Here is a 72,089-nt window from a genome sequence, read left to right as displayed (position 1 = left end):
ATAGTTCTTATCCTATCTCCTAGCTCCTCTTCAACTCCACTAGAGAAGAAAATATTAGTCTTGTGACCATTAACTCGATGCCCCGAAAAACCATAAAAACTATCTAGAATTTCCATAAGAATCCGAGCTTGCTACAAATCCGCTTTAGAAAAAATAACCAGATCATCAGTGAAAAAAATGTGGGATAATTCCGACCTCAATTGAGATAATCGGATAGGACACCATCTTCCACTGGAGATAGCCAACTGAATACCATGTCCCAACCATTCCATACATAGCACAAAAAGATATGAGGATAGAAGACACCCCTGACAAATCCCTTTAGCAGGCTCGAACCTTTGTGTCGGAACCCCATTCCACAAGATCTGCATAGTGGAGTTAGAGATAGTTGACAAGATTACCTTTCATAGGTACTCCAATATACTAGCCACTTGAAGTGAAACATCAATGAAACCCTATCAAACCCTGTCATATGATTTTTTCAAATCAATTTTGACAGTCATCCACAGTTTCTTATTATGTTTCCCTCTTATTGAATGAATAACATCTTATGCAATAATGATGTTATTTGAAATGATCCTTCCCGGAATAAAACCAGCTTGCTTTTGCATTATGATTTTAGGGTAACTCATCTTAAAATGGTTAACTATGGTTTTCCTAATCAACTTCTATAAAACTGAACAAAGGCTTATGAGTTGAAATTGAGGAATACTCCCAAGATTAAAGACCTTAGGTATGAGGAAAATAAGAGTATTGTTTAGACCCGGATCAATAGTTCCACCACAAAACACTATCCTGACACATTCACAAATACTGTTTCTAAAGACCCCCACTGGTTTTGAAAAAAGAGAGCGTGAAACCCATCACCCCTAGATCTTTCAGAGGAGTCATATCAAAAAGAGCATTATTGATTTCCTCATTCGAAATTATTTTACCCAAGAAATCTCAGTCACTCTGATGAAGCTGAGGGAACAAGCTAGGTGATAGGCCTCTCATCTGTGTAAGAACTTCCCTATACAATTTCTGAAAATAACTAACCACTTCAGCTTGAATATCCTCTGGGTCATAAATCCACTCCCTATCTTGATTTAGCAGAGCATTAATACAATTAGGATTTTCCTTTTTAGTGTGCGACTATGAAAAAATCTTGTATTTTGGTTGCCCAAACTAAGCCAATCGCATCGAGCTTTTTTTCCACAATAACTCTTCATAATGTAAAATTGATTTCAGCTCATTCCTTACCTGCTGCTCTTTTTGAATCAAAGGGTTTGGTCCCAACTATTCCATCGCCCTTTGGGTTTCAAATAAATTAGAATCCAATTTTCTTTTAAAAGCACCAGTATAACCGTAAACAAACTCATTCCAATATTTGATCTTTAGAGGTGGAAAGAAAGAGAGAAACTCAAACATACTCCTATTGAATTTTAAATTTTCTTTGAAAAAATCAGAAAAAGCTTGGATGCTCGGTCCACCCAACAAGGAAACAGAAAGGTTGGCACTTAGGCAAGTTAAGCTCCGACCTTAAGGAAAGGCATAGAGGCCTATTGTAATACCCCGAAAATTACTACAGTAAGAAACTAGGTATCTCTAATATAGTAAAATAAGGAAATAAAGTAGCAAAAAGGGAAATTTTGAGTTATGTCAACATTGGGAAGTATATTATGACATATTAATTCAAGAAAGGATTATATCGCAAAAGTGAGAAAAGTTTTATTGCTCAAGAGTAAATACATAAAATTTGAGGGGTTAAAGTCTAAATATGAAAAGTTAAAGGACCAATAGTGAAAATATTTTAAGGGTGGAATAATCTAGAAACTAAGGAAAATGGATGAATTAGGACCAAATTGAATAGGTGAAGAATTATGAGGGACTAAATCGTAATTTTACCAAATTAAGTGATGATTCAAGGATGAAATTTTAAAAGATCATAAAAGGAAAAATGGTCAATTAGAAAGAGAGAGAACTCTAAAAGGTAATGATGATGTTGGTGATATTTTTGATTAATTAATTAGATAAATGTTATTTAATTAATATTTATTAAGATTTTTAGTATTATTTTATTATTAAATGATTAATATAAAAGGGAGGAAAGATGAAGAGAGTTTATCATCTATCATGCCTCTAACGTGAGAAGAAAAAGAAAGAAAGAAAGAAAATTTCTTTTCTTTACAATTTGGTCATTTCACCAAAAATCCACCATTTTCACTTAGAAATCAAAAAAATTTCCATAGCCAACAATAGAGAAAATTGATAAGGAGACTATGGGGAGCTAGAATATCAAGTTAGATTCAAGAAATATAAGCTGAATGAGAGAGAAAATCAAGTTAAAGATTGAAATCAATAGGACAAGGTAAGAACATCAAGATTTCAATATATTTTTGAGTTTGATATTATTGAAAAAGTATGAAATTGATGTTAATGTAGAGTTTTATTATATAAGGTTCTATGTTCTTGATATGTTAGTGAATGGAAATAAGAGGAAGTGATGAGAAATATTATAGAGAAAGGAAAGGAGGGTGTTATAAATTTAGTTATCAACATTTTACACTAAAACAGTTTTGAGACAGCAGCAGTAGTTTGACTTTGAAAAATCACCAAAAATAGTAAAAATTGAATTAGAGTTTAATTGAAGTATTAAATTAAATATTATTGAGTCTAGTTTTACATAGATGTGACGGTGTAAGCAAAAGAATTTCATATTATGAGATATATGAATTTTTATGAGACAGGGTCAGATTGGTTTCGGGTTCCCTTATTCTGAATTTGGAAAATCATTAAAAATTGTAAAAAAATATTGAGGGGCTTAAATTTATATGTTTAAACTTGATGAGTATATTTTCAATAGAAACAAACAAAAACATTATCCAGATCTCGTACTAAGAGATAATTAATTTTTAGTAAGCAAAGGGCAAAGCTGCCAAACAGCAGAACAAGGATAAATTTGAAGAATTTACTGTACTTATTGGCTAAACTATAAATTCTAAAAATTTTATGGTAGAAATATATTGAACTATAGTTTTAAAAACATCAACTGGTTCTTAATTTAAAATTCTGTAGCTCAAGATATAAATAATTTAGTGACTATGACTCAAGTGGATAACTTGGAATGAACATATAAATAAATAATGGAATTATAGATAATGTTACATATAAGCATGTTATATAAATTAAGGATGTGGAATGGAGAGAAGGAGGAGAAGGAAAATATATGAATATTCAACTAACATGAGTTTTCATTAAAAATGGCTAATTTGCATGTTTTGAGTTAAGAGACTATATGTGTCATATTAGGCAGCACGTGTGTCATTTCAGGCACTTTATGTGTCGTATACTGCTTTTGATATATTGATCAGGTACTGAGTACCGTTTTAGGCACAATGTGCCGTACTGGTGTGTTTGGTTGAAATCCGTGTATCTGCCAAAGTCCGAGTCTATTAATAGGGGTAATTAATTGAAAAAAATTAAATCGAACGAAATGAATCAGTTGAGCCATTGAAAGGAAACGTGATTGTGGAATATAATTTGAAAATGTGAATTGAATATGGAAATGCGAATAGAAAACATGAACTAAATGTTCATGAGATAAATAATGGCTCAATGTGATAGTATATGCTATTAACTAATGAAAGCCAAATGGTATTGTAGATATTGAGAAATGAAAATTAAATATGAATTAGTTTGGTAAATGATGGATATTATATATATGTTCTATTGTTGAAATTGAATTATTATTGGAAATATATTATCTAATTTAATACTCAGTCTGGATTGAACGTGGGATTGAGTACAATCGTTCTATGGCAAAGGATGAATTGACAGACAAGACCATGGTTGGACCATGGCAGTGTTTATATGTAAGACTATAGTTGGACTATGGCACAAAAAGAACGATGTGCTCATATCCGTAAGCTGTTCTTCGATTCAGTAAGAAATGGGAAGAGACTTATGTGATTGAAATGAAAGATTTATGGATAAATATTGATATTGATTTAAAGGAGTGTGTTTATTGATTATATTGAATTTGAAAAGGTAATTATATATGTTGAGACAAGTAATAAACTTAAGTGTGATATGTTGATAAAATAAGTTTATCAAACTTGAATTTATATGTAATATGTGCAAGTACGCTAACCAGTGTTGTTGCTTGATGCTTAGGCAAGTGCCAAGCTATTGGTTTCAAATATGAATGCTAGATGAAATGAAATGTCTGATAATTAATTTGTAAACTCCGGTAATGCTCCTTAACCGTGTTTTGGTGACAGATTAGGGTTACAGGGTATTACACCTATGATCTAATTTTAGCCTCGGAAGATAAGTAATCAAACAATTCAGAAACATCCTCACCTAAGCGTCATTACCAAGCGTTCTATCAAGCCTCTCAAAGGTCTTTCCTTTGTGCCAAGTAAATGATGGCCCCCTAAACCCCAAATCTTACAAATCAACTGACTCAACAAAATCCCCATAAGAGGGATACCTCCTTCCACAGACACTCCCTCCTTGTTTTTTGCTAGATGAAAGTATTGTATTAAAGTCCCCAATTGCCATCCAAAGAATTGACTTAGAGGGTATAGAAGACTTCAAATCTTTCCAATGTATCTTCCTTTTTGTCTTATTCGAACCTACATAAACAAAAACTATGTAGATAATTTTAGGATAAACACTACTGCAAACCCAGATCAAAATAAACTGCAAATGAATACGAACAACCTCTACCCTTATCGAATCTTTCCAACCCACCCATATGCCATCAAAAAAGCCAACTAGTTCTACTTGGTGAGAGTGTTGGAAACCCATCTTAGAAATAATAACGTCAGCTTTAAAGCCATTAACCCTTAGCTCTAATAAGCTAACAATATCAGGTCTATACCCAGAATTATATTCTTGAAAAATACGAGGAAATTTTTCTCTTGCACATCCCTGATAGTTCAACGAGAAGACAAACAAATTTAATTATATATAGCATAAAAGGATAAGAAAAATTGACCTTTAATGACAGATAATATTTTTGGCTTCTAGTTACTTTTCAACCACCTTCAGTCCAACTACATCGGCCTCCTATCCAAGCTGAGAAGAGATAAGGCCCACCATGTTATTGATAGACTATGAAATAGGGATCCAATAATTGTTTGACATTTTGAAACGGGTCCCTCGATTTTGGATTGTCCTACTAAGTTTGGTACCATTTCTTCCAACTTCGAGTTTTCCTCCAGCAGTCTATCCTTTAGCAGTCGACTCACTACTGCCCAACACCTCCACTCAGTCAACATTTGCTGCTTAGACCTGATTTAGGGGAACATTTTCCTTAAAAACAACTATTGTGTGCTTTGATGGGTCAAACACACACTCTCTCAATGATACTGCAAGCTTCTTAGGACCCTCAATGATCGGATTAAGATGAGTAGATATATTCGAGCTAATACTTGCAAATGATTGAACGCCAGGAGCACCGCTAGGCTCTCCTATACCTTTTCCAGAAATGATAGAAGTTGAAGCTTCTTGGTTAACCCTTAACTGGGCCATTCCAGATTTGACCGATGCACCCTAGCGCTCCTTAGCATCAACGAGCCTAGAAGCCTTCGAAAGCCCGACAAAATTAACCATGTTTGAAAACCCCCACTCATTCCTCCGAGCTAGCTTTTTACCTTAGGCCTTCGAGTTGCTTCCAGACTCACCCATAAAAAGGCTTCCCCGCTTATCTTGTGATCCATCTTTGGAGCTTACTCCCCCATTTCTACTCCATTGAACCCCTATAACGACTTGCCCAGATTTCCTTCGACCTAGGCTAGAAACCTGATCACCACCACCAACCCTGGCCCCATTCATAACCCTTATTCCTTTATTATTAACCTCCGTTAATTCCTCACTTACCGCTTCCTTTCCATCCTCATTTCTATTGACAACATCCAACACATTAAATCAAGAATCACCAATCAAAACCCTCAAATTTGTATTAACATATCTTGGAGAATCCCTAGAATTACGTATTATCTTTCTCTCAACTAGCATCTATGGTCCATAAATGCCTACTTCCTCTGTCCTATCATTTTCCACCATTACCAGTTTAGCTGCCATAGAATCTCTACCGTCCAAAGTCACTCTTTCACTTGTCCTTAAACACGACACCATTTTAGGAAAAAATTCCTTTACATGATCGTACTGACTACACAAGAAACAAATTGTTGGCAGATATTCATATTCAACTTGTTGAAGTACTCCATTGATCCAAACCTGGGAAACCAATGATTTATCCATATTAACATGGATCACCATACACATAAACTAGCTCATGCTCCGTTGGTAGTATTAAAATCCAGTTTTGCTACCTTCCCCACCATTACTCCAATCTCTCATAAAATCTTCCGATTATACATGTGCCCTAGAAGCCTAGGAAGGCGGATCCATGACATTACAACATTTGAAATGGATGTGCAGGATTAAAATTGACGGGCGACTGTAACCCCTCAAACCAGACCTAGATGCTACGACCCAATCTAAGTAATTATATGGGCCATGAAGATGGCCAAAACATTTTTATAAGAAAAACTCACTTGTCTTGAAAATATGTCATTTCTAAAACATCATGTTCCTTTCAATAAAAAATTATTTGTTCCCTTTTAATTCAAAATATTCGTATTATAACTTAGTCTTTAAATCACAAATTTGCCGTGGCTAATAATCACTAAAACTTTTATTGATTGTTTAAAAATCATATAAAAGTAATTCATGCAATATTATCCCAATATATCAAAATAGTAATCCCATGCCACAGTTCATAATTTAAAAATAAAGTCCAAAAAAATTATTAAGACAAACTCAAATTAAAGTCTATAATAAAAATCCAAAATGAACTCATATAGTTCGTAAAAGTCCCACATTATTTAAAAGAAAATCCATGAACAAAAGATCGTTAACCCGAGAGCCCCTCCGAAGATCCGAATCTGAGCCTCAATTACAAGGATTACCTGAGACACACACATAACATGGGTGAGCTTTAAAAGGCTCAGTGTGAGATCGTAACAAACATATATTTCAACACGTAGCATAACACATCCAAATCATCATAAATATAACTTTCACAGAATTCACATAGCATCAGATTTAATGAACATAACAATTTATGCTTATGTAATAATGCACATTTCCGAGGATTTCCTACCCATCTTCGCTACACACCAATATCGAGTTCCCTAAAACTTGTCCATTCGATAACACACCATTTGTGGACAAGCCACCACATAGATGTCGATAAATGGTCACATAAGATATCGTGGAAGAGCCACCACATAATTGTCGATAATGGCCACATAGCACATCGTGGACAAGCCACCACATAATTGCTGATAACGGCCACATAATCACAGTTAAACTGCTACATAGCTTCCTCCTTTATCAATCATACCCCATGCATATGATGTGGCCATTTTAACACATATGTTTCACTTTTCACATTTTTTATATATTCATGCTCATAACTCATATTTCTCGGTTTTTACACATATGCATGTATCATGCTCACACTTTTACATATCACATAGTTTTCACTTTAGCATGCTTTAATATACATATTTATATTAAAACATGGATCTTAACATACACATGCATGTATCACATGTTTAGATCATCACATATTAATCTATCCATAAATCACATAACATAGAGTTGAGATCAGCATTACATACATCACTTATCACAAATCATGGATTTTCACAACACCTAATAGTTTAGGACACTTACTTGGATTCCTCTTTGATTGAGTTTTTTAACTCCACTCGAGTACTTAATATGCTTACAAATTAATTAATTAAATAACATTTATTTAAAGTGAATAACATTATATTTCACTTAAAATAAGAGTTAAATCCCACACTTTAAACCATAGATCCGATTGCCACAATCCTAATAAAGGAGATTTCACTTGGATCTAAGCCAGTAGATGAATCTATCGCATCAAACATGTATTTTAGTTAGATCTATCAAATTTGATTTTTAATACTTAAATTTTTAATCATTTGAAATAGTTCTCACCAGCACTTACCCTTAAATCGAAACTTGGATTTGTTGTCTTTGTTATCACACTAAGGGTCTCTTTGATTGGCGTTGTTTGGTCCTTCAAGTTGATATGAAATCACATTAGTACTTATGATAAACAATTAATAAAATAACTTGATGACATTATCACTCTATACCATTCGGTCAAACCATGGTATTTCTAAAATGAAGAATTTACGGATCGAACAACCTTACTTACACTTGATTTAATACGAGATGATTGAAGGATCAAGAATAGAATGAGATTGATGTTTGAGTGATCTAAAGTAATCGAATAAGTGAAAGAAAAATATGAGTTGTAGTCACTAAGAAATTGACAAAAGAAAGAGAAATCAAAAAGGAAAATTTTGGTCACTGGCGATGATGACGACGGTGGTCCGACGGTGGCGGCAGTTCATGGCGGTAGTCACGACAACTCACGGTGATGCACGACGGTAGAAGGAAGGAGGAGTGGAAATGGGCGGCGTCTACGGTGGTTAGGAGGTCTTTAATGGTGGTGGAGGGCTCAGTTGTAGTGGTTGGAGAACAAAAGTTAAAAGGAGGTGGTTGTGGTTCTATTTTGATTTGAGAGAAAAAGAAGATGAAGGAATTGAAAAAAAATAGAGATGAGGGTGCAAATGAGGGTGGTGGACAGTATAACGGGTGTGTAGCTTGGTCAACGAATGAAAAGGGGGATGTTGATGGACGGCAAAGCTTGGATGCACATGCCAATTGTGCGCAAAAACTAAATTAAAAAAACAAGAACATGGGGATTTGAACTAAAGGCTTCTATGATAGTTAATGAACTTATTGCCACTAAGCCACAACACTTCATTATGTTTATTTTTGCGCAATTAATTTAATACATAGGAGATGGCAGTTTCACTATTTTACAATTAATAGAAAAATGGAAAAATGAGATGTGATAGGCCACGATTGCACTGTCAAGTATTGACCATAATGACCCAAGGGCCCTGAGAGAGCACCTTTTCAAAATCATCACCATTCTAAAACTTGACCAAGAAATACCCATTCTCAATGTCCATAAGTTGGAATGGCATCAATGGTCTCCAAAGAATTGAGACTCTATTATGTAGTGTTGCAAAACCAATATTACGGCCTAAGAGTTTGATCACTATTGTATTAGCCATATCTTTACCCAAAAAATGTTGAACCCTCTCCGAGAAAATAATCGAAGGAATACCATTTATTATTGATCTCGTGATGTCTCCTTCGATGAAATCAAAGTCATCCTCCACTTCCACCCCTGTTGCTATGATCCCCCTCCTTGAGCTAACAAGATCTTTCCCCACTAACCTCTCGTTCCAGGATAAAGGAGGACCAAGGGTCAAACCAACAACCATCACAACGTTAGCACCAACGCTTTGTTCCTGAAGACATACTTTCTTAGTAGACCGATCCTCATTCAAATGAATCTCATCCTCGTAACCCTCTAGAGAGAAATTGTTTCCACCATAAATTTTGTTAATAAAAAGAATTCAATTTTGATTTTAGATCCGGATAAAATTCAATGCCTACAGTTTATAAATAATATTTAAAAGGGAAGAATAAAAAAATCGATTTTAAATAAAAATGTTTAATGACGAAAAATTAATCAATAACGAAGCATTAACGACAAAAAGCTATAAGCGTTAATGATGAAGAAACTATGTTAAGTCATTATATTTCTACAGTAAATTTTTCAATGGTTTTGCTCTTTTTCAATATTGAGAATGTACCAAACATATTCTCTAGTTTTGTAATGACCCGGTTTTCTAGTGTTGTCAAAACTTATGATTTCGAAATGTTATTTTTGTAAATTGTGTTTGTAAATATTAATATTTAATATTTACGAGGCTAGTATAGAAATATATTAAAGTTTGGTTTAGTAATTTTGTTTAATTGATAGTTAATTAAGATACAAGTGCAATGATGCTAAAGTCAGTAGTTTTAGAAACTGAGATATCAAGAACTCGTTTTCGTAAATCGAGCTCATAAATATTTAAATATTTATGGAGTTATTGTATAAGTGAATTAGATTTTGGATTAGTAATTTTATCAATTTAGTGATTAATTAAGATATAAGGATTAAATCGTAGAAGTTGATTTCTACTGATTTTATTTGATAATGGAGTTAAATAATATTTAACCAAGGCCTAAAATGGAAAATTACCATTTCTTTATGTTAGTTTATGGTAGAAACATGAAATTAGGTGGAAATAAAGTTAAAATTTTAGATAATTATAATAAAGAAATGAATAAAACATAAAAAAAAGTCCCATCTTCCACTTCCTTTATTTTGTCTCCACTGTATGGAAAGAAAGGGAGAATGGAGTTTTAGTTTTCTTCCTTATTTGTTCTGCTGGAAAACTGATTGGAAGAAGGCTTAGTGTCGCATGCATGGTGGAAAAACTATGATTTTAGCTAGTTAGGTAGCTGAAATTTCAAGTAACTTGGTAACCCACTTAAGCTTTTCCTTGATCATAACTCTTCTTTGTTTTGTTTTTTTAGAAAGAAAAAAAAATGGGAGGAGAGTAGAATCAATTATTAAGATGATAAAATCGAGAGCTTGAAGAGGGAAGAAAATCATCTTCTTATTGTGCAATTGCATGGAATGTTAATGCATGACTATTTTAAATGTTGTGTTGTGAATTTGTTGTAAGTATTGTTATAATTAAAAGAAGGTTGATTTTGCTAGTCGAAGAAGAAAAAGAGGGTTGCAACAAAAAGAAAAATGAAGACAATAGAAGCTAGGAGCAGCGGGAAAATCTTGGTAATCTTGTTGGTTCTGTAAATTTCACTTTACGATATTAACCGTGAAAATTTTTTGGTTTGATTTGTTTTGGTTTTATTTAAGACTACTATTTTCCAAATTAGGACACTTGATATTGATCGAATTGATGAGGATTAACCCCGTTCTTTGATGTCTAAATGTTAAATAATGCATGTTGTCCAAATTGAAATTATGGTTTCATTCGGTTGCTGAAAGGTTGAACATTTGTTGTTGTTCAAATGGAATTTAAGGTTTTCCTTTATGTTATCCGAATATTGTGTATTAATGCTATCCATTTCAAAGTATCTTATTGCTCTCCATATTGAGATCTTAGTCCAATATGACCATGTGAACTTCTAATATCGTCTCAAATTACGAAATGTTCCTTGCATCGACCACATTGCTTCCAAATTATTTGCTGCAAATTGCCGATTGAATTGTTCCCAAAATAGTTGCTACCCACTACTTATACCAGCTGTCATTTGATCCAATTTCAATCACCAATTAGCCTCCAAACAACTGATTAAACAACCTTCAATGTGTTTTAAATAAGCTGCTTCATTGACCTACTTGATTGCTTTCCAATTCACTGTTGATCGAACAAGTATTTGTTGCCCACTGCACTGACCATTGCTTTAAAAAGGCTGTTGGATAGCAAAATATCCTCCATCGACCAGCCTTGATATAGTGGCTACTATTACCATTCCTTCCTAATTGATTTCTTAATTATTTGTTGCTATTATCTACTTCAAATTGATGTCGTAATTTCATCGAATTTGTTGCCACAAATGCTTGAACTTGTTGTTGGATATTAATTTTACTGGGAATAGATGAAGAATTTTTGTAGATTAAAACGTATTAATTGTCATGAAAATAATAACTTAAATCTAATTTTAATAAATTCATTTTTTTTCTTTATATTGAAGTGAAGGTGTCTAACAAATAGTCGAAACTGAAATTCATTGTGAATTGATGGGTTTTAAGCAATGAATGTTTAGAATTATGGTTTATGATCGCTAATTTCTTATTTATCTTATACTTTTGCTATATCACTTGCTTAGGTGATTGAAATACGTGGTTGATTGTTGATTTATGTTATACCGATTATTAATGATTTGCTATGTATGAAATATTTATTGATTTGTTTGAAATATGTTAAATGAATATTTATTATTTAAAAGATTTGTTTGTATTTTTAAATAAACAAATGAATTGTTTGCGGGGTTTGGTAGGCTAATTCGTGCTTTACACGCATCAGAGTGTCATTAAATGTTCTATCGCATCAACGTGCTTTGCATAGTGATGGGCTTCGAATAGGTATCCGTATAGTCGACGTGATTTTCCGTATAAGGTTACTTGGGCTCAATTGCTTAAAAGTTTGAGAGACTAATGGATTGAAGAATAATAGTCTAAAAGTTCAGAATAATTACTGAATGAAATGTTGATTCTTGTGATGAAAGACTCAATTGTATAAAATGGAAAATAGTGTATTTTGATGCAAGTTTGAAATTGACTTTGTATTAGATTGAAAAATGTTATGTTATGAGATGACTTGTTGAACTGAGTTATGAATTTTGGTTGTTGGAATATAATTGAAATTCTATGGAAATTTTGTTACTTAGTAAATGTGCAAGTAATGCTTCGATTTACCCGATGAGGCACTAGGTACCAAATAAATTGACAAGCGCTGAGCGCAATTGGATTACTTCGGCTTATCTGATGAGGCACTGGTCCCCAAACGTATCGATGAGTGTCAGGTGCAAATTATTCACTTCAAAAGACTAGTATGAAATTTGGAGTATGGTATGCTATTACGGTATAAATGATAAACTTGGTATAATGTTATGTTTTAATAAAACCTTGAAAGACTAGTATGAAATTTGGAGTATGGTATGCGATTTACACGATGAGGCACTGGGTGCCAATTAAATCTTCTCATATTGATATTGCTTATAGTGATGTCTTTGTATGGATTACTCAACATTTAGTTGTTTTTGTGCACAGGTTAGATTAAGTATGTGGCCCTATATATCGATTTTAGCATCCAATGAAGATCCCAGACTCAATAATGACGGTGAACTTCCTTTTTAGTTAATTGACATATACCTAGGGGTGTCAGTTTTTATATTGTATATGTTTTATTTTGGTTGATCACAAGTTGAACTTATATGGTGTTTGACTTTGAATGTCTATAAAGCGTGTATATAAGTGTGAATGATGACATTATGATAATCTATGATTGAAGCATTTGGATGGCCAATTTTGAATGTGGATAATGGAATTAAGGTGATTGAGAATGGCATGGATGTTTTGATATGAAAATGTGATGTTAATACATGTTATAATGTATGCTTGAATGACTTATAATGGTATATGTTACTTTGTTGTGTATTGGTGCGAATGAGACATATTTGTTAGATGTTTAAGATGATGAATTATAATATGTTTGGCATGGTTTGAGAATGCTTGGAATAGGCTTAAAGACGGTTAAATGCATATGTATGATCTAATTGTAAAGTTGAATTGAAAACTTGTACAAAAAGGCACATTTAGGATTCACATGGGCACAGTGAGGTACGCGGCCTGAACACATGGTCGTGTGACCCCTGTTTGCAAAATTTTTTTACTTTTTGAAAAATTTCCAGTTTGATCCTTATTTGTTCTCGAGTCGTCTTAAGAGCTTTCATAAGCTCATTTGAGACTCGGTTTAGTTTATAAATCATATTTTGCATGGTCTATGAAGTATTTTATTATTTAATCAGAATTTTGAGCCTAACTTGAATGTGATCTATTTCGGTAATTGTAGTAACATTCCATAGCTCAGGTTCAGCGACCTGATCGGGAAAGGGTTTTACAAGTTTAATAGTATATTGAGGATGTATCAAACATATTTATGTTCACCATTTTAATAGTATAAAACTAAATAGTGCTTGTACATCAATAAAATTATATTTTTTATTTGGATTTTAAAATAATGATTTTAGGTGCATTGGCTTGAGTAATGTATTTGTCGAAAATATTAACTGCAAAATGATGCCTGGTTTAGAATGAAAGAGGAATTTTATGGCGGTGAACCAAAGGTAAAAATCATAGGTAAGTCGTCCATAAACAAAAATGTAGATGAAAAAAATTGTAATTATTTTTTAATTAAGTTTAAATTTATTTACGATATTCATTTATAAGGACATGATATTTTCTCATTAACGAAGTGGCATATTGGATAATGGTAAGAAAGAAAATGTTCCAACGAATATTCCTGCGGTTGATTCTGGTTCTAGATATGCTGTTGGGGATGCTATTGTTGAAGATGATGACACTGCAAATCTTACTAGTAGCCAGCGAGGTAATTTTTTCTTGTTTGTATATTTTTATGAATGCCTTATTTTGGAATTGCCAAAGGGCAGGAAGCCCTAAAATCAATTGAGTTTTAAAAATGTTTGTTTCTAAGCATAAGTCGTCTGTCGTTGCACTACTAGAGATTTGAGTGCATGGAGTTAAAGTTGATGGCGTTATGCATAGGATTGGGTATGAGTCTTCGTTTCGAGTTGAGATGCATGGCTTTTTTGGTGGGATCTGGTTGTTGTGGAGGCCAAGTATGCAACTTAAGGTTTTGCCTATGTCAAATCAATATGTTCATGAGAAGTGTGTTGACGTTGGCACGTGATCCTTTTTTTTAAAATAGTGGTTTATGGTAGCCTTAAGCCTATGAGAAGGAATGGCCTTTAGAGTCAATTGGCCTTGCTTGCCCTATTAATCAATGTTTCATTAATTTCTTATTCAATCTGGACTTGCATGATTTCAGGTTCTCTAGTCCTGCTTTCATGTGATCTCGAGGGAATTTGCAACAAAGATTAAATAGATGTATTGGCAATGAGTAATGGGTGCTGGAATTTTCGAACTCTTATGTACAAAACTTGGAACATGTTAGGTCTGATCATGGGCCGATTTTATCATCAATTCGATAGGATCTAAGATCACATGGTCAACGACCTTTTTTGGTTTATAGCTGCATGGCAACAGTGGTTTGTCTTGATTTGATATGTCAAATTAGACTCTCTTGAGTATGTAATGAACTTGTTTTCACATAGTTTATCGATTATTAGCTTTTAGTGTTAATGATAACTTTTCTTATATTTTACCTCTTTTGAGACCAAAATTGGAAAAAAACTATGTCATTAAGGAGTCTAATGATTGATCTAAGCTTGTGTAGGGAGATGATTGAGGCCAAACATCAAGGAGGACCTTAACTGTTGTGGGGGTTGCGACACCGGTGCATGTGTGTCACGACACTAACCCTTCATCATTTCAAGGAAGTGAACTTCAACGAAAACTCAACTTTAAAAAACTTGTCGTTTAAGTCGCGGCATTAAGCATGTGGTTTCGCAACATCGAGCCTCAAAGTTACAACTACAAACCTTCGAGGTCGCAACTCCAAGCAAATTGTTGATGTGAAGAAACGCAGTGGCCACTATCGTTGAGGTTGCGATAGCATGAAGTCTACGTTGTGACACCAAGTTCCCCCAAGTCAAGCTCGTTCCTATTTCCACGGAAGTCATGGCATCGAAACCTAGGTGTCGTGACACTGAAGCTTGACAGGTGAAAAACTACAGGGGCAATTTTGTGTCCAAACAAGCTTAAGACACTTTTCATTTAAATGGCATAATTGTCAATGTTAAGTTAAATATTTTTTTCCTATAAATATCATCTTATATAAACTATTTGGGTGACAAGGCTAGTGTAGAAAATTAGATTAGAAATTACATAAGTTTTACTCTTCTTTTCTTAGTTTAGGTTTTCATTTTGCTTCTCTTTTTTTTTCTTTTCTTCTTGTTGTAGTATTTTTGTTTCTTCATTTTTGCTAGAAACTTTTGAATGGAGATGGATTAAACTCCCGCGCTTCATCAGATTTTTATATATTAATGTGCATTTTCTAAACCCTTAACTTTTATATTTTATGTCTACCATATGTTTGTTAAAATGCTTTTGTGGATTTTAAGTTTAATTATGTGCTAAATCATTTTATTGGTTGATTGATGAGTGAGTTACTTAACTAAGTTAATCTATTCCTTGATTAGTTGTTTGTTCAAGTATATTAAATTGCATATTACAATAGAATTGACGCCTCTAGTAGAAGATTTAGATAGACAAGACCGAGAGGAGACTTTATCGTGTAGGACTTTGATACGTTTGTGTCGAACAGTAAGGCTGTGAGGAGATCTATATGCCTAACTGAGACTAAGAGCAGAGCTTAGGTGGTATCTTTTAGTTTAGGATGAGAACAATAGGAGATTCCTAGCTAAGAGTGGAAAACAATATAATCATCATATGTTTATGAGCTTAGTTTGTAATCCATGAATCATTTGACCATCATTTCAATCTATTTGCATTGTTTCTAATAAAAAGGAAGAAAGTTAGTTTAGTATTTTTATTTGTTAATTTAGATATAGATTAAATCTTATTTTATTTGGTTGCACAAATAATTTTTGACTCAACTAGATTAGTAATTGCTTAACTCATAATTAATTTAATCAACACATTTACCAATTTGACAATCTCTTGAGTTCAATCTTTGAAATACTCTAAAGTGTTCTATTGTAACACTATAAATATTACAATTGACCTGTCACACTTGCAATTAAACTGCCTTAATTCTTGATATTTTGTGTTAATTCTTTGCTTGATGTTGACACCATTTTTTTGATGAAAATGGGAATGGGAGTCGCCACCAATCCTTTTTGATGAGGTGTGATCGGGTCACCTCGAAAAGTGGTTGTTTTTAATAAACCATTTAATTTTTATTAAAACAACGATTTTGGTCTACGAAATTCAGAAAAATGGGTTCGGGAGTCGGTTACGCACGAGGAAGGATTAGCACCCTCGATACGCCCAAAATTGGTACCTAGTTGATTAATTAGTGTCTTATTGTCGAAGATTGAAAACTCGAAAAGAATTTAAAAATACGATCCCTCTTTATATTGTGTTATTTTAAAAATGACTCGAATAAATCAAAATAAAGAATGTCTTCTTATCTCGAATTAACAAGATGTCACATCCAGTAAGTTAGGACATGACACCTCGTATTTTTGAGAGTAAGCTTGCCTTTTATTTTGTATTTAAACCGCATGCATTTTAATTTTTTAAAAAAGGATATTCAGTTATTTAGAATCGACGCGAGAAAAATCGAAGCTCAGTGAGTTAGGGCACGATTTTCTCGAATTTTCTAAATATTGAATATTGCCATTATTATTGAAAGTTTAAAAGGGTATTTGGCCATTTGGTCGAACGAGAAATCGAAACCCAGCACGTTAGGGCACGTTTTCTCGAATTTTCCAAACGCGAAATATTGCCTTAATTTAAAACCTTCCCTTTTTGAATAATTGCGAGTACAATACTCGAACGAGATGCATTTGTTTTATTTAGGGCAAAATACAATGATTTATTATTGGAGTGTACAAAATTGAGCGTAACTTCGAAGTGATGAAATGAAATTGAATGATAACGGAACATGGCATAACAATTTACGAATAAAATGGTACATCCATGCATGACAAATATACAAGGATACGAATAAGCAAATTATAGTACGCACAACGGCAATGAACACACAACATATCTAATACAAATATCAATGACCTAAACGAACAAAACAAAACAATATATAAACTAATTTAAGAAAATAACGGCTCAAAATGAATGATTTGTGAAGGCATTTCAAAACAAATAATAACGTTCCAAATAAATAGAATATATATAAAAATTAGACAATAAATAAATAATAAAAGAAACAATTGAAAATAAATAGTATATTTAAAATAGAACCAATAAAATAGTTTGGAAAATATACATATATGCGTACATAAAAAAAACTTGAAAGATGTTCATACATAAGTTATAAGAAATGATATATATATATAAGAAAATAAATTTAATGTAAAACAACTTCAAATAAATAATGAATGTAAAAACTTAAAAATAAGTAACGATAAAGAACATTTTCTACAAATAAATAAATTAAATAAACCGAGGATGAGGTTGGAATGAAATTAAAATTCGAGGCTTTAATTGCAAATAAATCAAGAAGGTCACAAGGGACCAAAATAGGATGCGCTTAAAGAACGAGGGACTGATTGGGAAATATCCCCATTCCTTAAGCGCGCCGTTTTGCGCAGGACTAAACTGAGACAAGTGCAAAGAATATGGGGTCAAATTAAAAATGCTAAAAAGGGTAAAAGGACTGCATTGAAGACAGACAATAAAACTGAAGGATCCGCAGCGCAAATAACCCATTCGGCCTTGAGGACGCGCGGATCCTCTGCTTAATCGGGTCGGGTCTTTGGGTCAAACGCGAAACGACGTCGTTTTGGCTATCGTCACCTAAGCCCAAAACGACGCCGTATAAATACCCATATAAATAGCCTAATTAAAACAAAAAAATAGAACATCAGCCCAGTTATTAAAAAAAAACTTTGAGGGTTTCTCAAATCCTCTCAAACTCCCCTTCTCCGGTCCAAGGGTTCCGGCCAAAGGCCACCGTAGCGCCGCCGTGACTCCGCCGTCATCGGTGATCGGAGCAACGCAAAAGTCCGGTTTTTAACCCGATTTAAAGGCCATTTGAAGGCCGAAGCCTCTGGGCTCGAAGGCCGAAAGAAAAGAAACCCCCACGGCCTCCCTTCGGTCCCGATTTCACCGACCAAGGCGGTTCCGGTGACGGACCTTGCATGCGGCCCTAGGTAAGTTTCTTCTCTTCCCTTTTATTTTTTATTTTCGTAAATAAAAACGGAAAAATAATATAAAAAAAATTAGATCTAAAATGCACACAAAAAAACGAAATAATCACCTTCTTTGATTCAAGATCTATATTTTATTGCTATCTTCCTTTTCTTTTTTTTTTCTTACAAGAAATTGCTTGTGGCTTTTATAGATTACAAACTCTTCATATCTGTTTTATTTTCTTTTCCTATTCGGCCTTTTTCTGTTGCGTGTGCTTCGTTTTGCAGGTGTCCGTGGCCGACAGTGGTGGCAGAAACGCGTGAGTGGAGGCATGGGCCGGAGGCGTGGCAGACGAGAAGGTGGGGCGGCACACACGCGGCGCTTGGAGGCTAGGGTTTCCTCTGATCTGAAATTTTTGTTTAAGTTTGGTGGGTTAGGGTTTTCCTAATTTTGGGCCTGGGTATTTTATTTATTTTGTTTTATTTTTGGCACTAGGCCCGGCAAATTTGGGCTTCTACAGTTGCCCCTCTTTGCTCGTTTTCGTGTAACGAGAACAGAGCAAAGACTGAGAAAGACCAAATTTGCCTAGTCCCACCTAGTCTTGACTTCTTTGGGTCATTTTCTTCAAATAGCTTCATTATATTCTGCTGTGTCTTGTTGCTGCAATCCACTTCACTGCGCCCCAGAGAAACATGACTTCAATCCATTCTGCTACAACTCCATGGGGATGAAATTTTTGTTTCTTTCGTCTGCTCCACTATTGCTTAGGGAGATAAGACTGGATGTGATCTATTCCGCTACTGCTTAGGGGAATAAGATCTGTAATCTTCACTCTATTCCACTGTTGAATGCAAGGAGATAGAGTTATCGGCTTCAATGTACTCCACTGTAGTCAGGGAGGTAAAATCTGCCATTTTCGATCCTCAATCTATTCCACTGCCAAATACAGGGAGATAGAGTCTGTTTCTCAATCCACTTCCTACCAATATAGGAAGGCAGGATCTGCTATCTTCGATCTACTTCGCCACCAGTATGGGAAGACAAGATCTACTATCTTTGATCTACTTCATGCCAATACATGAAGACAAGATCTGCTTTCTTCAATCTATTCCACTGCCAAATACAGGGAGATAGAGTTATCGGCTTCAATGTACTCCACTGTGGTCAGGGAGGTAAAATCTGCCATCTTTGATCTGCTTCGCTGCCAAATACAGGAAGGCAAGATCTGCAATCTTCAATCTACTTCACGCCAATACATGAAGATAAGATCTGCTTTCTGCGATCTACTTCGCCACCAATATGGGAAGACAAGATCTGCATCTTCGATCTACTTCCTACCAATATAGGAAGATAGGATCTGCTACCTTCGATCTACTTCACGCCAATACATGAAGACAAGATCTGCTTTCTGCTATCTACTTCGCCACCAATATGGGAAGACAAGATCTGCATCGTCGATCTACTTCCTACCAATATAGGAAGATAGGATCTATTTTCGCCTAGTGTTTAGGATGACATGATCAGAGTGGATCAAATGCTCCTAACTAGATGTGTATGAATGATATTTGTAGGATGTCATGAGAATGGTCCATTTTTAATGCTTAGGTCATCATTCCTCATTGTTCATCAAGGTTCCATCACTGATGCCTTCGTGTTCAGCCAGTCCCTTTGACAGAAAACCTAAAGAAATAGACGCTATTTAGACTATCATTTCTCAAATGTTTCCAACCCTTAGGTTTGGTTAGTTCTAAACAATAGTCCTGTTTCAGGTCCTCGTATTATTTAGAAACTTTCAGAGTAATATGCAGAACTCCTTCTGCATGTGTATTGTCAGTCCATTAATCGTTATTTCAATGAAAAATGCTTGAAAAAGATTATCAAAATGGACAAAATAAAATTTTGCTGAGAGCAAAGCTCGAAATGAATAAATCAATCAAGATAGCAAATTTTGCTGAGATACGAGACGGATAAAAAGATTATCACAATGAATAAGATGGAACTTTATTGAGAGCAGAGCTCTAAATGAACAGATAGTAAATTTTGCTAAGATGTAAATAAGATAAAAAAAACAGGTGCCCCAGATATCGCAGCGTGAGCTTCTCCGCACAAACTCTGTGTTTAGAAATCCTAAAAGACTTTGTTGATGCCCCAAGATGTAGCATCTCTCCTTCTTGTTAATTCGGAGAAGACAAAACTACTCTATGCCTCAACTTTGATCGAAAATTCGAATTGCCCATTCCTGGGTTTTCAATTCAAAGCCCCTTTGGTCTCAAGGTGCCCTTTGCGGGTTTTCGCCTTGGCCTCTCCCCTTTTTTTTTTTTTTTTTTAGGCAAAGTACCTCTTCACTGAATCTGAATTCACAGGATTGGGCAAGCTTTTGCCATCCATCCCAGTTAAAATTAATGCCCCTCCTGAAAAGGCCTTTTTTACTACATAAGGTCCCTCCCAGTTTGGCATCCACTTTCCTCTGAAGTCCTTTTGTATGGGAAGGATCTTCTTCAGTACCAAGTCCCCTTCATGGAAGTTTCTAGGACGAACTTTCTTATTGTAAGCTCGCATCATTCGTTTCTGGTACATTTGCCCATGACGGATAGCTCTTAACCTCCTTTCTTCAATCAAGTTCAGCTGATCATATCGGGCTTGGACCCATTCTGCTTCGTCTAACTTTAGTTCTGAAAAAACTCGGAGAGAGGGAATTTCAACCTTAATTGGTAGCACTGCCTCCATTCCATAAACCAAAGAGAATGGTGTTGCCCCGGTAGAAGTCCTGACGGACGTTCGATAAGCATAGAGGGCGAATGGCAACTTCTCGTGCCAATCTCTATAGGTCTCAGTCATTTTCCCCACAATCCTTTTGATATTTTTATTGGCTGCCTCCACCGCACCATTCATCTTCGGACGATATGGCGATGAGTTGTGGTGCTTGATCTTGAATTGATTACAAACCTCTGCTATCGTGCTATTATTCAAATTTAATGCGTTGTCTGATATGATCCTTTCAGGCATTCCATACCGACATATGATTTCCTTCTTTAAAAACTTGCTGACAGCTGTCTTTGTGACGTTGGCGTAAGAAGTAGCCTCTACCCACTTAGTAAAGTAGTCAATCACTACAAAAATGAAACGATGTCCGTTTGAAGCCTTTGGCGATATCGGCCCAATGACGTCCATGCCCCACATGGAGAAAGGCCATGGGGAAGTCATGACGTGAAGAGGTGATGGAGGCACATGAATTTTGTCTCCGTAAATCTGGCATTTATGGCACTTCTTAGCATACTTGATGCAGTCTCCTTCCATGGTAGACCAATAATATCCAAATCTCATGATCTGTCTGGCCATTGTGAAACCGTTAGCGTGTGTTCCACAAATACCATCATGGACTTCTTCCAAGATCTGCTTGGCCTCCACAGCGTCTACACATCTTAACAGCACCTGATCTTTTCCTCTTTTGTACAGGATTTCCCCATCTAAGACGTAACCACTGGCCAGCCTCCTCAACATTCTCTTGTCATTCTCAGTTGCTTGGTTCGAGTATTCACAATTTTTCACGTATCGCAATATGTCCTGATACCAAGGGTTGTCGTCCTTTTCTTCTTCCTCGTCAATATTACAACAGTGGGCTGGAGCATCATAAATGCTCATTTGGATAGGCTTCACATCCTCTGGTCTATTTACTTTGATCATGGAAGCCAATGTAGCTAAAGCGTCGGCCATCTGATTCTCGTCTCGTGAGAGATAACAAAAAGTGATGTCGTCAAACTCCTCAATCAATTCTAGGACTATCCTTCGGTAACTAATCAACTTAGGGTCTCTTGTTTCCCATTCGCCTTTGAGCTGATAAATTACCAATGCCGAATCCCCATATACCTCAAGTACCTTGATTTTGCGTTCCATAGCCGCTCGGATTCCCATGATACATGCTTCATATTCCGCCATGTTATTTGTGCAATCAAAATCTAGTTTACAGGTGAAAGGATAATGATCACCGTTTGGAGATACCAAGACTGCCCCAATCCCGTTGCCCATGGCATTTGAGGCTCCGTCAAAATTTAATTTCCAAGTATTGCCTTCTTGTGTGCTCGCTTCAGTAGTTGCCACATACATCAGATCCTCATTTGGGAAGTCAAAGTTCAAAGGCTCATAATCGTCCAGGGCTCTACTTGCTAGAAAATCTGCTATCGCGCTCCCTTTGACAGCCTTTTGATTCACATAGGTTATGTCAAATTCAGATAGTAGAATTTGCCATCGGGCCATCCTTCCGTTTAGAGCAGTTGACTCCATCATGTATTTCAGAGGGTCTAACTTTGAGATTAACCAAGTCGTATGGTACAACATGTATTGTCTCAATCTCCGAGTAGTCCAAACCAATGCGCAACATAATTTTTCAATTGGCGAATATCTCGTTTCGCATTCAGTGAACTTCTTACTGAGATAATAGATCGCTCTTTCTTTTCGTCCTGACTCATCATGTTGGCCGAGCACGCACCCCATGGAATTCTCAAATACTGCCAAGTATAGTATCAGTGGTTTGTCAGGGCAAGGTGGCATCAGTACTGGGGCGTTGGACAAGTAATGTTTAACTCTTTCGAAAGTTTCCTGGCACTTCTCATCCCATACACCTGGATTGTGTTTCCTAAGAAGACGGAATATGGGGTCACATTTCTCAGTTAATTGTGAAATGAATCGAGCGATGTAATTTAGTCTTCCTAGGAAACCCCGAACTTCTTTTTGAGTACTTCGCGGAGGTAATTCTTGTATGGCCTTAACTTTGTCTGGGTCAATTTCAATTCCCTTTTCGCTGACTAAGAATCCTAGCAGTTTTCCTGATCTAGCCCCGAAAGTACACTTGGCTGGGTTAAGTTTTAGCTGGAACTTCCTTAACCTCAGAAACAGTTTTCTCAGAACTTGCACGTGTTCCCTTTCTGTTCTGGATTTTGCGATCATGTCATCAACATAAACTTCTATCTCTTTATGCATCATATCATGGAATAATGCTACCATGGCTCTCTGATACGTTGCTCCCGCATTTTTCAATCCAAAAGGCATCACTTTATAACAAAACGTCCCCCACATCGTTATGAATGTGGTCTTTTCCTTGTCTTCAGAAAGCATCTTAATTTGGTTGTACCCGGAGACACCATCCATGAAGGAGAACAGTGAGTATCCGGCCGTGTTGTCTACCAAGGTATCGATATGAGGCAGTGGGAAATTATCTTTTGGGCTGGCTTTGTTCAAGTCTCTGTAGTCCACACACATTCGCACCTTCCCATCTTTCTTAGGAACAGGGACTATATTGGCTACCCATTCTGAGTACTTGACCACCTGTAAAAAACCAGCATCGAATTTCTTCTTGACTTCTTCCTTTATTTTTAGCAAGACATCAGGCCTCATCCTTCGAAGCTTTTGTTGGACTGGTTTGCATTCTTCCTTTATAGGCAATCGGTGCACCACGATATCAGTACTTAAACCTGGCATATCTTGGTAGGACCATGCGAAGACATCTTTAAACTCTTGAAGCAACTCAACAAGGTCTCGCCTTGTTTCCTTGGCAATGCAAGCGCCAACTTTTACCTCTCTGCCCTCTTCTAAGATCACGACTTCTACTGATTCCTTATAGGGTAGAATTTGCTTTTCTTCTTCTTCCATCATCCTTAACAAATCCGGAGATAAAACGCTGTCTTGGTCACCTTCAAAATCTTGAGGATTATCTATACTCATGTCTTGCTCAAATAGAGACTCTGAATTAGTAACAGAGTCGCTCATCTCGTTGATATCTGAAGACCTGTTATTGGAACAAATGGAGGCCCAAATAAAAGAATCTAAGAATACTTGTATGCATACTATGATTATAAAGGGAATGAAAAGAATAAAAGAATATTTGCTCAAGATGAAACTGAATGATAAGTTTTCACTGAAATTAGATTTTGGACATGTGCCTTTTACAAAAGATTTTATCACCCCCAGGCTTAGGGCAACAAGTGTTCTGAATATTACTCTGAATTAGTTCTAAATGTTACAGGGATCTCTTCTGCAGTCCAGTTATTCAAAACACTTCCAGGTTCGTAAGGACGAATGCCCGATAAATTCCTTTCCACCCTTTCTTCCGCGGATATGGCATTGATGTCCAACCTCTCAATCCTTCCTTCTGTAACCTCCTCCTTCTCTTCAGGGTGGACAATTCCCCTTGAAACAAAAGTCTTAGATATATGGGGAAAGGTTATCGGCCCCCACTTGACTTCTATCCCGCCAAATGTGCTCTTCTCTTTTCTTGCTTTTTCTCCATCTCTTTCCTCCTTTCCCTCGCATTAGGCTTATATCCCAAACCATAACGGTCCTGTTTGTTAACTAGGATCGGTACTCCGACCCTTCCCTAGAGGTATTTTCCCAATCCTCTTCCAGGCAATGCTCCCTTTCCCATCGTTAGCTGTAAGCTCATTGACGTAGCTTTGGATATCTTAGGCTCTGGGATTTTGCTCATCTCGATGACAAATGTGGCATTTACGAATTCCAATGATTTGAATGAACATTCTATCGCTTCACTATCGGCCTCTATGTATGGCATATCATCGGTGACTGATGCAATGATGTCTTCTTCTGCATCTATAGTCACCAATCGACCCTCCATCACCAATTTTAACTTTTGGTGAAGTGACGATGGTACAGCTCCTGCAGAATGGATCCAAGGCCTCCCCAATAGGCAATTGTAAGATGGTTTAATATCCATTACCAAAAAGTCCACCTCGTATGTATTTGGACCAATCAATAGAGGTATCTCGATTCTCCCCATCACTTTTCTCTCAGTGCCATCAAATGCTCTCACTATATTTTGGCATGATTTCATGTGAGAACTATCCACAGGTAGCCTGTTTAATGTGGACAGGGGTAAAACATTCAGGGCCGATCCATTGTCCACGAGTACCGCCGGTAATATACACCCCTTGCAACGGGCAGTGATGTGCAAGGCCTTGGTAGATCCCATACCACCTGGCGGGATCTCATCATCGTTGAAGAAGATGAAGTTATCGGCATTTATATTGTTAACCAGGCGATCCAATTTGTTCACTGAGATATCTTTAGCGACATAAGTCTCATTTAGCACTTTTATCAATGCATTACGATGTATCTCTGAACTTAGAAGTAACTCGAGCACTGAGATGCGAGCCGGTTGCTTATGCAGTTGTTCTACCACGCTATACTCGCTATGCTTCAAGAATTTTAGGAATTCTTTAGCCTCATTTTTAGTCACCGGTGTGTTAATATGCGGTTCAATTCCGATCGTCTTCGTTTTATCTTGTTCAACCGCCAAGGCTTTTCCTTTTATAGGCTCCCTTTTTGTATTTCCCGGGTCGTAACGTTTTCCACTACGCGTATAGAAGCCTGCGTCATTACCCTCTTCTGAAGCATTTATCGGGTTCTCCTCTCCCGTGATCATCACATTGCAGTCATAATTCCAAGGAACCTTTTTGCTATCATTGTAAGGAAAGGCTACAGGTTTTTGGATTATGACCCTTGGCGCTAGTTGTATTCCAGATCCTGTGCTTGTTGGCCTTGAAATAATCACCACTGGGTGATTTGGGGCCTTTCCCGTAGGCCCCTCCTCCGAGGCATAAACTTCTCCATTTTCAAGTCCTTTGATCTCTTCATAAAATTCTAGCTCTTTGTTGTTCATCAGATTTTGCACCATGGCCTTGAATTCAGTGCAGTTTTGAATGTCATGGTCTTCTTCAGCATGAAACTCGCAGTACGTCTTCGTTCCTTCGGGCCTTTCTTTTGAATCTTGTTTGATGAGACCTTCTTCTATCATTTGTCTCCAGACCCAACTCAATGGGGTTTTTATCTCTGCAATGTCGGCTTTGATTCTCTTTTCCTCACCTTTGATTATTGCGTTTACCCCTTTATCAGCATGGTTGGGTAACGGGTTCGCTGCTACGTTGGGTCCTAATGGGTTGTCAAACTTCACAATCCCCATCTTAATGAACCTTTCCACCACCTTTTTAAACCCCGTGCAGTTCTCGATTGAGTGTCCTGGTATCCCTGCATGGTATTCACATTGGGCATTCGTGTCATACCATTTGGGATATGGAGGTTGCATGGGCTCGAGATAAAATGGAGATACTATGTGTGCATCGAATAACTTCTGATACAGTTCCCCGTATGTTATTGGAATGGGCGTGAATTGAAGTCTCTCTGTGTTAGTCCTTGTGTTGGGCCTTGTGTTGGGTTCCTGCCTCGAGGGGGCTTGGTGACTAGTGGTTATCATTTTTGGAGGGCCAACAGTAATCGGTTTTGAAAGGCTCTTGCTATATGTGCTTACGTTGTTTACTTCGCCCTCTTTCTTCCTTGGGGCTGGTCTTTTGAAGTTTTCCCCCGTGTCAATTTTACCGCTCCTTACCGCGTTCTCAATCATTTCACCGGACATTACCATATCCGAGAAGCTCTTGGTAGCACTCCCCAACATGTGGTTGATGAACGGGGCTTTCAAAGTGTTGATAAACAACATGGTAACCTCTTTTTCCAAAAGGGGTGGCTGGACTTGTGTTGCCACTTCTCTCCATCGTTGGGCGTACTGCCTGAAATTCTCGCTAGGCTTTTTCTCCATGTTTTGTAACGTAATTCGATCGGGTGTTATATCCGTTACATGACTGTATTGCCTCATAAAAGCTTGCGCCAAGTCTCTCCATGAACTAACTTTAGCACGACTCAGTTGGTTGTACCATTTGGCTGCAGATCCGATCAAACTGTCCTGGAAGCAGTGGATTAACAGCTGATCGTTGTTGACGTATCCTGTCATTCTTCGACAGAACATAGTTATATGAGCTTCAGGACAACTAGTCCCATTATATTTTTTGAATTCCGGCATTTTGAACTTAGGTGGGAGTACTAAATCAGGGACTAAACTCAGATCCTTGGCGTCAACCCCGCGATGATAGTCGATGTTCTCCATGACTCTAAATTTTTCCTCTAACCATCTACATCGGTCCTCCAGCTGTTTTGGCAGGTTCATTCTTGTTTTTTCTGTTTCTACCACGTCATCGAGGTCCGGGACCACAGGATTAGTGGGATTATCCCCGGGATTAGAACCCGAGCCCATTTGAAAATGCACTGGTACCGAGGCACTAGCCAGATATTGAGGTCTAATGGTAACCGGTACCCTCTGTGGGTACACCTCTGGTTGTGCTTGGATGTTAGTTGGGGTGAAACCTGGAGGATAAACAGGGTCATCGTGATCCTCCCCAGCATCAACTACGTGATCCTCCCCAGCATCAACTACGGGGTCTTTTCCTTTGTTATTCCCTCCAGCCAATAACTGCTTTAATTGGTTCATCACAGTGTTCTGGGATTCTAACATGTCCTGCTGGATTTTTTCCAGTCGTTCATGCATCTGATCTTGCATCTCTCGTTGCAACTGTTCCAATCTTTCCAACCTTTGATCCATTACTTTTGTTTGGCGACGAGTACCGTAGTGATATTTGATTAGATTTTTGTTGGTTTCCAGGGTAACTGTCATAATTTAATTTTATTAGGGTCATTTTATGAAACTTACTGCATATGATGTAATGCAAATGTATGAGATGAATGCAAAAAGAGGCATTGATTCGAATTCAATTTCATTAGAAAACTCAACTAGAAAGCAAATTTCTTTACATAAAATAAATTACATATACGACTTCGCCTTTATACCCAAGGCCTTAACCTTCCTAAGAAGCCAAGCTAAATCTCGACCTCGGCTTGATTCTGACTCATATTTTAAACTCAATACATCGGCCTGAACTGCTAATGTTTGCAGATGATCAGCCACTTCCCGCACCTGAGTCACAGCTTCGCCCATAGCGTAATCTCTATCTCTAATCTGCCTTTGAGAATGATGGAATTGCTCTTGCCATTGATCATTACTCCTCTCAAGAAGCTCCATTCGTAGCTCAGAATTGTGTAATGCGTCCTCAAGCTCCTCTACCTTTTCTTTCAGTTCTTCGATCTTATTTAAGCTTGCTCTTAATTCGATCATGGAATTGCGACTACGGTACGAGTGAAGTGACTTTTCTAGCTCTGCCACCTTGGCCTTTAATCCTGCCTTCTCATTTCGGTACTCTAACAAACCCCTTTCCAAAGTGTTTTCTCGAGCTCGAGCATCTTGAAATTTCTTTTCCCACTGATCGGCCCTATTCTTTTCCTCATTGATCTCTTGTCGCCACTGCTCTGACGTTTTGCCCAGACCGACAGTTCTCATCGACAATCGCAGCTTCTTGTAATCTGTTTTTAGACTATCCAAATCCTCTTCAGCTTTGTTCTTTCCCTTCCTTAATTTCTCGGCTTCTAGCTTGTGGATATCGATGTCTAATCCCAAATGCACTCTTTCTTCTTCTAACTGTTCTATCCTCTTTCCCAACTCAGAATTTCTTTTCTCAAAGTCTCGTTTGATGATCTCTAATTCTGACGGAACTACTTGTAGATGCTCTTCTATAGACTGAACGCAATCTTCCCTCGGCTTAGGGATGTTGTCATTGACTCTTTTACTCCACCACCCATAATATTTTGAAGTTGCCATCGCTCCTATGGTAAATCTTTTCATTCGGTGAACCTGTTTCCAAGCGTTAGATATTTCTCGAGTTTTTCTCTTGTAGTTTTCATCCTTATAAGAAAACTCACATTGAGCCAGCCCTTGTGTTGCTGGTATGAACTGTCTCGATCTATATTGTCTGAATACAAGTAAAGGGGCATAACCGACAGCTCCCCAAATTCCGAGTAGAGGGACCCAGTCGAAATCCCCACATCGATACAGGATCTCGTCGGGTACCATCCAAGGAGCCTTCCATTCAACGTCATCCTCCTGAAGATTTTGGAGAATCGTCATCCACTTCTCTTCCGTGATGTCGTCTCGTCTTGGTGTAGCAACTTGTTCCTTCAACGGGGAATAGTCTTCTGAGAAGACTCGATAGGAGACATTTTCCACCTTCCAAAAGTGACTATGGAACCACACCAATAGTAGCTGTGCGCATCCGATGAACCTTCCCTCCCCTGCTCTTCGACATGCGCTTAGAGATCTGAAGGTTTCTGCTAAGATTGCCGGGATGGGCGTGACTCCCTTACTAATCCGATCGAACAAATCAGAGACGGCCTCATCTACGTACCCTAAAGCTCTAGGGAAAATTACCAAACCATAGATACCTAGAGCGAAGACATCCACTCTTTTCTTCACATCAGGGTGTGCTAATACTAAATCTCGCAAGCTTTTCCAAGGAACGCATTTACTGTTTCCTTTCTGTTGGATTCGGGCAGCGACCCACTGTTCGCTCATCCCCGTAATACTCATCAATTTTTTTAATAATGTTGGGACACTAGCAGCTCTGGAGTAGGCCTTGTCAATTTGAATCTTTGGACACCGAAGCAAGGTCGTATATTCTTCCACGGTGGGCACCAAGTCCACTTTTCCAAAGGTGAAACAACTGTAAGCAGGATTCCAAAACTGGGCTAGGGCTCGGAATAAATGCTTGTCCACTTTGACACCAAGTAGGTGAGGCAAGTCCCCGTAATCACAGTAAAACATCTGCTTGGTCCCGTCGTCCCATTGATCCCATATTTCCTTCATTTCTTGCAGATCATTTTGGACTACGCTGATACGGGTGAAGTCCCATAACTCTGATACGTACCCTTCTGCAAGACTATCGCCTTTCTCTCTCCACATCGTCTCAGCCCATAATCGTACAGCTGCATTGTCTTCTACTTTATCAAGAAACCTCTTTTCCATGATAAGCTTTCTATCTATACTGAACGTGAATCGACACCTCTTTTGAAATGAAAATGCCATGCAATCACAAACAAAGCAAATTAGATCTAGGATTTAAAATAAACAATAATAAATAAAGCATCTATTCGGTAAGCACTGGGGTCTGGAATAGCTCTATCTCGGTGGGTTCTTATGGTTCGCTATGTGTGGTTTGGTTCTAAAGTAAGGGTACCTGAACCAGCAGATTCCTCGATCCTCACCCATTATAGGCTCATATGGACCGAGTTCAGTTCAGGGGAATACATTTCCCTATGGCCATGCGGAGATGAAAATCTCACGAAGACATAGGTACGGATGTATCCCGGAAGCGATTCACTATCCCATGCGGAGGTGAAAACCTCACGAAGGCGTAGTTTCTCACTCCCACTTAAAAGGGTATGACCAGCGGTCATGCAATGCAATGTGCGGAGGTATAAAATAAAATACAGAACACGATAAAAAATGTAACTCAAAACAAAAGAGATGCAATGAGAGGATCGTAAATTTAAATCGAATTTTCAACTTTCGACCAAAAGACAAGAAATAATCAACACGTGGCTTGACTCTCTTATTTTCCCCAGCGGAGTCGCCAAGCTGTTGTCACCATTTTTTTGATGAAAATGGGAATGGGAGTCGCCACCAATCCTTTTTGATGAGGTGTGATCGGGTCACCTCGAAAAGTGGTTGTTTTTAATAAACCATTTAATTTTTATTAAAACAACGATTTTGGTCTACGAAATTCAGAAAAATGGGTTCGGGAGTCGGTTACGCACGAGGAAGGATTAGCACCCTCGATACGCCCAAAATTGGTACCTAGTTGATTAATTAGTGTCTTATTGTCGAAGATTGAAAACTCGAAAAGAATTTAAAAATACGATCCCTCTTTATATTGTGTTATTTTAAAAATGACTCGAATAAATCAAAATAAAGAATGTCTTCTTATCTCGAATTAACAAGATGTCACATCCAGTAAGTTAGGACATGACACCTCGTATTTTTGAGAGTAAGCTTGCCTTTTATTTTGTATTTAAACCGCATGCATTTTAATTTTTTAAAAAGGATATTCAGTTATTTAGAATCGACGCGAGAAAAATCGAAGCTCAGTGAGTTAGGGCACGATTTTCTCGAATTTTCTAAATATTGAATATTGCCATTATTATTGAAAGTTTAAAAGGGTATTTGGCCATTTGGTCGAACGAGAAATCGAAACCCAGCACGTTAGGGCACGTTTTCTCGAATTTTCCAAACGCGAAATATTGCCTTAATTTAAAACCTTCCCTTTTTGAATAATTGCGAGTACAATACTCGAACGAGATGCATTTGTTTTATTTAGGGCAAAATACAATGATTTATTATTGGAGTGTACAAAATTGAGCGTAACTTCGAAGTGATGAAATGAAATTGAATGATAACGGAACATGGCATAACAATTTACGAATAAAATGGTACATCCATGCATGACAAATATACAAGGATACGAATAAGCAAATTATAGTACGCACAACGGCAATGAACACACAACATATCTAATACAAATATCAATGACCTAAACGAACAAAACAAAACAATATATAAACTAATTTAAGAAAATAACGGCTCAAAATGAATGATTTGTGAAGGCATTTCAAAACAAATAATAACGTTCCAAATAAATAGAATATATATAAAAATTAGACAATAAATAAATAATAAAAGAAACAATTGAAAATAAATAGTATATTTAAAATAGAACCAATAAAATAGTTTGGAAAATATACATATATGCGTACATAAAAAAAACTTGAAAGATGTTCATACATAAGTTATAAGAAATGATATATATATATAAGAAAATAAATTTAATGTAAAACAACTTCAAATAAATAATGAATGTAAAAACTTAAAAATAAGTAACGATAAAGAACATTTTCTACAAATAAATAAATTAAATAAACCGAGGATGAGGTTGGAATGAAATTAAAATTCGAGGCTTTAATTGCAAATAAATCAAGAAGGTCACAAGGGACCAAAATAGGATGCGCTTAAAGAACGAGGGACTGATTGGGAAATATCCCCATTCCTTAAGCGCGCCGTTTTGCGCAGGACTAAACTGAGACAAGTGCAAAGAATATGGGGTCAAATTAAAAATGCTAAAAAGGGTAAAAGGACTGCATTGAAGACAGACAATAAAACTGAAGGATCCGCAGCGCAAATAACCCATTCGGCCTTGAGGACGCGCGGATCCTCTGCTTAATCGGGTCGGGTCTTTGGGTCAAACGCGAAACGACGTCGTTTTGGCTATCGTCACCTAAGCCCAAAACGACGCCGTATAAATACCCATATAAATAGCCTAATTAAAACAAAAAAACAGAACATCAGCCCAGTTATTAAAAAAAAACTTTGAGGGTTTCTCAAATCCACTCAAACTCCCCTTCTCCGGTCCAAGGGTTCCGGCCGAAGGCCACCGTAGCGCCGCCGTGACTCCACCGTCATCGGTGATCGGAGCAACGCAAAAGTCCGGTTTTTAACCCGATTTAAAGGCCATTTGAAGGCCGAAGCCTCTGGGCTCGAAGGCCGAAAGAAAAGAAACCCCCACGGCCTCCCTTCGGTCCCGATTTCACCGACCAAGGCGGTTCCGGCGACGGACCTTGCATGCGGCCCTAGGTAAGTTTCTTCTCTTCCCTTTTATTTTTTATTTTCGTAAATAAAAACGGAAAAATAATATAAAAAAAATTAGATCTAAAACGCACACAAAAAAACGAAATAATCACCTTCTTTGATTCAAGATCTATATTTTATTGCTATCTTCCTTTTCCTTTTTTTTCTTACAAGAAATTGCTTGTGGCTTTTATAGATTACAAACTCTTCATATCTGTTTTATTTTCTTTTCCTATTCGGCCTTTTTCTGTTGCGTGTGCTTCGTTTTGCAGGTGTCCGTGGCCGACAGTGGTGGCAGAAACGCGTGAGTGGAGGCATGGGCCGGAGGCGTGGCAGACGAGAAGGTGGGGCGGCACACACGCGGCGCTTGGAGGCTAGGGTTTCCTCTGATCTGAAATTTTTGTTTAAGTTTGGGGGGTTAGGGTTTTCCTAATTTTGGGCCTGGGTATTTTATTTATTTTGTTTTATTTTTGGCACTAGGCCCGGCAAATTTGGGCTTCTACACTTGACATTCGTATGTTTTGGTGCGGTCAAACAACACTTGGAGTTTGGGGATTTTCTCAAACAAACTTGGAGTACTTCTAAGGACGTCGTGCGGAATGTCAAAGTTTTCACCCAAAAGGTTCGAAAATAGACCCATGATGTTTTTGGGCATACTAGAACAAAGAAAAGGAAGTTGATGGCAAGGATTCGTGGTATTGAAAGTAAGTTGGATCATTCTCCATCTAGCTTCCTTTTAGGTTTAGAGCATCAATTGAAGATGGAGTTAGATTATGTGCTTGCCTGAAAAAAGAGCCTCTGGTTCCAAAAGGCCCGCCATAAATGGATAATTAATGGTGACAGGAATACTTTTTTTTTTCCATATTAGCACTGCTAATCGTTGAGGGACTCTTACATTAAGTTGTTGAACCTTGCTGATGGATCATGGTGTGGGGATCAGGAGATTTTATAGTAGGAAGCTACTCTATTTTATTCTAATTTGTTTACGAGGGATCAGTGCATCGTGAGCAATTACCAAGTGCGAAATACGTTTTGTCGGTTAGAACAATATGAGATGGATAATTTGCACGCCATGGTATCCGATGAGGAAGTAAAAAATGTTGTGTTTGAAATGGAACCATTAAAGGCTACTGGAATTGATGGTTTGCATGCTTTTTTGTCAACAGAATTGGAACATGGTTGGGGAAATTGCTTGTGAGTTTGTTAGGTGTATTATGGAGGGAGGGCAACTGAACGACTAGGTTAACAAGACCCTTCTAATGCTTATTTCAAAGAAGATTCTTGAAACAATTCAATAGTTTCGTTCGATATGCTTGTGTATTGTGTTGTATAAAATTGTATCAAAAGTAATTGTCAATAGGCTGAAACCATTTATGCTCAATTGGGTGCTCTCGAACCTGTTGACTTTTGTCTCTGGGTGGTGCATAACAGATAATATCATTATTGCTCAAGAAATTATACATTCCATGCGTAAAAAGGCTGGTAAAGTTGGATGGGTGGCCGTCAAAATTGATTTGGAGAAGACCTATGACAGATTAGATTGAGATTTCATCAATGATACTTTGGTAGAGGTTACGATCCAACATCAACTTTGGAATGTAATTATGCAATGTATTTGGTCCACATAAATGCAAATTGTCTGAGATGGTGTGCTGTGGAATAAGTTTAAGCCTTAACAGGGAATCCATCAAGAGGATCCCCTTTCACCATATTTGTTTATACTTTGCATTAGAGGTTGGCCCAAGTTATCTCTAATGAGGTGAGCCGGTGACGATGGAAGCTGTTTAAACTTTTGAGGGATGGTCCAAACATCTCCCATCTTTTCTTTGCTAATGACCTTATTTTGTTTACTGAGGCATCAATGGATCAAATGAGAGTAATTCGATCGGTAGTTGAGGAATTTTGCATGCATTCTGGTCATAATGTCAATTTGCAAAAAACACAGGTTTATTTTTCGAAGAATGTTTCATTACAATTGAGGGGGGTCATCTCTATAGGGTTAGGTTTTTCTTCTATTGAGGACTTTCTGCATCGTAGGGTTACAAAATCTACTTTTGATTACAATATTGCCATCATTCGACAAAAGCTTTTTGGCTGAAAGGCTAAGATCCTCTCTTTAGCAGGACGGATTACTCTTGCGAACGCAGTTCGGGCAACTATCGTGGTGTATTCTATGCAATCGACTATTGTCCTAAAAAGAGTGTGCCCTGAAATGGAGAAGTTTACTCGCAACTTTTTTTATGGGGGGGGGACACTGAGAACAAACTAGGTTTGTTTCTTGTAAGCTGGAAGGATATATGCAAGCCAATGCGAGCAAGGGGTCTTGGGTTCAAGGATCTAGGGAAACAGGATGAAGCTTTCTTAATGAAGTTGGGATTCAATCTAATTCTTTGACCTGATCAGCTTTAGGTTCAAGTTTTTCTGGCCAAGTATAAATTAGATGGTGTTATCCCAACTTCCTTTCATGCTACAAATTGTTCTTGGCTATGGAAGGATGTTAGTAACATTTGGGATGAGGTACGGAACGAGATTGTCCGGAATGTTGGTAATGGATTAATGGTGGATTTTTGAAGGGATTGTTGGATTATGCTTTTTCAATTTTTCTCCCTTTCGAATCTTATTCCATTGTCACTAGTTCCTATTGCCACATTGACTAATAGTAGTGGGGATTGGGATTGTTTTCGGTCTCTTCTATCAAAAGTTGTTCATCGTATAACTACTAAGAAGCATTTCCGTGGATGGGATGTTAATGATTTTCCTAGGTGGAGTTGGGATCAACAAATTTAGTACGAAATCGGCTTACAAGCATTTTCTAATGACTAGGTCCCCAAGAAAAGATGACAGCGGAGTGGCAGCTGCTGTGCCCTCAACGAATTAAGGTATTTCTTTGGCTACCTTTCCAGAATAAATTGTTAGCGAATAGGATTCGGGTTCACAGACATATTGCAATAGATGCTCGGTTTGTTGCATGTGGGGATCCAATTGACTCTATTGATCATATTCTGTGTTTTTTGCTACCCGGCTATGTCAAATTGGATGTTTCTTATACGTCTTGATGAGGTTCATGAATTTCTAAACTCGCCATTTGCTGAGTGGTTGGATGTGAACATTACTGATCCCTCTCGGTTCCCTTTTGCCTCGAATAATTGGGACTGCTTTTTTGCTGCACTTTGCTGGTGCATTTGGAAGCAACAAAATAGAGGTATTTTCGATGTTGATTCTGTTGTGGGGGGCTGTCCCATACACCAAACGCGCCGACTTTGGGCTAATAGCAGGTATGCACAACTTGAGCAGTCACCTACGATTGGACGGGCTGCACGAGGGCTCTTACAATTGTTCATTGGATTAAGCTGAATATCAGCTGGTTGAAAGTGAATACGGAAGGGGCTAGGAATGAGCAGTTTGAATGTGCGGTTGTTGAGAGTGTTGTGCAGAATCATGATGGTGTTTGGATAGCTGGTTGTGCTCGTAATATTGATGCATGCTCAGTTCTTGAGATATCAAAGGACCAAATTTTGACGAATTAAAATAAAAAGATTAATTTTCACAAAGAACAGAGATGGAATGCAAAATTAGACAGAAAAAATTGCCTACTTTGAAAATCTACCATGGTTAAAAAATTACCTCTTTCAAAAAGGTATAATGTGAGTGAAAGAAAAAATAATATAAAAATATATTTATAAAAAGTATTCTTTCATTTAACCACAATTACTACCCTTAAAAAATTTTAAAAGGGGTTTTTAATTTTTTTTTAATTAACACTTGGTTAACTAATAACATCAACTTAATAATGATTTTATAATAGTATAGATATATTGATATTAAATTTTTTTTGTTAAATTATTTTAGATATGCTTATATTGTAGGGATTGTATTAAATTAGTCAAATTATTATTAAATAGATCAATTTTTCTTGTCAATTACAGTTTAATTTTAAACAAAAGATTTTATTTTACAGAATCATAAAATTTTTTAAAATATTAATTTTATTAAAAGGTAAATTATATTTTTTAAACAGAAAATATTAAATCTATTTTAATTTGGCATTATTTAATTCTTTTATAGAGATTAATTTTGTCCAATAACTAATTTAATAAAAAATTAAAGTTGTTTTTCACAAAATGAGTGCCATAAAAATTAATTCTTATTTAAATCCACAATTAATAGCCCAAAAGGAGCACAAAAGGCACAATTCAGAGGCTCAAAAATTTCAACTTAATCCACGAAGAGTTGGGCTTTTTCTTAAACACTGAACTAGTCCCGGGTCGGGTTATACAAGATCCACAATACAGTGGAGTTTCTAAGAATTGAAAATTTTCGGTTAAATTCTGCTATTAGCCTCTGTACTTCAAAGTTATGGACTAAGTCTTTATACTTTAATTTGATTAATTTTAGTCTCTTTACTTTTAAATTTTGAAATTTTAATCTTTTCCCAAACAATAACCGGTAAACCTACTTGTTTAAATTCAATTTCTAGTCTTTTATCATATGTACAATTGTAGATTCAATCCATATTTTTTTAATTGGACCATTATAATTTGTGAATTTTGAAAATTTAGTCTTACACAAATGATAATAATTAATCCATTAACTGAACTTTAATAAGTAACATGTGAAAATAATAAGCCGACATGACATTACACATATGATAATATATTTGGCGTGTCATTTTAGAACTAACAAAACTTAACTTACAATTTAACAATTATAATTTGGTGATGATTGAATTTTTAAAATTAAAAAACTACAAGGTCTAAAAATGATCAAATTATAGTACATGGACTGCAGGATTTAACAATTTTTTTAATGATAAATGGCATAATGTAAACTTTAGCCCTTAATGTTTATACTTTTCATTAATTTGGCCCTAAATATTTTAAAAAGACTAAAATATGACCATCAATCTTTAAAAAAGAGTAGAATTATTATTTTCTTAATAGAAATAGTAACTAAAACATTAAATTTTTAAACATAATAACCTGCATAGCAATCCACATATACTTCATGCTTTTAAAAAAAAAATTATAGGTTTTTTTTTAAATTTTGAATTTTTTTATAAATTTTAATTTATTTATTGATGTGACATAATAAGACAAATAATGCAATATCGGCATCAAGTACATGTGAACACATCACGCGAGTTGTCCCACCAACATTATTAAAAAAAATTATGATTTAGTCAATATTTTCATTAAAAAAGAAGCAATTTGATTCATTTTGAAAGGTTAATCATCAAATTTAGCTAAAAAAAGAATAATGGTCAAATGAAAAGAAAGATGTAAATGTTGTTATCATTACGACTAAACAAACATAATAATAAATTAGTTCTTAAAGTTTATTTTTTTGTCACTTTGGTATAGATTTTTATTTATTTATTTTGGCACTCAACATTCAAATTTAATTAAATCACTTATAATTTTTTAAATAAAAAAGTTTACTGAATCATTAAAATTTAATGAGATAGTCAACAAGTACTTCATCACAAATAAAAAGAATTTAACAAAATAAAAAATTATTTTAAAAAATATTTGCATCAATAATAAACTACACTTAAATTACCCTTCCATATCAATACTGTTAAAGTTTTAGTAGTTTAGTCAGCATTTCTAATTAAAAAAAATTGTAATTTTTTATTAAAATTTTAAAGTTGGAGTTCAAAGGATAAACCGAAATTAGGACAAAAATGATAAAATGAATAAATATCAGGTACTAAATTTACCATTATACCTAAAAAACCGAAATAGGAAATGTCAAGAGTACCAGAAATCGGATTGGGACATCAAACAACCGGCAGCAACGAATGACTGTTTGTCTTGTTTCCTGTATTCTAGACTCTGATTTTCCGAAGAAAAGCAGAGCAAAGAAAAAGGAAAAAGAAAATAAAAGAGAGCCGCCTCAAAGATCTTGAATTCTTCAAAGAGAAAGCAAAAAAAGAAAAATTGTCACAGATTCAAAGAGAGAAAAAAGAAAACCCAAAAAAGAATTAAAAGCCTTTCAAGCTTCAACTTTTTACTACAACAACAACAAAAAAGATGGGATTTTTCAATTACGGCGTTGCCGGCGTTGGTTTCATCTTGATCGGGTTCTGGGAATTCATCAACTCCTTAAACCCAACCCTAAACCCGAATCCAACTCCATCTTCTTCTTCACTTTCAACCCAGATCAAATCTGCCTCTATTTCTAAAACTAAAGAGGACCCTTTTTCTTCTTCACCATCTTTCATCTTTGTATCAATCTTTTCCCTTTCGATTTTCTTGAATTCTGTGGTTTCAATCTTTGATGCTTTCAGTTCAAAAGATCGGGTGGGGACGGTGCTCCAGTTACAAGTGCTCTCACTTGCTCTGCTCTTCTTGCTTTACTCTGCTTTGGGTCTTTTAAATAATAAGAAAGGTTCATACTTTTGGCCTGATCCTGTTCTTGAATTAGTTCTGCTTTTAGCTTTTGTTGAAGAATTTTTGTTGTATTACTTGCAAAGAAAGGATACAAGTGGGATTGAGAATAGATATTTTGATCTTTTATGTGTTCCCATAGCAATTTGTGTGGTTTCAACAATGTTAGAATTGAGATCTAACAGGTCCATTTACTCGAAATCGGTACGAGGTATTGGGTTGATTTTACACGGAACATGGTTTGTGCAAATGGGATTTTCATTTTACACTAATTTGATGGTTCATGGATGTAGCTTACATGAAAAAAGTAGAGGGAATTATACTATTAAATGCAGAAGTCACCCTGATTATCATAGAGCAAGGTCTATTGCCACATTGCAATTCAATTGCCATCTTGCTTTGCTTGTGGTTCTGGTTGTTGGGATGTTATTGCTTATTGGCAAAAGAAATGGTGTTGCTGTTGGTGCTTCAGGGGATGGTTTGCGGTATAAGCCATTAGGGGCTGAAATACAGCTAATGGATAGTAATGGGGGGAATTTCACTTTGGATTCCGATGACGATCTCGACAGTGGGATTAAAGAAGAAGATGATTTGGTGAAAGAGAAGTCGGCTGTTGTGGAATTGGGTGGTAATGGCCATGCTTCACATGTCTGAGGTAAACATTTAGTGGTTTCTTTCGGATAGCTGGGTGAAAAGCATTGTAATTTTATTCTTTTGTAATGATATTAGTGAATAAGTGATGATTCACTTTGCATAAACTAAAATATACCCGTTTGTTTGTTGTTTTGGTCAATGAGATTTGAGTTCTATTTCGTGTTCTATCTGATTTTGATTCTCGTATGTTAATGCAGTTTTCGAGTTTAAAAATTGTATTGAGTGGTCGCCTATATCATAGTATTTGACATGATTGTAATTCCTTTGGATAGTTGAACCTTTTCCAATATCTAGTCATACTTTGGATAGTTAAATGGCATTCGGCACTTGTATATATTTGGAGAGTCATACTTCATAGTTCATGCCCATATTTGAATAAATATCGAACACAAGCATTGAATATGAAGATTTTAGGGGGAAAAAAAGATTCCGCGTAGCATACATTGTTAAGTAGCTGTAATCTAGTCTGCATTACTTTGTGTTAATGTAGAATATCCAAATCATATGAGGTAAAACAAAACCCAATTTAGTGTCAAACGGAAAAGAGCCAAATCGATATTGTGTTGAAGGGTTAAATCTGTATGATCTGTTCGGTTGTGTAAAGCCTGTGGTAGCAACGGAATCAAAGGAAGCATACAGAAAAAGGAGCTCTTTTCTTACTATATCAACAGAAAGCATTGCACAAAACTTTATTAAACAGATCAAACTAGAAAAGAGTTTATTTACAGTTTCCATTTTCGAGTTCACTTGTCGTTGTATAGAACTTGGAGAAAATTGCATAGAACAGTAAACTCAAAGTACTTGCTAAGGCTAAAAGCCAGTAGTACTTGTCGAGTCCGTCTTCCCTCATGTCATCAGAGAACCAACTTTGTCTTCCTCCTGAACTTGTGAAGGCTTCAATGACTGAAATCATCAAGGCACTCAGGAAACTTCCGAGCCCGAAAACACTTGTGTACAGTGCAAACCCCATCGTTCGCATCCTAACAGGTACTTCATTGTAGAAGAACTCTTGCATCCCTACAACTGTGAAAATGTCTGAAATTCCTAGAAGAACATATTGAGGAAGCAACCAAAAGATGCTTAGTTCTACTGTTTCTGATTCTAGGGAACTCATCTTCTTGCTGATCTCGAGCCTCTTTGTTTCGACAACTGCAGCTATGATCATAGCAATGATGGATAGAAACATGCCGACTCCCATCCTCTGCATTACGGTAATACCTTTTTGATTGCGGGTAACAATTTGGGTGATTGGGATCAAAACTTTGTCATATAATGGCATCATTAGTATTATAGATAACGTAATTGCACTTTGTAGTGTTGCTGGTGGGATCTTGAAGTTCCTACCGATGTTCCTCTTCATTGTCATGCCTTGTTTCGTAAAAAAGGTTGCAGGTTGTTGGAAAATTACAGCAAACATCAGAAGCATTGCCCATATTGGCAAAAGCCTGAGTACTATTTTGCGTTTTCAAGCAGGTAAGTTTTGTTTCTGGGATTCCCATCGAAACCACCATTGCTGCCAAACTTTTGATCACAAAGTGGTTTCTCTTGAAGCCTATAAAACAAGCGAGAATGATATCAGAAACTCATGGGAAATCACAAAATCTGAAGCTTCCTCGATATCCCAACATGAAAACTTACTCAAGCTCCCCTACATCAGACTTGTCATTTGGTAAGTTGATTCTGATTCTGCCATTGACAAGCTTTGATGCAGTCACTTTGATTACTTGAAGTATGTTCTGAAATGGCTTACTGTCAATGCTTTTATCTGGTTTATATGCATAGATTCGGTTACCACATGTGAAAATTGCAACTGATGTAATCATTGCAAACATGGAGATGGCAAATCCAAGTATCCAACCAAAGGTGTCTTGGATGTAGGACATAAGTATGACACCTAAGAGGCTGCCACTACAAACACCAAAATACCACCATTGGAAGAATAAACTCTTTTTGTTAGAGCTTTTGTCATCCTTGCTAGAGGGTAATTCTTCATCATGATCCAGTTGGTCAGCTCCAAAGGCTTGCAAAGATGGGTTATATGCACCTTGGCCTAGTGAAATCAAACACAGAGACCAAAATAGGAATGCTGGGGAGCTTTTGTTGCTTGGTGGTGACCATGTCCATATCGTTGCTGTTGATGCCACTGCTCCAAGTCCCTTCAGTTAAAAAAAAACGATGTAAAATACTATACCACACGAAAAACTAGCATGAATACAGTATAAATACACAGATATGTCAACCTTATAACATGAATTACTAATATGGATGCCATGTCTCTTTCAAGTAGGCCTAATATGATACCAGATCATTTTGAGGGAAAAGTGTCGATTTCTGGTTAGTGCAAACAGGTTCAACCACTTTCCAGAAAAGGTTCAACTATATCTCTTTAAAATATTAAAATGTTATAGGCTAATACCCACTGAGAAAGGTTAACTCTTTGCTGAGGTTAGGTAAGCCATGAATCTTGAAAGAGGTTCGAGATAAAAGCCAAAAAGGAGGTTGGTGCTATCCATGGCAGCAAATTCCCATCAAAATAACAAAGGATGCATGATTTGGCCATTTTGATTAAATCAAAAATGAATGCCAACAACAAAAAAAACTGAAATTAGAAAATAACAATTGTTACGATATTAGTCACAAAGATTTATATAACAATAATAAAAAATTATTTTGCAATTAAAAGAATGAAAAGTTGGGATGGGTCAGGGTCCAACATCTTTAGTGCTAAGATGTTGGTACTCCTTTGTCCCATTTTGATGATAATAAACAAATACGGCTCTGAAAATGAAGTGGTTCAAAGGATCAAAAACTCAAATTTCCATGACATGCAAGCTCTAAAATGAAGAAAAAAGAAGCGTGGACTCACCAAAACATAGACGAAAGATGAGGTCAAAATGGTTGAATACCTATCCCAAAAAGAGTCAGCCAAGGGTGCCACCAACAGTGGCAACATTGAAGTGAATCCACACCAACTGTTAACTGTTTTGGCTGCTGAAGAATTGCTCATTTGCACTACATCTGTGAGATATGTAACCAAATTCGATGCCACCCCTTTGAATGCAAACCTCTCCATGCCAGCAATGACTATCAAATAAAAGAAACCCGAATCTTAAATACTTACTTAAATTTATGATAATCTAAACATTTAAAAAAATGAACATATACTCGTATTAGAAACATATTTATATCTAATATGCACACCTAAATCGGAATCATATAACCCTAAACCGATTAAAAGAACAGGTTTCATGCAGAAATGCATGCTAGTAACCAGCAACCTCAAGTTAACTTGTACAATGAATGATAGTTACCAATAAGAAGAATACATGACCTGGAAAGTCCCTGAACTCTTCCACCACCAGACATATTGAAAGAGAAAGCAATCTGCTAAACGAATTGAAATGGGTTTGAGATTATATACACATAAGACCAATACAACTGATTCAAAACAAAACACGACAGGCTGCTGTCTTGTCAGAGAATCAGGAGCTGCTATACACCAGTCAGAGAGACTGCTGCTTCCGCCCACTTTTAATTCCAATCTGTTCCCAAAAGGGTTTTATCGCAGAGAACTAGAAAATAACATTTTATTTTTGTTGAGTAATCACAGTCACAGTATAATATATAGTCTCTAAAGCAAGCTGCACAAACAGCATTGCCTATATTTGAAATATTATATATTTTATATGATAGAAAATTAGATTTATAGAATTCCAGCATTATCCATTAATTCAAGATATGTAGTGAATTAAAAGAGATTAATAAAAAAATTATTTTAATTGGTTAGAGAATTTATTAAAGTGATCGGAATCTTTTAATTCTGAACACCAATATGGTATGTGTTTTTAGCAAAATACAACGGCGTCGTTTAGTGGCCTTCGGTGGCTTTAGTGGCGTTTTTTGTCTAGCGCCGCTAATGATTTGTGTTTTTAGCAAAATACAACGGCGTCGTTTAGTGGCCTTCGGTGGCCTTAGTGGCGTTTTTGGTCTAGCGCCGCTAATGGTCTGTGTTTTTAGCAAAATACAATGGTGTGGTTTAGTGGCCTTCAGTGGCCTTAGTGTCGTTTTTTGTCTTGCGCCGCTAATGGTCTGTGTTTTTACCGGCGTTTTTAGGAAGAACGCCGCAAAAAAAAACACAACGGTGTCGTTTAGTGGCTACAGTGGCGTTAGTGGCGTTTTTGGTCTTGCGCCGCTAATGGTCTGTGTTTTTAGCGGCGTTTTCAGGATAAACACCGCAAAAAATAAAATACAACGGCGTCGTTTAGTGGCCTTCGGTGGCCGTAGTGGCATTTTTGGTATAGTGCCGCTAATGGTCTTTTTTTAGTGGCGTTTTCTAGAAAAACGCCGCAAAAAATAAAATACGTCGTTTAGTGGCCTTCGATGGCCTTTTACCTTAATTGGGTTATTATTTATAATAATTATTTAAAATTGAACTTATTTCTAATTGATTATTTAAATTCTTCCAAAAAAATAACACGTACAAATAATTTGAAATAAAACACTTGGAAAAATGAAAAGACTATTATTTAAAATAATTTTAAAATTATTTGGGTACATGATTAGTAAGTGTTTTTTAATTTATATTTAAAAAATTTATTATATAATCGTAAAAGAGATATTCTTAATTTTAAAATTTTGAATTAATTATCACTATAGTTTAGGGTTTTCAATTTAGGGTATATGAGTTAAGGGTTATATATGAGTTAGGGATTCGGGGTTGGGTTTACGAATTCAGGGGTCGGGTTAGGGTAGTTTTGGGTTTAGATTATTAATTTTTATTTATATTTTAAATATGTTATTATGTAGTTGTAAAAGATAATAATAAAATTGTTTACAGTTTTTAATTACTTTATGATATATGAGAAATTTAAGAATTAAGGCCGGTTTAGGAGTTCATATAATTTTAAGGTTTAGGGAGTACTATATATATATGGATTTATATACGGATTATAGATTAGGGGTTTTGCTTAATTAAGGGTTGGTAGGGATTTAAGGCTTAGGGGTTAGGAGTTAGATGTTAGTGGTTAAGACTTAGGGATTTTGTGTTTAGGGTTTTAGGGGTCGGGTTACGGTTTTGGTTTAGATTAATTTTTTATTTATAATTTAAATATGTTCTTATGTAATTGTAAAATATGTATAATTTAGGGTTTAATTAATTATGCCTTGAGAGAGGTATATATAATAGATAGAGTACGGAAAATTATTTATATCCCTTCAATGGTTAATTTAGGCGTGTTTAATAAGATTAAGGTTTAATTGAGCTTTTGAATTTTATACAATTAATTAATGCTTTTTAATGTTTAGGGAGTACTATATATATATGGATTTAGGGATTATAGATTATGGATTATGCTTAACTAAGTGTTGGCCGGGATTTAAGGTTTAGGGGAGGGGTTTAGGGGTTAGATGTTAGTTGTTAAGACTTAGGGATTTTGTGTTTAGGGTTTCAAGGGTCTGGTTACAATTTTGGGTTTAGATTAATTTTTTATTTATATTTTAAATATGTTCTTATGTAATTGTAAAAGATGTATAAATTAGGGTTTAAATTATGCCTTGAGAGAGATATATAATAGATAGAATACTTAAATATTTATATCCCTTCAATGGTTAATTTAGGCGGGTTTAATAAGATTAAGGTTTAACTGAGATTTTGAATTTTATACAATTAATTAATGCTTTTTAATTTTTAGGGAATACTATATATATATGGATTTAGGGATTATAGATTATGGATTATGCTTAATTAAGGGTTGGCCGAGATTTAAGATTTAGGGGTTAGGGGTTAGATGTTAGTGGTTAAGACTTAGGAATTTAGGGTTTAGGAGAGCACCAAATTAACAAAAGGAATTAAATTAAAATAAAAAATAAAAATGAAATAAAAACTCTAAAATTTATAATTTTATGTAAAATTTATAAATTTTAGTTAAAACACTAAAAATTATAATTTTTAGTACTATATTATAAGTATTACTTAACAAAACCATGGAATAGAAAAACGGAGCCGTTTCAGTAGAAAATTTGATGTAATAGTGGCGTTTTCACTAAAAACGCCGCAATAAATGAGTCATTGGCGGCGTTTTTTTTTCCAAACGCCGAAAAAAATTCTTAAATTTTTTACAAAACGGCGTAGCTTTGTGCGATTTTAATGGCTTTAGCGGCGCTAGATGAAAACGCCACTAAAGGGCATTTGTGGCCTTTGGTTTAAACAAAACGTACTGTTTTATCAGGGCATTCGTGGCGCTAGGCTGAAAACGCTGCAAAGTTTGAATCTGTTGTAATTAATACACCGTCGTTTTTCAATCCCTCGCAATTAATTTTTATTTACCTTAAATACAAATAATAAAAAATTTAATCTAATTAATTAATAAATAAGATTAAAATAGAAAAATAAAAATGAAATTAAAACACTAAAACTGTTAATTTTATCTAATTTATTATAAATATTACTTAAATGAAACTAATAAATAAGTTAAAAAAATTAATATATAACATTTGAGTTTTTAGGAGAGTACCAAATTAACAAATGGAATTAAATTAAAATAAAAAAATAAAAATGAAATAAAAACACTAAAATTTAAAAATATTAGTGAAAACACTAAAATTTATAATTATTAGTACTATATATTATAAATATTACTTAACAAAACTAAGGAACATCAAATCGGCGCCATTTTTAAGAAAATTTGATTTGATAGTGGCGTTTTCATTTGAAACGATGCAAAAAACGAGACATTAGCGGCGTTTCTGTTACAAATGCCGCACAAATTGTTAATGTTGTAGCCAAAACGGCGTAGCTGCAAATTATTGGCCTCTAGTTTATACAGAACGACACCGTTTTTTTAGGCCATTACTGGCGCTATTCTAAATCGCCGCAAATCTTCAATCTCTTGTAATTAAGACGCCGTCGTTTTTGTAACTTGCAAATTTATTTCTGCTCCCAAATTTCCTCATACCCGAAAACCTTGATTCAAATCCCATTCCCCTCCCTATTTTCCCCAAAATTCCCCCAAATCAAGAAACCTAGCCTGCTGCCGTCGACGACCCGAACCTTTCCTAAATCTGTTGCATTGTCGTCTACCGTCTCTTCTGCCGGCGCTCGTCTACCGTCGCACTCGTGGACCGTCGCAGGGCTCTACCGTCGCACTCCTCTGCCATCGAAAAAATCGGTAAGATTATTCTATTTTGCTAAAAAATCATCCGGTTGTATTGAGCAATGTTTTTATACCCGTTTATTTCTCAGCAGTCTTTTCTTGAGCAATGTATTGAATTAATATAGTTAGATCGACTAATTGGGTAAAAAGAAAAAGAGCCGTGTTGAATGAGTTAATCTTCGCAAAACCAAATAGAAATAAGAAGAATTTGTTTTAGTCGTCTTATTCCTTTCAACATGTTTCTGGAAATCATTGTTTTGTGCCATCGAGATGATCTTAAAATTTCCAATAATTGCTGTCAATGAAACTGCATTCAAAGACACTTAAAAATGAAACATACAATTAAAAATGAAACATACAAAGAAATGAACTTTGAAAACTGAAACCATATTTCTTGCGTTAGTGGAGGTGTTCCTTCAATCATGTTTGAGATGGGACCGACCATTCAACCATACTGTCTTCAATAATGAACTAAGCAATGCAAAGATAAGTTATCTGGTCAGGTGCTGTGCTAAATTTTGAAACTGTTATGAAATAATGTTATGTTCTTACAAATATGTTGAAATACATGAATATTTCGGATTGATGTAATACTGATTTGAAGGAGGTTCTTAAAGTTATACTCATTTGAAATGTACAAATCCAATAAAGGCTATATTACTGAAGAGTCAAAATTATCCAATTAGTGGGTAAGTGTAGATCATTTGTATTTGGTTTGTCGTACGCATGAAAATTAGATTATGAAACCACTTACATAGATTTTCAATATATATATGAAATAGAAACGGAGATGAAATAATTTGTTTTTGATTAGCAGTTATGTTTTGAATTATGCTTTGGTTCTAAAATCTGGATCTGGTTTTTCTGTTTTCATATGATTCTTTTATGTACTATTGGATAAAAAAGCTAGGTCTTTGTCTGCGTTGCTTTCTTTGCTTGCTGGGTTGGAGTTAGTTTCATTACTGCAGAATTTGGATATTCTTTGGCGTGGACGTAAATTTTGTAAAAGTAAATTTTATGTTGCAAATAAAAGGTTTTTTAGTTAATCATCTTGCTGTTCCAGGTAGTTCTATACTCGTTGCATTTTGGCGCTTCTGACATGTATTATGCAAATCCCGGAATGGTTTTAAGCAAGTGGACTTTGTTTATTTAGTTATGCACATAATACTTTTCTATTTTATTTGTTGTAGAAGTTGGTATCTCACAGTTTCTGAATGAATTTATGCAAGTAGTATCGAATGCAAATTGTTTTAACAGCCATTTGATCAATTGTTCTGTTTTTTTTTTGTAATATTTCTTTATAACATATTGGAAGATATGTTCTGTTTTAACTTAATATTTTTGAAACATAATATCTTATTCCTCACAAAATCCTATTTTTGATGATTGTAATGTTTTCTCAAAACTTAAATGGTTGCTATATAACCTTTTACTCTGAAATTATGGCAAAACTTTTAAAAAATCACGAAATGTTTCATGAAAAAAAAAAACGCAATCAATTGGGGACATAAATATTACAACTTATCTATTAAAATATATCTATTAAAACCTCTATTTTTAATATATGCAAAATGGATATTTTTTAGAAATATCAATTATATTTTTTTAATATAAGATATTTTTAATATATGCAATCTATATTTTTAATATACGGCATGGATATGTAACATATATTTTTAATATATGCAATCTATATTTTTAATATATGGTATGGATATGTAACATATATTTAAAATTTTATTGGTAATAAATTTCCATTGTTGTATATACCAAATTATAAATAAGATACATAAAACTGATATACTTACATAACTAAAATTTATATATTTTTTCAAAACTTATCAATCATATCATAAGTTATATAACTCAAATTTATCAATCATATCATAACTTATATATAAACTTACATAATAACATAATAACGTACATACTATATAGCCTACGTAAATTGCATAACTCACATAATACACAACTTACATAACTAAAATAACTTACATAATACATAACTTACATTAATATTATACATAACTTACATAACTTAATTAATTAATTCTAAACATAACTTGTCAGACTTACATAACTTACATAATACACAACTTACACAACTTACATAACTTAATTAATTAATACTAAACATAACTTGTCAGACTTACATAACTTACATAATACACAACTTATATAACTTAAAAAACTTACATAATACACAACTTATATATAACTCATTTATACTTGCCACTGAACAACTTACCCTCGTAATTTCTGGTGAAAATCAGACGTCAAGAAATAAGAAATGGACTGGTCTTGGATGAATTTGTTAAGGGTAAGCGACGGTTATCGAAATGGAGTACAGAATTTTCTAAATTTTGCATTTCAATATGCAAGCCAAGAGAACATGATTCTTTGCCTGTGTAAGAAGTGTGTCAACATAAACTGGCATTATCGTGAAGTTGTATACGAGCATCTAATTGTTGATGGGTTTGTTCGGGGTTATAAACAATGGCTTTTTCATGGAGAATGCCCGCCTAGTACTTCCTCTTCAAGGATGGATGTATCTTATGACAGTACTACTTACCATCAGTCTGTTAGAGGGGATGACATGGAAGGGATGTTGCGGGAAGCATTTAATATTCACAATCATGGTTTACAGTCGTTCCCAGCCGACTTTGTGGCATCTAATGATTGTAATATCGGTGGAAATGCTTTTACTGAACCCGGAAGAAGTGTACATCATGAAGAGCCAAATGGAGAAGCGGCGAAGTTCTACGCGCTATTTAATGACATGAATGAAGAACTGTTTGAGGGATCAAAATTCTCAAAATTGTCTTTCTGTATTCATCTTTTCCAGTTAAAGTGTTTGGGAGGGTGGACCGGGAACTCTTTGACAATGCTGTTAGAGTTTTTGAGAGAGATGTTTCCGTTTGCAAAAATCCCTCAATCATGCAAAGATATGAAGAAAATGATAAAAGATTTAGGTCTTGGGTACACCAAAATCCATAGTTGCCCAAATGACTGCATGTTGTATTGGGGAGATCGGAGAAACCAATAGTGCTGTCACATATGCGGCCAATTACTTTGGATAAATAGAAACACAGAAGATGGGAACGACGATGAAAATGATGCACAGCCAAGAAAGAAGCCGGTCAAGATTTTGCGGTATTTTCCGCTGATACCAAGGCTTCAAAAGCTTTTCATGTCGTCGAAGATAGCGGAGTCTATGACGTGGCACCGTGATGGATGAACCAATGATGGGAAGATGAGGCATCCGGCAGATTCTTTAGCTTGGAAATAATTTGACAATAAATTTCCAAGTTTTGCAAGCGATCCTAGGAGTGCAAGGCTTGGCTTAGCATCTGATGGATTTAATCTGTACAAGATCATGAGTACTGCGTACAGTATTGGCCAGTAGTGCTTGTTCCTTACGATCTACCTCCGTGGATTTGCATGAAGCAATCTTCCCTTATCTTATCTATGATTATCCCTGGAGAGAAAGGGTCTAGGAATGATATCGACATTTATTTACAGCCACTTTTGAAGAGTTAAAACAATTATGGGCTGGTGTCGAGACATACGATGTGCTTAGAAAGGAGAACTTTAATTTACGTGCAGCTTTGATGTGGACCATTAATGACTTCCCTGCTTATGCCAATTTATCCGGCTGGAGTACCAAGGGTCGTTATACGTGTCCTTGTTGTGCTGTACAAACATGTTCGGAATGGTTATACAATGGGAAGAAGTTCTCTTACATGGGACCGTCGGTGGTTACCGAAAAATCATAGATTTAGATTTCAGAGTTCGGCATTTGGCGGTACTGAAGAGTTCAAAGAAGCTCCCTCACAGACAAGTTGATCTGAAATCAAAAGACAATCTTCAGAGTCGACTTGATTTAGTTCAGATGAGAATTCGACCTGATCTTCATCCGAATCCACTTCCGAATGGGAAATATTGGTTGCCACCTTCTATTTTCTCAATGTCCAAGACAGAGAAAGAACTGTTTTGCATTGTGTTGAAGGATATAAAGGTTCTAGATGCGTATGCATCAAACATATCTCGATGTGTTAGTGTTAAAGATCGAAGATTATATTCGCTAAAATCACATGACTATCACATCTTGATGCAAGATTTACTGCCAGTCGCTCTACGATGTTGTATGTCTAAGAAGGTGACGTCTTGTATAATTGAACTATCCAATATAATGAAAGCCATTTGTGGCAAAGTTTTGGATGTTCAAGAACTTCAGAAGGTACAGGATCGAGCCGCTTTGACTTTATGCAACATGGAGAAAATCTTCCCACCTTCCTTCTTCACCATTATGGTTCACTTGATAATCCATCTTCTGCATGAAGCAATTTTTGGCGGACCCGTTTTCTATCGATGGATGTATCCCATAGAAAGGTGTTAATTAAAATTTTTAAAATTTTCCTTCATTCACCTCTATGCCCTTTAGTTACAACTTTTGATAATGTTGTATAACGTGTTTAGGTTCCTATCCAAATTAAAGTCTTACTGCCGCAACAAGCGATATCCAGAAGGATCGATTGCTGAAGGCTACTTGGCAGAGGAATGTATGACCTTCTGCTCAAGATATTTGGAAGATGTTGAAACAAGATGAACAGACCAAATAGGAATGCTAGACTCACGGACCATAACTTAGCCGATACTTATTTGTTCTAAAGTTTTGGAGAACCAATCGGCAAAGTTGAAATTGTAGAATTAGATCATTTATCGTGGGTACAAGCACATCGATATATTCTGTTTCACCACGAATCAATGGAACCTTTACGGAAGTAAGTTCTACAAATTTGATAAATATTTATCAAACTAAAAATTGTTTATCTTCTAACAAAGTGAGCATTTTTTTAACATAGTGAGTACAAACAAATATTGAGATCTCGTTCGCGCTTTAGAAGAACACAACATCGAGATATCAATAAGTTGTTTACAAAATCATTTTATGAATGGTTAAGCCAAATGGTATGCAGTTGGAGCTTCCGCTTACAAATAATCATGTTTTCTCATAACATTTTTAATTACTCAGTTTACTTTCCATTCAATAGGTTTGGAGTGGGAAGAACGTAAACGACGAAGTTAAATGGCTCTCCCAAGGTCCAAATCGAGTGGTTAAAAGATATAGTGCGTTCCTCATCAACGGATTCAGATTTCATACAAAATATCGCGAGAGGTTGAGGAGAACGCAAAATTATGGAATAGTTGTTAATTCTGCAATTACAAGTTATGCTAGTGCTAGAGATAATAATCCTGTCGAGGGAAATGTGGAATATTTCGGACATCTTACTAACATAATTGAGTTGGATTACTAATGCAAATGGAAAGTTGTCTTATTTCGAGGTGATTGGGCCGATGTTAATACAGCTCGTGGAATTAAGCAAGATCAATTTGGTTTTACAATGGTGAACTTTGACCGATTGATTTACACAGGAAAACAACTGATAGATGAGCCGTATGTATTCTCATCTCAAGTCAAACAAGTTTTTTACTCAAAAGATCCAACTGATGAGGGTTGGTACGTTGTACTCCGTAACATCCCTAGAGACTTGTTTGACATGGGCAATGGAAGTAGAGATAACATCGACAACAGATCAGAAACTTTGCCATTTCCAGAACAAAACTTAAACGATAATATCCCTAGTACTAGTGCACAATTTCAATGGGTTCGTCAGGATACGGATGAAGATATTTACGAATAATAATGTAGTAAGATTTTACGATTGTTTAATTATATGTAATATCATAATTTAAATCTTGGTCTTATTATATATTTCAACTATTTTATATGTGTTGTTGTTGTTGTAATTAGTTATTAAGTTTTCAACTATTTTATGTGTATTGCAGATAAAATGCCTAGAAGAAAAATTCTAAGGGGAAGCATTGTTCAAAATGATCCAAACTCGACAGAAACAAATAGTACTGAACAACAGACAGCAATTGGATCTTCGAATGTTCTGATTACACCTGAGGATCCTACAGAAGCTCAAAGTAATTTTACATTTAATTTACATGCGTGTTGACTTATAATTGATTTATTTTTCAAATTCTTATATTATAATATACCATTTGTAGCTGAAAATGGTGGGACGCGCAGAGGTCGAGGACGTACGCTACTTAGAGAGTTATACGAGTTAGATCCAGCCGAGCGTGTCAAAGTTGGACGAAACAGTTTTGGTCAGCTTGTTGGATCAGAAGCTCGACTTTTAGCAGGATACAAGGGCATTTTAGCACGAAATGCGAATATGTTGCCTATCAACTACGAGTCATGGCATCAAATGCCCGATAGCAACAAAAACCAAGCCCTCGATAATATTAAGGTAACACGCTACTTAATGTCATCTGTAATGCTTGGGAAATAGTTTCATTTATATTTACTTTATTAATTGTGTTTTTTGTAGGCGAGGTTTGCTTTAGAGGTCTCGGATGCTTATGTAAAGAAGGCATTGGGAAAAAGATGGAGAGACAATAAAATTACTTTGAAGAAAAATTATTATAAGACAAAAACAACCCTCGATGAGAAATTGCAAAATGTCCCGCCGGGTATGTTGAGGTACCAATGGGAAGATGCGGTTAGATTTTGGCATTCGAAGAAAGGCGAGGTATGACGTACTTCCAAACTATTGTAATTATTTTGGTTTATAGTATTTACTATTTACGTACTAAAAATTTCATAATGTAGGATCGTGAACAAGTTGGAAAAAGCAGCAGGCAGAAACAAAAATTCACTCACACAGCCGGGTCAAGAAGTTTTGCATGTGTAGCTGAGGCGGAGGTATTTTTAATTTTTTAATATTGTCAAGTATGTATAACTTTCCATTAAATAATATTTTTACTACTATATTGTAGGAACTGTCGTCCGGTCAAAAAGTTGGACGCCTTCAACTTTTTGAAATTACACATAGGAAGAAAGATGGATCTCCCATGACTGCTGAAGTTGGTGAAATAATGGTACGTTTACTTAATACGATTTGACTTGTTTTAGTTATTTATAGTAGTTATTTTCTAATGGTTTAATTCATTGCTTGTAATGCGACTATTTTTATGTTTCATATGTTTTTTAATATATATTGCGTTCCTAACTATGTGATTTATTTATTAGGAAAAACTGAAGGATAAAAAGGCGGAGTACGAAGCGATTGCTTCTAGTGATAGTTCTGTTCATCTTGAAGACATTAATAACCGGATTATTACTGAAGTTTTGGGTCCTGAAAGGTATGGTCGGGTTCGATTTCAAGGATCTTTTGTCAGCCCAACCCAATATTTTGGATCCAGCTCGCAGCAATACATGGCTTCGGGGAGTCAGACTCAAGCTGAAGTTCAGAGGTTAAAAGACCAGATGGCTCAGATGCAAGCACCACAGTTAAAGTTCAAAGGAAATATGAAGAACTCCAGCTACAACTTAAAGCAGAGGCGACAGTAAGGGAAGCAGCGGCTGCAGCGAGGGAAGCAGAGGCTGCAGCGAGAGAAGCAGAGCAAAGCAAAAAGTACGACGAACTCCAGCAGCAGCTTCAGACTATGATGAAGATGTTTCAGTCGCAACTTTCGCCGTCATAGTGTATTGCATAAATATTTATATCATTTTAACATTTAACATTGTTTCAAAAATAATATGAATTAACTTTTATTTATTGATATTAATATTATTTTATTCGTTTAATTTGAAATATTATATAAATTTATTGCTTTTGGCTGGTTTAAATCTAGTTGCTTTTGATTTGTTGCTACAGGAGGGCTGAAAAAATGAAAAATTTAATATAAAAAAAATTCCAAAAATAGTGGCATTTTTGTATAAAAGCGCTGCTAAAGAACATGTTCTTTAGCGGTGCTTAGAAAAAACACCGCTAAAGATAATGTTCTTTAGCAGCACTTAGAAAAAAACGCCGCTAAAGAACATGTTCTTTAGCGGCGCTTAGAAAGAAACGCCGCTAAAGACCATGTTCTTTAGCGGCGCTTAGAAAGAAACGCCGCTAAAGACCATGTTCTTTAGCGGTGCTTAGAAAAAAAGCCGCTAAAGAACATGGTCTTTAGCGGCGTTTTTGTTTGTAAACGCTGCAAACGTTTGCGACGTTTTTGTTAGTGGCCTTTTTTGTGGCGCAAAAAGAGCCGCTAAAGGCCTAAAAAAATGCCACTAAAGACATGTTTTGGTGTAGTGACTAAAATTAACACTTCACTTTTCTAAGACTTCGCCCCTACAGCATTTCCAATTGTCCTCACCATCATGATATGACGTCTCTTCACCCCTCAAGGGTGAATCATTGCTTTTCCTGCCATTCTTGTGATATTGATGATTTCCACCATCAGCAATTAGTATGGTGAGCATAGGTCAACTATGATTGATCCAGATACAACGTCCCACTAATTAGAGAGCAAAACCCTCGTCCCAATTTCCAAACACCCCAAGAAACACCATTCATGACCAACTTCAAACAAGTACTAGACAGGCAAATCAAGAAACCTAGTATGCACATTTCAACCTTTATCAATAGTATTACCAGTACCCGACACCCCCCTTAATTGGCCAGACCCTTAGAGTCATACCAGTGCCCCCTCAATTGACCAGAATTCCTAAAACCCTCAGTTAGATTCACAAAAATTCACATAGGTACAAGAAAAGATGAAGGCACATGAAGAACAACTGTCCTCCTAGAAGAGGTTTTACCAGGAACAATAGAGATTTCTTCAAGAACAGTTCGAGAGACAACAATAGATGGATAAGAGAAATGAGAATATTATAGAAAAATTAAGAGCGAAAAGAAATGCTCAAAGGAAAAATCTTTAGGATTAGGATGATGAAACAACCCAATCCACACATAAACAATAACACAATTCTCAATGTGGAGATGACCCCGCAAACCATTAAAGAGGACAACATTAGCAAATTGATGAATATGCCTTTGAAGAAAGAATGTAAGAGTTAATAAAAGAAATGAAATACTTTAAATGGCCAAAGTCAATGGGCTTGTCCTGAAGCTACACCAACAAACCTTCGGCATCGGAGATACTTCTGCACCATTTCCCCCAAACATTTAAATTTCCCAAAATGTTCTTTGATGGTCGTGGTGATCCACAAAACCACTTGGCATGTTATAATAACCACATGAACAAAATTGGAGCCTCCAACAAATGTCAGACATTTTTGATGACTTTGAAGGATTTTGCTCAAGCGTAGTACTTAGTACTTTTGAAGCATTCTATCTCTACCTTCATCCAATTAATTGACTTGTTCATGAGTAAATATTTGACTAACAAGACCTTGTAGCATTTCGTGACATACCTCATGTCTATTAAACAAGTAGAAGAAGATGAATATCTCTGAGAATTCATTAAGAGGTTCAATTCCACAACTATGATAACTAAAGACGTGTTAGATGATTTTACGATTCAAGCATTTCTATCAGGTGTAAGCCACCAAAATTTGAAGTATAACTTGGTCAATAAGCCCTCTCCAAAATGTCTTATCTTTATGAGATGCTCTAGAGGTCTGTTGAGAATGATGAAATTAAAAAAAGTTAACATTAATGTTGACCACGTATAAACGCGTTATCGTTTATAGTAAAAATAGCACATAAAAATATAAAATTAGAACGGCGGTGTTTGCAAACATACGGGTCAAATTGTAATATAGTAAAGTTTACAACGAAACACTGGTAAGTATTTCAAGGATCATACCCAAGGGATTGCAAATTGGAGAAACTACTATTAAATTAATCACAGAAAATAATTACTAATCTAATTGAGTCATAAATTAGTAGTGTTAGTCTAAATTAATAGATTAATTAAACTAATTAAATTATTAAACCTAAATTAACCTAATGAAATTTCCTATTCCTAGTGTCAACCATGTGAACCTTTAGCCTATGACTGATTAAATCCCTAATTAATAAATAGAAGATTAACTAATTTCAGAATTTGAGTTTTAATATGAATTAGCTATTAATTACTTAGTATTATCTCCCGATCTCTACTAATTAATTGATCAATTGGTTGATACTCGCTTATCTCCTGACCTTACTTTCTCAACCAGGATAAACTACAATTTACTCGACTAAACTTATCTCCCGATCTTGTTTAACCTATGATTACATCCTAGGGTTTTGAAGTCTAGGGTTTAAGAACGCGTAATCTATACCAACTAATCCTGTTATGAATCCTTATTTTTTTTGTTAATTAATCAACTGGATGAATTAATTAGTTCAATAAATGAATCATGCAAGATATGAATAAAGCATAGGATATTATTCTAATATTCATACAAATACTAATTGATCAAGTTAACGAAATATAAATAAAAGAATAAAAGAGAATAGAAGAGAGAATGCTCATTGATATTATATTGAACCATGAATACAGAGAAATATCTGCGCAATTGTCTTCACATCGGAATAGAAAAGTTCTGACTAAACGAAAATAAAAAGAAAATACAAAGAAATCTGAATAGGAAAAATTGTGCCTCTAAGTTTGGTCACCAATTCCGGTGACCCTAAGGTTGCTTATATAGGCAACGACCTACTTGGTGACCACTCAATCCAAGATACATTAAGATACCAATTAATGCAATATTATGATAAATGCTAGGGTCCAAATATGAAAATATCCCAAGAGTGTTGTCTAAGAATTCAACTCTATCACGTGATAAATGTCGGATCATCGTGACATAAGAAGACTCATCGTCACGACGTCGCCACTATGAAATCCTTCCCATCTTTATCGCGTTGTCGTGATGGGAGGAAACTCATCGTCACGATGTCAAATGCCTTTCAAGCCTTGGTAGCTTCATTGTTCAATCGAGCTCCCTTGTCTCACGACTCGATCATCATCCCTTGTATTCTTAGACCTGAATTGACATTCTACACACTTAAATAGCCCATTAGTCACTCACGAGGCCCGAATTAACCTTAAGGGTCATCGAAATAGCCAAAAATGCGTGAAAATGCTTATTTTATTAACTTTAAGTTCCTAACCTACTAATATAAAAAATGTGATAATTAATTATAAAATGCCTAGAAAACAAGCTCATTAAGTGTAGAAATGACCTAAACTAACTTCTACATTTAACGGTAGGTCACATGCCCACTATGAACCTTAGCGTCTATAGGCAACTTCAATAGCTCTCATCATGGAAGACCACCACTTAGTGATAGACCGAGAAGAGACTTTCCAAACCAATCATACTCAAGGGGTGCAAAAATATAATGATTAGGATAATCCCTGACGACACTTGAGGTCTACTAGAGACGACATATCACATTAACAACACTAAATGAAACAAAAAAAAGTCTCATATAACCAGTTTCTTTCCTATCATGACTTAAATACTTCACCAGCTCGAATCCTTAGTCAAACAGAGTATCAATATTGGTAAGTAACCGAGTTAACTGTTTAATCTGAGAAGAGGTAAAAGTTAATAGAAAAAAAACTTGAATGGTGCATGTCGTGTTGATATTGAGAGATGATTACTGTATGTATAAACCGTTGTAATGCCCGAGAGGGTGATCTTAAGGTTAGCTTGACATAGATATATGCAAGGTAGATAAGAGACATAAGTAGGACTTTGAGAGGAGCCTATGATTTAAAGAGTTAGTTTAAAGAGTTTTCATATTGCCACGATTTATCGTAACATTCTATAACATAATTATCAATGATCATTAGTTAAAGAGAAGTAATTATTCTAGAATATTCATGTCATTATTGTTAAATTACGTGTTAGAGTTTTTTGCTATTGTTATCTTTTGTATTGTGTTTAGTTTACTTTCTTTGCATACTTAGTATAACTAGTTACATCATTATCTCACATCAACAATTTCTTTTGTCACATACCAAGTTGCTAATAATTAATTTTGCAAATAATCCATATATACAATCATTGTGGAGATGATAACTCATATACTTACTACTTATTACTTGTCACAACTGTGTACACTTGCACATTATTTGTAACACCCTATACCCAACCCAATCATTGGGTCCAAGCTACAATATGTCATATTCATTGCTGCAACAACTATGATCAATTTGCAATTTAAATGTACAATTTAATGATAATATCAAACAAAACTACATTCATTAAACCTACCAAAGTAAATCTAAGTTTCATTTATATATATGCACCTAATAACGTACAACAAATTAACCATCACATATCTCACATATTTATCAACTATTAGAATTATAATTTGCATATACTTTTATACATATGCATACCAACCATATATATATTACTACTAGAATATAAAATACAAAATTCAATTATATCATTCATCTACCACAAAACCTAATCTATTAGATACATGCCAAATGTAAATAAAAGTTGGAAAGAAAAAACATTTTTGAGTTTGGGACTATGGATTGGAAGCTAGGGTTGATGCTCGAAAATCTCGAATTAAATCTAACCTACGCATGAAGAAAACAAACCATACGCTAAGTAAAACACTCAGTGGTATTTCTATAATTTAAATATATAATATTAGCATTAACAATTCTATTCTAAATATACATGTATATCTATATGCACGTATCTACCATATACTTATAACTTGGAGTTGCCAAGCTTTACATTTTCAATATAAACATTATAAGCATATCAATATCAAAACATACCCTTATTAGTCCTATCTCCAATTTACTGCTTCTAGTATCACTTAATTCACTTGTTTCAGTTAATATATAATCATTTCCAGGTTTAATTCGAGTTTACAAAAGCTTAAATACTATAAAATAATTAGCTATTGCATCTCATACAAAATCATGTGTAATCATAATTAACTCCTAAACATCACTAGCATCTTAGCATAACATACTAATTCTTAAACCATTTACAATTCATGACCATTAGCCATACTCTAATAGCAACATATTTAAGCCAACGAGTATAACCACATAGTTATAACCAAAATGACTCAGCCTAGGTCCATATCATCCTTACATCGAAACAAAAATACAAACATTTTCGAGTTGGGGATCGCCCTCTGGATGTAAAGATCTAAATATTGCTAGCTTGAAAATTTACAAAATTATACACTGGGTAATTATGCTCAACGGTAAATCTATGATTCAAACAGGTAAATTAACATATGCAACATGCAACCATCCCATTCCTAATTTAATCTCAGACCACTTGTGATGAATATATTAACCTTCCCATTGACAAGTATATAAATAAAATAAATTACATTCTAAATCATTTTATTTGTATTCAAGTCAACCACAATCTATCACAATCAATTCATATCATTTAATAATTTAGTTCTAGTCAAAGTATACATTCAATACAAAAAATAATCAGTTCTAGGTCTTACACAAGCTTATGAAAGCTCTAAAATTAACTCGAGATCGAATTAAGACTAAGTTGGAAGGAACTAAAAATTCAAGGTCGACATTGTAACGTGAGGGAGTTCCTCGCCACAACGTGAATTATTAACTTGGTCTCGTTATGGCAATGGGGTTCCTCATCACGTTGTAATCTGGAGCTCAAGCTCATATCGACAACCTGCAATTGGTGTCACAACATAACCTTCTCATTGTGGCGACGTTCGAGCGATTTCATGACGTCATTAACTCTTTCTACAACATCCACATACATCCAAAACCATCAAATTAACATAACACAATACATGGCCTTACTTCTACACTATTCTTGACTGTATGAATGGTACATTTAATAGATATGACACATTCCACACATTCCTATTTCATGTTTTTACTGTCTATTCCATCGGACAACTCCAATATTAAACATTTTCTATCAATTATACAAACATATGCCAAAACCAATGTCCATTCCATAAGTAATCCATATATGTTATCTTCCTATGTCAATTGCATACCTCAAGCCCCATCTAAGATACATATAACTTCATATACGTACACTTTGTAAACATTATTCTCTTTCAACTATCCATCACATACCAATATCATTAATCAACCAATCATCTACTAGCATGATTCATACCAATCTATATTTCAAATATTATTTCATATGTTTTATATATATTTCAACCATTTCCAAACATGCCATTAACAACAAAGTATTAACCATTTGTATTATACTTGCATATATTTAATATATGTACACATTCATCAATTTCCCAAAATCAACATTCCAATCTTATCAAAATATAATGAAAGCTCTACTAGGTACATGCTCTTTTATATACTATCAGGATTCATGTCCATCATTCTCAATTCATCGCGAAATCATAAATTCATCATATCATATAACACAATCCAAATCAATTCAAAGTTAATTTAGCATTTTCCTCAAGTTTCCATATTTTCAATTATATTTAATTTAGTCTTTTATATTCAATAATCGATTGAAATTGTAACAATTCATCTCACCTCATAATCTTACCATGCAAAACAAAACAAAAATACTGCAACCGAAGTAGTTTGAATTATAGAACTACAAACCGAAAGCTCGCATCACTCGTCATCGACTCTTGCCTTTCTTTTTCCTTTTGATGATTCAATAATGGTATGACATCAAATTCTATCCAAATCACATTCAATTACAAGATCATACATATTTTGCAAATTATTCAATTTAATCCTCTATCTTAACAATCCATCAAATTCGTATCAATTCGATTCAATCAATCATAATCAAATATAAATTCATTAAATATATCAAATTGAAATAATCAAATTCAATTTATTAGTCAATTTATCATTTCTTTATGATTTAGTCCACATCTCACATTTGTACCAAATTTCAAAAAATTCAAATTACTATTAGATATACACAAATTTATAATTCAAATATATAATAATTTAAATACAATCATACCATATGAACTAATAGCCAACACAGTAAAAAACCAAATCTTCAAGGACAAATCAATAATTTTGCCTTTTTCTCGATTATCCCCAATTTGGTTCAATTCTCGATCTATACAATAAGTCAGTTCAATTTTTCAATTCCTACCCTCATATTTCATCCTATTATAAGCATATATTAGCTCAATTCCATTATTGAAATGCCCCTAATTTTTTCATTTTATTTAATTGAGTCCCTGAAACTAAAATTACAATATATTTCGAATTTGAACTTTGATTTCAAAAACGATCTCAATTATATCCTTCTAAGACCCTCTACTATCCATAATTATAGAAATTTCATGCAAATTTTGAAATATTTTCACTTTAGTCCCTATGTTCAAAACTAACAAATTACACATTACAAATTAGTCATTTTTCATATCTAAGCTTAAAATCTAACAATTAGTACCAAAAACTTCAAGTATTCATAAATGAAAACTTTTGAATAATAGTTTTACGAATTAGTACAAGGGCTAGCTAAAACAAGTTCTCACGACTTCAAAAACAGAAAAATTACAAGAAAATGACTAAATTGAACATACCAAATTGAAGGACAAAAGTTCGAAAGCTTCAAACCCTTCTTCTTCTTCTTTTTTTTTGTTCCATGAAAATGAAAATATGAACAAGGATGGCTAATATTTTTCTTTTAAATTAATATATATTTGTATTAACATTAATAAATTAAGATTAGTATAATTAAAGATTACTTAATGATAATTAACAAAGTTGGTGGCTTACAACTTACCTCCACCACCGTTTGGACTTATAAAAATGGCCTAAATTCTCAATTGGTCCTTCAATTAATTAAAAATCCATAGCAATGAACTTTTACTACTTTTATAATTTAGTCCTTCTACCATAATTAACTATCCAAATGACAAAAATAATGAACCAAACTTTAATTAACCTTAATACTAACCTTGTAAATATTAAATAATAATATTTACAAACTCAAACAACGAAAATAGGGTACTTAAATCACATTATCCAATACCATTGATTTTAATATGCTTCTATACTAGCCTCATAAATATTAAATATTATTATTTACAAACATAGTTTACGAAAATGACATTTTGAAACCATAATTTTCGACATCGCTGGAAAACTAAGTCGTTGCATCATTCGAAAATTCAGAACATTATGAAAGGGTACAAGGTATCAATATGAATGTTAAATGTTTACTGGGTATGAATGACATTTGTATTCTGATACAGGATTTGAAATGGTACGATTATGATAACAATGCCCATGTGAACTTAGTAAAAGATTAGGATATGTATGACATGCCATTAGGGTTAAATACGAAATCGATCAGGGGTTTACATGATATGAGATCCAACATTTTTTGTGGATTCTTGATTTATATGTATCATTGATTTTTTCTGGATTGGTAACCTTGATACGATGTCAGCTTGTGTGAGCAAATCCTTTATATTGTCAGCTTGTGTGAGCAACCCTGATCTTTTGTTAGCTTGTATGAGCAATATAGTCCTGTGTATTTGAGCTCAATTTACAAAGGTTCTCTTTGGTGAAACTTTATCTTAATGAAAATGGAAAGATTGAAATGAATTGAATATAGATTGGATGATATATGATTTCAAATGGAAATTTAACTTATGATTTCTTATCTATTGAACTAACTTATTGGTTGTATATGATGTTATGTGTTAGTTATTTCAAGATATGTCAAAGATTTTTTAAGGTAAGTAAATTTCATATGAACTTACTAAGCATTAAATATACTTACTCCATTATTTCCCCTTTCTTTATAGATTGTCACTTTGCAAAATATGTCAAGCGAATCATTCGAAATTCACAGTATCCCATTTTTGAATCGGTAACTTTTTTATCGTTTTAAGTCCGGATTTGTGGTATGTACATAGGTGTTTTGTATATGTTAACTTTGAATGTGGAACGTAGCTAAAATCTACCTGATATAAAATTTTGGATGTTAATGTCTTGATGAAATGGTGTGTTTTGGTAAATGGTTTGAGATGTGTATGTGGCAATTGATTTGGCATATTTGGATATGAATTGGTGTTAATTAGGTGATTGTTTGATATATATATGCATGGTAATAAGATGATATGTCTAATGGTTGATTAGGTGAAATAAATTGATAGGAAGTTGATTGTGTTATTTGCACTTGTTTTGGTATGTGTTTTGAAGTGTTTTGGTGCAAGTGAAGTTAGTCATTTGTGCACAAAATGATAAGTTTGTGTGGAAGCTTGAAATAGGTACCAAATGACTCAAAATTTAGCAAAAACAAAGTCTATGTCTCGACGTGCAACTTAGCTCATCACAACATCAACCAAAACAGTGAGTCACATCGTGACGTCAATTGGCCTAAAGTCACGACATGACATACTATTTTGACAACATAATGACGTCGGCCCTAAAGTTTTAAAACTTTTTAATTTGGTCATATTTCATGCTCAAATTATCAAAAGATCTTTCTTAAGCTCAATTATGGCTTGAATTTGATTGTTTATCATAATTTAAATTTAAATTACTCATATTACAACTTATAAATGATTGTGTTACTATGAACTTTGAGGTTTAGCTATATATGTACTACTATAATGTCATAGCTTTATCCGTACCTCATATTTGACCCTCTATAGTAAAGTTAGCAATGTAATCCTGCTTGTCACTTACTCACACTAAGGACCTGTCGTCTAAGACAAAGACACAACTCGATGTTGATTTCTACAAACCTCGACATATTTGGAAGTCAGAATTAGTATTTCGAATAGGATCAAGATATCCTCTAGAATATATAAGCATATAATCCCTCATTCTTCGTAAATACTTGAGTATATGCTTAACTGCTTGCCAATGTCTTGAACTTGGATTTGTCTGATATCTACCAACCCCACAATGAAACAAATATTTGGACATGTGAGCAACATAGCATACATGAGACTTCCTGCTGTAAAAGCATAAGGAACATTTCTCATGTTTTCTTTTTCTTTCGCTGGCTTAGGACAATCCTCCAAAGAAAGATGAAGTTCCGATACAAAAGGTTAAGTTTCTTTATTTGAATTGGCCATTGCATAATGTTCCAATATCTTGTCTATGTATGAATCTTGTGATAATTCTCACTTTTTTCTTTTAATCCATTAGGATTTAGATTCCTAGAACAAAATTAACTTATCACAAGTCATTCATGCTAAACTATTGGGTTAACCACAGTTTAACCTATGACAATGTCCCTACATAATTTCCAATGAGTAGAATGTCATCGAAATATAGAATGAGAAAGATCACATTTCCATCCCCAATATGTTTATAAACATAAGGTTCATTTATGTTTAGCTTAAACTCAAAGGTTTTGATCGCTTGTTCAAATCTTTGATTCCATGAGTAAGGTGATTGCTTAAGTCCATATATGGATTTAAATAGATTACAAAATTTTTGCTCAATTCCTTTAGCTATATATTTGATGGGTTACATCATATAGATGTTCTCTTCAAGATAGCCGTTCAAGAATGCTATCTTGACATCGATTTTCCAGATCTTGTAATCGGGAGTAGTTGCAATGGATAACAATATGCAGATTGACTTGAGTATGGAAACTAGTGAAAAGGTCTCTTCATAATCGATACCTTCTTTCTGAGTATATCCTTTTGCTACAAGTGTGGCCTTGTTAGTTTCCACTTTTCCATCCACATTTCTTTTTTTCTTGTAGATCCACTTACACCCTATGAGTTTTATCAGTTTCGGTAATTCTACAAGTTCCTACACTAAGTTGGAATTCATAGAATCCATCTCAAGTTTCATAGCTATTTCCTAGAGCTTGGAATCAACACTCTACATCATTTCATCAAATTTGGCAAACTCAATGTTTAAAATACTTCAGCTAGATTGGAAGAACTCAAGCCTACAAGAGACCCTCCCACTATGACGAGGGGACCTATGTTGTTGATCGCTTGTAAGTCTACTATCAAGAGTTATTTTTGGAACTGGTACAGTAGGGCTTTATGCATTTCCCAAAAGTTCCTTGAATATGTCTTTACTTCGAGGTTTAAATTCATTCATGTAACTTTCCTCAAGGAAAGTGGCATTATTTGAAATTATCACTGTTTTCTCTTTCGGGTTATAAAACAAACCACCCTTTGTTCCATTGGGATATCCCACAAACATGCACAATTTAGCCTGTGAATCCAACTTCCTCGCATCTTTATCCAATACGTTGGTTGGGCATCCCAAAGCATTAAATTATTTAGATTTGGCTTCCTATCGTGCCATAATTCGTACAGAGTTTTAGAATGTAACCTCCTAAACCCGACCTAGACAGTATGACTAGATTGAGAAGGCTACATTAGTCACATAAATGGCTAAGCTAACTTATTTTACTTTTTAAGACTTTAAATAAACTCATTTTAGAGAAAACCATAGTTGTACTTTGAGTTAGCTTAAAAGCATTCATTCATTAGGTCGTGTATGCTTAGAATTCATTTTATTGTTGACAGTGTTGTTTTAGAAAACCGTTTGCTTGTCGCTATTCTTTAAAAAAAAACTCGAAGTTAAACTAATGCAGCAGAAAAACCATTTTTCAAGTCATTTTGGAAAATTAGTTGCTTTATCAATTTGTTTTTAAAAAACAGTTCCTTTGCAATATAGTGGAAACTAGGGAACAATATCAAATTTTACTTAAGCCTGATATCATGCATTATCTGGTTATTATGCTTGAGTAATTCATGCATGCAAAAATCCCCCAAAAGAAAAGTTTGCAAGCCACAGACCAAAAATAATTAAAAATTACAAGCCAAAACCAATAAAGACTTAATAATACTTAATTAAAAAAATTATAATCCGAGGTCCAAGTTGATTTTTTGAATGCCGAGTATAGTCCTAATTTTGAGGTTTACCTGAAAAGTTAAACACTATTGGGGGTGAGCTTATGAAAAGCACAGTGAGAGTCGAATAATCATTTAAATGGGGAAAAAAATCAAATACAGTGAAACATATTAGCATTAACAGAAGAAAATAAGATCATCATAAGAATTTCATGTCATTACATAGCCATTATCAAATTGATGTCAAATGGTGTATGAGCATAGGTCGTCATTAATTCGAGTAACAATCATTAATTTTGATACCATTCAATACAACAAAATAAAATGTGTAGCATAAATGAATAACATTTGAATAAGTCATGCACATGATGCAATGCAAAAAGGTTCCTGCCCATACCATCCGCTACACACCACGAGTTCCCCAGAACCCGTCTGCCAAACTCCAAAACAATATGAGCATAGCTCGATATGGTAAAACCACCGAATAATCAATAATGCAGAAAATCTGTCGGATATCAAATAGTGCCATACAATCGCCCATAACATATAATATGCGATAAAATCACCAATCCCCTAGTACTCCAAGTGCAGTGCACTAACTACGAAAAATGTGGACTTAATATGCCGCCAGTACTCCACGAAACTCTTCTGTCAACCACAAAATCCCAACCTAATGCATATGCAATATGTCACACAATCTCATACATAATCATATCTCAATACTTTTCACATTCATTTGACATGCTCAGCATTTCCTCAATAACCACATACTTTTAGTAAATGAAAACAGTGTTCCAATCTTTCAAATTACCATTGTGTTGGTATCAATCAATATTGTTTAATTTCACATACCTTATGAATTTTCATTGTGTAAAAATAGCACCCTTTTCAGTACACAATATAACAAATATCTCATGCATTTAAATCATACATAAGCTTAATATCTAAACACATTATATCATTCAGTCAAACATTCTCATATCTCATAACTCAAATATGCAATTACAAACTCAATCAAACATCCATACTATTAAACTAGAAATTTTGCCAACATGTCAATCTTTTAAGGCTCGAAACATACCTGGTTTAGCCACTCACAAAATCAATGATTTGGCTATTAAGACAGTCTAATCAGCAATCTAATTTATCATATATAACATGATATTTAACATTTTCAAACAATTTTATGAGTTTAGGGCCCACACCTTATTTTTCGCTTCCTCGCAGCACACTAGCGAATCTTCTAATTTTCCTTAATAATTCCTTAAACGAACCTAAACCAAAATTCAGTATAAATTCAATAAATTTAACATTAAACCAGCCCCCAAACACCCACTTATGAGTTCAAAAAAATCGTTGAAATTATAACTATTTTATGAATCAAAACTAGTTAGATTCATTACACTGTATCGATGCAAACCGTACATACAATCATTCTTCGCCTTTACGGATGATTTGGGGAGTTTGGGTCAGCAAATACTTAAATAATATACCGGAAAATTAGTAGCTAATTAATGATTAAATTCTTTTATTTAATCAATTCATAACCTTTACCCAACAACTATGTCGAAATAACAAACTAGTTACCCTTAGTTGCACTTACGCTTCACGATTTGTGGGCTTCGAATGGTCAATCGATCAAGAACATTTTTCCCTAATTGAAATGAGTTTAAAAGCTTATTATGAGGGCTCAAGAACTCAAATTAAGGCTAGAAAAATATAAGCAAGAATCATGAAACAGAACAGCCCCCTTGCTTGCACATAGGCGTATGTACCACCACCCATGGTGGCCAAAATTGGGGTTAAATTTTAAAATGGTTTGAGATCTCATTAAAATATGGAAAAATACCTTTGAAATCATTTAAAATCCACCAAATTTCAGATATTTAAATTTTTTTAATTGACAAAATTAATCAAGAAATTAAAGAGAAAAGAGACCTTACTCAAGCTAGTCGAGAGAAACAACAATGACACTTTCTTGGCAATGTTTGAGATTGATATTGGAGTTCAAGATTTTAGATTTTGGGCTTATTTTAATGAGAAAAAATGAAATCAATCTGGTGGGGAATATGTTAACAAATCTTGTGGAAAAAAGAAAAAAGAAAGAGATGGTAAAATTAGGTGTAGGCGACGACAACAATGGAGGAAAGGAAAAACAAATTAAAATCAAAGAGAATGAGAGGAATGGCTAGGGCAATGAGGAGGAGGATTAAAGGCTGATTATTCGTGAAAAATTAATATTTATACCCAGGTTAACTAGGCTTGGATGGCCCACACATTAAAACAAGGGGTTTTTGTCAAAAAATTAAATTATTTGCATGGGAATGGAATTGAAGTTAGGACCTAAAGCATAAATTCACTAATGTTTTACCATCAAACCAATAACTCATTCTTGATATAAATTGAAATATTTATTTAAAAAAAAGACATGTCAGAAACTAGGATTTAAGGCAAAACTTGCAAAATAATAAAAATAGTGAGAGAGAAAGGATTTGAACTTGAGTTTCAAGGAACATTTCACTAACACTTAACCAATACCTTCTTTATTTCCTAAAATGGCATAGATAAATTTTAAAAATTAAGGCATGACCACTCTCTCTCGATTCACAAACCCGATTTTGCTAACCCCTAATTTTTAGGATGTTACATAGAAGCTACCTTAGTTGATACATCATTTATAATATAACAAGCAATTTGTAATGCAAATCCCCAAAAAAAAATTGGTAGCTTTGAATAACTTAACATCGGTCGAACCATATCTAACAAGGTTCAATCATTTCTCTCTACCATGTCGTTCTATTGTGGATTGCCTGACGCATTTAACTAGGACAATATCCTTTTCTTTATAAGATACTCTAAGAACTCATCCGATAAATATGCCCACTTCGATCAACCTGAAGTTCCTTTATGGATAAACCTAGTTGTTTCTTCACTTTAGCGTGAAACTCTTTAAATTTATCAAAGGTTTCACTCTTGCACTGATGTTCATGGGGCCACATACATTAATGTGCACAAGTTCTAAGGGTTTTATGGCCCTCATTTCTTTTGCATTAAAAGATCACTTAGTCATCTTACCTTCCAATAAAGATTCACATTGTGGAAGATCAACTTTTTTAATCAAACTTAAAGTGTCATCTTTCACAAGTCTAGTGATTCTTTCTTGGTTAACATAACTGAGTCTTAAATGCCAAAGGTACGCCTCATTAAAGTGAGAAGCTTTAAGTCTTTTATTCAAAATTTTAGTTTCAAGCAGTTTATACATCTTTGGTTTGATAAAATAGAGATTGTTAAACACTCATCTATTACAGATAAGATTATGAATTCTAAATATTGCAACACTATTGTTAAAATTCATGGTCAAGTTGTCCTTAAATAAACATGCAACAGAAATTAAGTTTCTTTTGAAACTTGGTACGTGGAAAGCGTCTTTTAAAATAATCTTCCTAAAATTATCAAAATAAAAATGTACACCTCCCACCTATTTCAGCTGTCATAGTATTTTAATATAGAATAACAATATCGTAAAGTTGTATAACTTCTTCTATCTTTAGCCCTATGAATGCCATCTATTTATAAGGATAATAAGTAAAACCCTAGTTGAACTAGGAGAAAGAGGTGGCTAATAGGGTGTGCTTCACTTCATATGTATTATGATGCGGATTCAAGCCTCTCCTATATTGGGTCCAATTATAAGTGTTTCCTGGACTTTTAACTCGAAACTTTATAATTTAATCCAATCGAGTGCATGTTTTTCTATTTCTCAAAGTATACATTATTTATTAATTTAAATAAATTAATTTTTCCATTAAATAATTTTCTTAACCCAATTCTAATTCCGTTAAAATTATGAAAACTTTACCGTAAAATAATATATGAGAAAATATATTTAATTTTTACCTTAGACAGATTCACAATGACCAATTAATTTAATTCCATTTTCGACCGTCAATTAATTAAATAATAATTTGAAAAAAATTTAAATTATTTCTCAGGATATTTCCATATTAAGTGACAAAACACATTCATTTCTGAATGTAACCAATTTCTCTAACTTTTTCATTTCTATACATTTATGTTCATTTGGCTCATCACACAATTCATTTTTAGTTTTAATGAGCTAGCAAAGGGACCGATTGGACATATGTTGTTAGGGCTCAAATGACTTATAATTAAGTTCCAACTTTTTGCCTATTAATTATATATTCATTAAGTCACGAAGTCATTTCGTTATAGTATCGTGACTGAGTTCTCCCAAATTACATACTATTACGAAAGTTACTCGATCAGTGCTCGTCCAATGACCTTGTCATAAGTGTGTTACACTTATAGGATATCCTTAATCTCTTTGGGATAAATTCATTCTCCCTAAATAACCCTATTTTATCTCATAATAACCATTACATCTTCATTCATGAAAATTCAATTACTATCATATAGTAATGAAGTCATTCATCACAAAGACAAATGACCGGTGGTCACATTTACTTTTCATCTATCATGTAATGCTAATGAGAGGATATCATTTACCCATGTCTTGTGCTACAAATTCCACTATTTTGAATTATGCTACATATTGCAGAAACCATATACCCAACGCACCAGCTTTCAGCTCCTTATCTATTTGAACTCAAGCTTTTACTTACATTGAAGTATGCGAGTCACACATACATAGTCCGTGGTCCACTTAGGATTGAGGTATGTCACACTATGAATGTCACAAGTGAATAAATCCACAAATAAATTCAATATTTATTCTACTTAGGTCGTGTCTGATTGTCAGTCCAGTCAGTCACATCTATGTCTCTATCTTCTGGGAGTCATTTGCTTCGATGCTCAATACAAAACATCTCTCCAATTAGACTTGATAGAAAACATATTAGTATTTTATTCGATTTTCTCATTTTCGATTAGACTAGAGGCATGTTTAGGTTCTTCTTCTAATATAAGTTGTCTTTTCGTATTATAATTTGACCCGTAATACCGCTTAGTATTAGTTAAATATTAGACAACCTGTGAGCTAATATTTTCTTCTATTTTTCTTTACATACAAAAACCACGAGAAGACAATATATAAAGGGCATTAATGTAATTCATGAATAATTTTTTAGTGACCAATCGATTCAAAAGAAATTACAGGTGTTCAAATGAAAATGCTACATTTAGGGAACTAGATCCAACACCTTAATGTTGAAGGTAGTGATACAATTATGATAGTTGTTGACACCATTTTTTTGGATGAAAACGGGGTCGACTTGGATTAAAAAAAAGAATGAAAACGGGAGTCGCCACCGATCCTTTTTGATGAGGTGTGATCGGGTCACCTTGAAAAGTGGTTGTTTTTAATAAACGATTTAA

The 72,089-nt window shown here is 34.8% G+C and overlaps 3 protein-coding genes and 1 long non-coding RNA gene across 6 annotated transcripts; 3 read left to right on the top strand and 1 right to left on the bottom strand.

The window, feature by feature from the left end:
• Nucleotides 1–35,936: 35,936 nt before the first annotated feature.
• On the top strand, nucleotides 35,937–36,439 carry LOC107938827 (uncharacterized). The gene is made up of 2 exons (XM_016872064.1): nucleotides 35,937–36,187; nucleotides 36,274–36,439. Exons 1-2 carry the CDS (start codon nucleotides 35,937–35,939, stop codon nucleotides 36,437–36,439), a joined length of 417 nt encoding a protein of 138 aa, XP_016727553.1.
• A 2,242-nt stretch (nucleotides 36,440–38,681) lies between these two features.
• On the top strand, nucleotides 38,682–42,112 carry LOC107938834 (uncharacterized). Of its 3 annotated transcripts, XR_005912430.1 has the most exons (5): nucleotides 38,682–39,956; nucleotides 40,849–40,942; nucleotides 41,061–41,428; nucleotides 41,507–41,624; nucleotides 41,738–42,112. XR_005912430.1 is itself a non-coding variant. In XM_016872070.2 (2 exons), the coding sequence occupies exon 1, from the start codon at nucleotides 38,945–38,947 to the stop codon at nucleotides 39,953–39,955; it is 1,011 nt and encodes a 336-aa protein (XP_016727559.1). In that variant the 5' UTR covers nucleotides 38,682–38,944; the 3' UTR covers nucleotide 39,956; nucleotides 40,849–42,112. The 3 variants fall into 3 exon arrangements, 1 of the variants encoding a protein (XP_016727559.1); XR_005912429.1 differs by having other exon boundaries at nucleotides 41,061–41,624; XM_016872070.2 differs by having other exon boundaries at nucleotides 40,849–42,112.
• On the bottom strand, nucleotides 40,590–43,555 carry LOC107938833 (protein NRT1/ PTR FAMILY 5.9-like). The gene is given in 5 exon segments (XM_016872069.2): nucleotides 40,590–41,416; nucleotides 41,419–41,507; nucleotides 41,594–42,111; nucleotides 42,822–43,039; nucleotides 43,267–43,555. Coding segments are annotated over 5 exon segments (1,623 nt in total). The 5' UTR covers nucleotides 43,322–43,555; the 3' UTR covers nucleotides 40,590–40,673.
• Nucleotides 43,556–46,722: 3,167 nt separating this feature from the next.
• On the top strand, nucleotides 46,723–48,366 carry LOC107938826 (uncharacterized). Its single transcript, XR_001694986.2, has 2 exons — nucleotides 46,723–47,121; nucleotides 48,170–48,366. It is a non-coding gene; the product is annotated as an uncharacterized lncRNA (long non-coding RNA).
• Nucleotides 48,367–72,089: the final 23,723 nt, after the last annotated feature.

Source organism: Gossypium hirsutum, chromosome D04 (genome assembly GCF_007990345.1).
Source record: "Gossypium hirsutum isolate 1008001.06 chromosome D04, Gossypium_hirsutum_v2.1, whole genome shotgun sequence".
NCBI classification, from domain to species: Eukaryota; Viridiplantae; Streptophyta; class Magnoliopsida; order Malvales; family Malvaceae; genus Gossypium; species Gossypium hirsutum.
Note: the sequence above shows the minus strand (reverse complement) of the source record. Positions and strands in the feature narration are given on the sequence as shown.

Excerpts from the sequence above, each read along its gene's own strand:
- LOC107938827 (XM_016872064.1), top strand. The coding sequence starts at position 35,937 with ATGTCAAATTGGATGTTTCTTATACGTCTTGATGAGGTTCATGAATTT. Across the intron at positions 36,188-36,273 it reads CGACTTTGGGCTAATAGCAG|CTGGTTGAAAGTGAATACGG; the intron begins GTATGCACAACT and ends GCTGAATATCAG.
- LOC107938834 (XM_016872070.2), top strand. The coding sequence starts at position 38,945 with ATGGGATTTTTCAATTACGGCGTTGCCGGCGTTGGTTTCATCTTGATC.